This window comes from Citrus clementina, unplaced genomic scaffold (genome assembly GCF_000493195.1).
Source record: "Citrus clementina cultivar Clemenules unplaced genomic scaffold, Citrus_clementina_v1.0 scaffold_3, whole genome shotgun sequence".
NCBI lineage: Eukaryota > Viridiplantae > Streptophyta > Magnoliopsida > Sapindales > Rutaceae > Citrus > Citrus x clementina.
In genome coordinates, this window is record NW_006262339.1 from 6,658,370 (window position 1) to 6,730,173 (window position 71,804).

The 71,804-nt window shown below is 34.6% G+C and overlaps 7 protein-coding genes across 7 annotated transcripts in view; 4 read left to right on the plus strand and 3 right to left on the minus strand.

Moving 5' to 3' along the window:
• Positions 1–1,749, plus strand: part of LOC18048981 (homeobox protein HD1) — a 5,200-nt gene extending 3,451 nt beyond the window's left edge. The window contains exons 3-5 of the mRNA XM_006440441.2: positions 488–678; positions 758–889; positions 1,150–1,749. Of these exons, the coding sequence (XP_006440504.1) occupies positions 488–678; positions 758–889; positions 1,150–1,290 (464 nt within the window). The 3' untranslated portion in view covers positions 1,291–1,749. The remainder of the gene's footprint in view (positions 1–487; positions 679–757; positions 890–1,149) is intronic.
• Positions 1,750–5,732: 3,983 nt separating this feature from the next.
• On the plus strand, positions 5,733–7,691 carry LOC18048982 (L-type lectin-domain containing receptor kinase VIII.2). Its single transcript, XM_006440442.1, has one exon. The coding sequence runs from the start codon at positions 5,733–5,735 to the stop codon at positions 7,689–7,691; it is 1,959 nt and encodes a 652-aa protein (XP_006440505.1).
• A 13,066-nt stretch (positions 7,692–20,757) lies between these two features.
• On the plus strand, positions 20,758–25,911 carry LOC18048983 (phospholipase D gamma 1). Its single transcript, XM_024187971.1, has 10 exons — positions 20,758–20,885; positions 20,997–21,963; positions 22,521–22,637; positions 23,600–23,794; positions 23,991–24,239; positions 24,347–24,415; positions 24,494–24,641; positions 24,814–24,962; positions 25,053–25,229; positions 25,306–25,911. Exons 2-10 carry the CDS (start codon positions 21,001–21,003, stop codon positions 25,795–25,797), a joined length of 2,559 nt encoding a protein of 852 aa, XP_024043739.1. The 5' UTR covers positions 20,758–20,885; positions 20,997–21,000; the 3' UTR covers positions 25,798–25,911.
• A 10,574-nt stretch (positions 25,912–36,485) lies between these two features.
• LOC18048984 (bifunctional dTDP-4-dehydrorhamnose 3,5-epimerase/dTDP-4-dehydrorhamnose reductase) lies at positions 36,486–38,845 on the plus strand. The gene is made up of 2 exons (XM_006440445.2): positions 36,486–37,379; positions 37,995–38,845. Exons 1-2 carry the CDS (start codon positions 36,924–36,926, stop codon positions 38,445–38,447), a joined length of 909 nt encoding a protein of 302 aa, XP_006440508.1. The 5' UTR covers positions 36,486–36,923; the 3' UTR covers positions 38,448–38,845.
• A 1,240-nt stretch (positions 38,846–40,085) lies between these two features.
• LOC18048985 (cucumisin) lies at positions 40,086–43,693 on the minus strand. The gene is made up of 10 exons (XM_024187972.1): positions 43,585–43,693; positions 43,392–43,480; positions 42,945–43,042; positions 42,715–42,855; positions 42,518–42,617; positions 41,878–42,391; positions 41,459–41,781; positions 41,241–41,352; positions 40,933–41,146; positions 40,086–40,839 (listed from the first exon to the last, which is right to left on the minus strand). Exons 1-10 carry the CDS (start codon positions 43,666–43,668, stop codon positions 40,211–40,213), a joined length of 2,304 nt encoding a protein of 767 aa, XP_024043740.1. The 5' UTR covers positions 43,669–43,693; the 3' UTR covers positions 40,086–40,210.
• Positions 43,694–50,100: 6,407 nt separating this feature from the next.
• LOC18048987 (transcription factor TCP9) lies at positions 50,101–51,930 on the minus strand. The gene has a single exon (XM_006440448.2). It carries the CDS (start codon positions 51,400–51,402, stop codon positions 50,296–50,298), a length of 1,107 nt encoding a protein of 368 aa, XP_006440511.1. The 5' UTR covers positions 51,403–51,930; the 3' UTR covers positions 50,101–50,295.
• Positions 51,931–52,687: 757 nt separating this feature from the next.
• On the minus strand, positions 52,688–57,810 carry LOC18048988 (hydroxymethylglutaryl-CoA synthase). The gene is made up of 12 exons (XM_006440449.2): positions 57,380–57,810; positions 56,714–56,820; positions 56,435–56,567; positions 55,556–55,699; positions 55,254–55,412; positions 54,813–54,886; positions 54,640–54,715; positions 54,476–54,531; positions 54,273–54,360; positions 53,751–53,891; positions 53,510–53,659; positions 52,688–53,112 (listed from the first exon to the last, which is right to left on the minus strand). Exons 1-12 carry the CDS (start codon positions 57,440–57,442, stop codon positions 52,906–52,908), a joined length of 1,398 nt encoding a protein of 465 aa, XP_006440512.1. The 5' UTR covers positions 57,443–57,810; the 3' UTR covers positions 52,688–52,905.
• Positions 57,811–71,804: the final 13,994 nt, after the last annotated feature.

Here is a 71,804-nt window from a genome sequence, read left to right on the forward strand (position 1 = left end):
TTCTTCCACGATATAAAATTAGACAGACGGACAGACAAGTTATGTTGTTTGATTTGATAGATGAGTCAATAATAGGGATTTGATTTGATGTCCTCAAAAACTCTTTCAAACATAACATTATGATTTTTTTTGTATGCTTCTGTAAAAGTCTGAATGAAATTAGCAAAAACACGTTATTGAAATCCACTCTGAATTTTATGACTAAGGTGCGCTTTCTTGAAAGAAACTTAAAAAAAAAAAAAAAAAATTCCATGAGGAAGCACTTCACTTCAGATATTTTGTTAACTTTTTTATGTTCGGAAAATCCAATTAGAAAACCAGGGAACCTCATTGGGCTTCGAAGGGAGCTCCACTGTCACCGCTGGGCCTAATGGACTACTTTTACGAAGCTTGGCTAACTTGGCCCAGAAAACACACTGATCCATTTATCATTGAGACTTGAGATGGCTCGATAATGCTTTTTCCATGCGCTTATGTACGTTTTCAGGAGTATCATTGGGTGAAGGGACAGGCGCAACAATGTCTGACGATGAGGATGACCTACATATGGATTTCTCTCTTGATCAATCTGCTTCTGATAGTCATGATTTGATGGGTTTTGGTCCATTACTTCCTACTGAAACTGAAAGGTCTCTTATGGAAAGAGTTAGACAGGAGTTGAAGATTGAACTGAAGCAGGTGATGACTATTTATATTTATATATACATGTACATACATATAAATATTACCCCACAATGAATGTTGTAATTCCTTGCAGGGTTTTAAATCAAGAATTGAAGATGTAAGAGAGGAAATATTGAGAAAAAGAAGGGCCGGAAAATTGCCCGGTGACACAACTTCAGTGCTCAAGAATTGGTGGCAGCAACACTCCAAATGGCCATACCCAACTGTAAGTTAAACTTAAAACTTGCTGAAAATCATGCAGCATCTCATATAATAAAAGCTTTATAGTGTTTGACATTTTGGGTTAAAGCACTGCACCATCAGAAACTAAATTTCCTCGTGAGCTGGATTCAAACCACAGACCTCTTTAAACCAACTGGCACTCATACCATATATACGAATTTATATAACTTCCATGACTATCCTCAACTTAATGGAATAAATTATTGCCGAATAAAACATGTGGCAATAATGTGGTACTTGCAGGAAGATGACAAGGCAAAGCTAGTGGAGGAGACAGGCTTGCAGCTAAAGCAAATCAACAACTGGTTCATCAACCAGAGGAAGCGCAACTGGCACAGCAACTCCCAGTCTGTGACGTCTTTAAAGTCAAAGCGCAAAAGGTAGAGAGACATCACCAAATCTATCTTGACGATGAATTAATGATGTATGAGCAATGAAGGAGTAACTCACTTTCGTGTCAATACACATATAGCTCTATCTAGCTAGCTTGCTTTTGTGGCTCTAGGGTACATATCGTTCTGGTGCTAACTTTTGTGAAGACTCTGAAGAAACTTGGAAAGCCTTGGTAGCTACTATAGAATGTAATTGATGAGATGGGATTTACATAGCTTACTTATAAGTTTGTAGATTCATTACGTTTCCACGTAATTTCTAGCTTATAACAGGTTGAAGAAACTCGAGGTTTTAAGTTGCTTCGTTCTAATTCCAATGATTGTAAAATGTACATGATTGATCTTTGCTGATGTTGATGATTGTAAGCTTTGGATAGCCTAAACAAGATTTCTAATTTCTATTTTTAAAGGGTAAATTCTCCGAGTCTCCGACTCCGAGAAGAGAATCTAATAATGGGTCCATCGTAATTCATGTTGAAGTGACACGCCATGAATCACGTGGACATGGTCTGATAAGCAGACAAAATATTTTTTTATCATCAACTATAGAACTTGATTAGTTTTCTATTCTCGGAACCACACAATAATGGGGTACTGATAGTCCACTTTCCTTTTTACACATTCACATCACACCAAACAATTGAGAGTAAATTCAGCTTATTCCAAGTTTGGATATCACATAACAGAATGTTGATGATAGGTTGATAAATGCATAATTATAGATTCATGAAATTAGTACCAAATTTTTTTAAGCTATTTCCATCGGGAACTAATTGACAAGTGATAAGAGCATTTCAATGAATTAAAATACCGTTCGGAACTAATTAACTAGAGTTGCAAGTAACTTGATGTGGCCGTTAGATTCTTTTTGGAGTGTATTTGGAATTGAAATCGACTAATTATAATTTAAAAAATTACAGTACTAAATTATTTGATAAGTAATAGATGTTGTAACTTGAAAACTGCATTAACATAATTTTTCATTTGTATGATAAAAAATTTTTTATTTTATAATTATAATTTTTTCTACAGTAATTATAAATTAAAAACAATAACATCTCAATTCAAATAGAATCTTACTAAACAAATTAAAGGTGCCTTTTTTTTTTTTAATTTAAGCTAGCAGATGGTGATGGGTATCCCTTCCCTCACTCAACACACAAGAAAAAGTACTTCGCTTTTGTGTTTTACATATAGACAAAATTTTATTGGAAAAGAAAAATGTATGACCCATTATATTATAATTCGTCCATTCCCACTAAACACTTTTCTAATGAACTTAACTGGCATCCACTTGATATATCAAATCAAATGACCGGTGATTTTATTGCTGGTTGAGTGTTAACTAAATAATGACGTGCTCAGTAGTCCGTACAATGCACTATGGAGTCGGGGGCAGGGCATATGCCAGCTGACCAGCTGAGAGTGCAAAACTTTTTGTTCGCGTTGATTATTTATTGGTGATTTTGGCGAGAACTTTCCAAATTGCAATTCTTGCAGACAAAATATTGGCTCCTTAAACTACATGGATACTTGGGACTTGAGTCGTATGACCAAAAAAATATAACAATTAATTAACTGGCCTTACAAAGAGATAAAAAGAGAGATGCTCCACTGCTTTGGTACGAAAGATCAGTTACGTATAAATTAAGCAGCGCTTAATTTTTTATGAGAAAGCCAAAAAGAGAAGCCAAAGATCGATCGAAGAAGAGCCAGAACCAAACTTCACTTAACAGCTGCTTCATTGGGCAAGGCATATTGTAAGAAAATATTTTAGGGAGTACAAGTGAGTAGGCAAATTCTTAAACAAATACTTATTTTGAGAGCCATCTGACCCAAAAAAAAAAAAGGAGATTAGGGATTATTATTATTATTATTATAGTAATTTATTTATCAACCGTACACTATTATAAAGCATTTTTTCAATAGAAAAATGACACCTCTTCCCCCAAGGCTTGAAACATGGACATATAAATCTTCAAGTTTTCAATAAGAGACATTAAGACAATAAGACTTCTTTTATTTTTATTTTTACCATAATACCTTTTGGCTTAATTAATCCAAAAAAGAAAATGACTCCAATATTTTATAATAAATAGAAATATAATGATAAAATAAATTTAACAATATTTTAATAATTTACAATCTATTGACACACTTTATTATATAAAACTAAATCTTATAATGAATAGAAACATAAACATTAAAATAAAGCTATAAAAAATTAATTTTTTTTAATATCATATAAAATAATATTAATATTATTAAAATGTGAGATATTTTGAGTTAATTGTAAAATCTATTAACCTACAGATTTATTTCAAATATTTTAATTAATACAAATATATTATTAAAATAAATATAATACTTTACATTTTTAAATTGTTTTTATATATTAAAAAAATAGTTTAACATTATTAGTTTGCTAGACATATTAAATTATTTACATTACATTTGTATTTATTAAAGATTTTAAAATCAATTATTTTAGCTACTATATTCCAAGGATGTTTGAGTAAAAAAAAGTCATGGTATCCCTTGTTGAAAACTTGGAGGGTTGTATGACCATTTTCTCAAACCTTGAGAGTGTAGTCATACAGGTGCCCTTTTTCTAAATAAATAAATAAAAGAATTGTGAATGAGGATATCTCCACCCGATTATTTTATAAACTTCCCCACCTGCATAAGATAATTACATTAATAACTTCTCATTATTTCATAAAGTTATAGATTAACAATGAGTTTGAATAATTAATTAATTAAATCGGTTTTATAAATTTTTTTATTTTCTAACTTAGGTCTTTTAATAGTCTTTGACCATTTAAAGTTCCTTTAATATAAGTTTAATATGACTATTTTATCCTTAAATTATAAAATAACCAAATTATCCCAAGAAACATATACTATTGTAACTAATAGTTTAAGCATTTAGTTTTATATTTTATAAACTAATAAATTTTGAGTAAAATTTAATAATTTTCAATACCCCACATGTCATAAATAAGTTTTTTTTTAATTAATTGAATATTCATAATCATGCTAGTAAAATAGTATTTATGCATCATTTAGAAATAATAAATTTTATATAAAAAATTATTGAAGTTAAAGTAAATTTTTGAATATTTTACAAATTATGTTAAAGCAAATATTTTAGTTCTAATGATAGCAAATATAAACCTCTTGCATATCACCTTAAAAGCTTATTCTAGTTGATGATTAAACAACTGAATATTTTTCCAAATGCGCTTGGACTCCATAGTGGGCGGCCTTTTTGTTTTCACTGAGAGGCGATAATATATTCAAGACTATCCCTTTCGTTTTATAACCAATATTATTGTCCACTCGATCTTTAACTGAACATTGATGAATATGATAATAATTGTGTCAACATTTAGTGCATAAATCAGCTCAATGATCCTAGTTGCTTTGGGAATCTTGTTAGCAAGGGTGTTAACAATCACTTGGCTATTACTTACCACACACAACTCTTGATGAGACATCTCTATTTATAATAATTAGTAAATGAATTCTTGTCTTAAACAAGAGACTCCTTAAAATCAATAGTTTTCAAATTAAAAGATAAATAATAATAATAATCATTCATAAATTTGAGAAAAAATTTGTCAATGTAAATTGACTTATGTAATGGTGATAAAAAAAAAAGGGAGTTGGATTGATGCATTACTTATGTCTAGTTGGAATAAGATCTTCTTCTGATCTGAGCACTATTGAGCTTTTAATGATTTTTTACCATGTGTCTTTTAGTGGTAGTGTATGGGTAATATTTAACTTCTTTTACTTTTTTATTTATTAATAATCAATCAGTGATTGAGTTATTTACTCAGGACATGATCAGATCAGGAGAAAATCATAATTCTATCTAGTTAAGACTGTATGGAGGGAAAATAAAAGGAAGTAATTGTTTACTTTTTCTTCTTTTAGGAAACCTGATAGTAATAGATTGTAAGTTGTGATATATTTGGAGCATATGAAACAATAAGAAATTAACATCAAATGTTCTACAGTTTTATACACCTTTCAACAATATTTTCTCTCTTAGTCTTATCAATACATATCACTCATGTTGTTTTTGAAAAAGTCATAGATACTCTCGGTGTCTATTTTATATTTATTAAATTTTTAATATATTCACATGTTCCTTTTAATCAATTATATTGTGAATAAATATACACACATAAAAATAATTCAACAAATAAGAGAGTATATACTAGAAACACCTGGAATTTTTCATTGGCCTCAATAAACCAGTTATAACCGAAAATATTCTAACAAATTTAGAAGAAATGAACCATGACTAAGTTCATAATCAAAATTAATTCCAGCCTTCCAGGTTAAACCTAGCTAGCTTTCATGCAAACTTTAAATAGCAGTATAAGACTCAAATCTTACTACTGCTTTCCAACCACCAATTTAATGGAGTCTCACTTATGCTATCTTTGGCTCTTAATCTCTTCATTCACATACTTTTGCCTCTTAAACAAACTTCTAGCACACTCACTCTTTCATGTACATCACCATCCTGGAATTCGAACAAACGTAACCAAACATCTTTTCTTCTCAAATTTCACTTCAAATTATGAAATCAAGCTCCTAGGAAATGCATCAATCTCACAAGATAAGGGTTTCATTCAAATCCCTGATCCTTCCCCAGCAGTTGATCATGCCTACCAAGCCGGCCGAGCCATCAACTCTTCTCCCATCCGACTCTTAGACCCTCTCACAGCCACCCCAGCTTCCTTCCAAACCACCTTCTCCTTCCAATTCACCACCACAAATAATTCATTCTCAGGCAGCGGCGGCAACGGCCTGGCCTTTGTAATTGTCCCTGATGAGTTCACGGTAGGCAGAGCGGGGCCGTGGCTAGGCATTGTTAACGACGCATGTGAACATTACAAGGTCTTCGCTGTTGAATTTGACAACAGCTATGACCCAAATTTTGGCGACCCGAATGATGACCATGTTGGTATCAATCTTGGTACTGCCGTTTCTTTCAAGACCTCCGATTCTTCAGAATCCAACGCTTCACTTCATCATGATGATGTAGTTCACCGAGCTTGGATAAGGTATGATGGCCACCGAAATTGGATTGAAATTTATCTTGGAGTAGATGGAGATACTGTGCCATCACAGCCATTGTTATCATCTTCCCTTAATCTTTCTCCTCTTTTAAACGAATATATGTTTGTTGGTTTCTCTGCTTCTACTGGAGATTCATCGCAAATACACAGTATATTATCGTGGGAATTTTTCTCTACGAGTCAAGCAATGCTTAATGAACCTCCGAGTCACATCTGCCGCCAAAATATTGCTCACCAAGTGTCCAAATATTCGATGACAAATCAAATAAGCAGACCAAGCAGTTTCTTGATTTTTTTGTGTTTATTTGGGCTGTTCGTGGTAACTTTTCTGAATCTTTACTGCAACAGTAATCGCAGTAGTGGCAGTGGAAGTACCCTGGCTTTTGTCTTTCCTGATGGGAAACAGAGGCCAGTCCCACCAAGCAAACCTCGCCGGTTTGAGATTCTTGAACTTTACAGGGCCACTAAACGATTTAGCAAAATGGAAGTGTTGGCTAGTGACACAAGAGGGGTTCTTTACAGAGGAACTCTGCCTAATGGATGTTATGTGGCAGTGAAAAGATTCTCATCAAATGAGTTTCTACACTTGTCGAGACTGGATTGGACTCGAGTTCTCAAACGAATCTCTTCAATAACTACTAATGTACCGTGCCACCCAAATTTGGCTCCAATTCGAGGGTGGTGTTGTGACAATCGCGAGACGATTATTGTGTATGACTATTATCAAAACGGAAGCCTTGATAGGTGGTTATTTGGTGTGGGTGTGCTTCCGTGGAGTCGGAGGTTCGAGCTGATAAAAGACGTCGCAGAGTCATTGAGCTTCCTGCATTCTAAAGAACTCACTCATGGAAACCTCAAGAGCAGCAGTGTGTTTCTCGACGTTAACTGCAAGGCCGTTTTGGGTGATTATGGTTTCTTTATGGGCTCCGTTTCGAGCAAGAAAGCGGATGTGTTTGGGTTTGGAATGCTGGTGTTAGAGATAGTATCAGGCAAAAGGACAGAATTAGAAGAAGAGATAACGGATGTGTTAGGGTTTGCATGGGCCATGCATGAGAAAGGAGAGATGGTCAATGTGATCAATGAAAGGATGAAATCAAATATGAACTTCGAGCAAGCGATAAGGGTTTTGGAGATTGGGTTAGTTTGCACTTTGTGTGAGGGCAATATTGGCATTGGTAGGCCATCAATGGAAGAAGTGGGTCACTTCTTGAACATGAAGAAACAGATTCCTAAGTTGCCATCCCGTCGGCCGGCCGAGTTGCTGCCGGAAAACTACGACGGCTTCTCCGTGTAGGCAGGGAGAAACTAACTTGTTTTGTGTTAAAAATTCTAGGCTGTCAGTCAGCTTGTTTGGTTATGGACTATTACTAAGCATTATGAAATTATAGAGTTTGAATTACGTCACATGAGTAATTTCTTTATATATATATACACACACGTGTGTGTGTGGGTATTTTTAAAATGAAAAATGGATTTAAGATTTTACGATATTATAATTTTTTTTACAATTTATAAACTGTTGAGATATTACTTTATAGCGTGGTAAAAATCTTTTACAACATTTTAAAATTTCGAACCTACATAGAAATTACAGTCACTTACACTAGTTAGGGACTTTATCTATATATAATATATAAATATTAATAAAAAGGAGTAAACAATAATTAACCAGTGAATTTATTGGCACCCCTTGAAAAATCTAATCAAACACTATTTTTGCATTAATAAATCTATACTTATTGCAAATTACAAATGGAATTACAGTTAAATACTTAAAATCTCAGCTACCATCATCTTCAACGCCATGTCGCCATATGTACCTTCAAACTGTAGAGCCGATGAAGAGCAAAGAACGCTCTTCTTCTTATTATCTTTCCATAGTATACTTTTGTTTTTTTTCTGGGTTTAATTTCCACGTGGAAAAGTGATGATGATTTTAATAATTTTTTTATTTTTTAATAAAGATAATTTTGAAGATAATAAGAGTTAAGTAAAAAGTAGAAGTTGGTGAAATAAATTGAGGTCAAATAATTCTGTAAATAATAATAATAATAACAACAACAACAATTATTATTATTGTTGTTGTTTTGTTTAAATTTTTTTTAACGAAATTTTATTTATTTTTTATTTTGAAACAAAATGAGTTGGCACTGCCATTAGAACCACCCAAAGTCAATTGGGACGTTACATTTGCTGACAGTCTCGGGCCAATTCTAATAGGAAAATGATGTTCTCACACATTCGCGCACAAACGTTTGCACAAAACGGTGCGTTTTGTGCACCTTTAAAAGGCTCTTCGTACGTGCACAACAACACACACGCTCTTCCCAGCTCCTCCCACTTGCGTATGCCTCCTTTCACTGCAACAAAAAACCACTGCCTCCTTTCACTGCAACAAAAACCCAGCAGGTTCCTCATTCTCTAGACACCATTCTCCCTCGCTCTCGGCTCTGTACTTCCTCATTCTCGCTGGATCTGTTTTGCCACACTCTCTCGGCTCCGATCACCCTCATTCTCGGTGGCTCCATTTCCCTCACTGTCTCGGTTCTGATCTGCCTCAATCTCTTGATCTCAATTTCATCACTCTCTCTACCCCAACACAACCGAATTAACGGAGTTTGTTAAGGTTAGTGTTCAATTTATTGCTTTAATTTGTAATTAATTGAAAATTAATTATTTTGCCCCATTTCGGCCACTTGGATTTTGAATGGTTATTGTTGAGAGTATAGTGATTTTGGGTTGTATTGATATTAGCTTTGGATTTTGAACGAATTGATTTATTTTTCCTATTTCGGTCATCTAGGAAAATCAAAACACATTGCACATATTATATAAATGCATCAAGATTTGTAAAGAAAAAGAATTTAAATAAATTATCGTTGTTACTTTCAGATCTGGTCGTATATACATAGTTGACACACAAAAAAATCCAAGGGCTCCCTCTTTGCATTAAGTTGTTGAGCCTGCAGATATTGTACAGAAGACAGGATTATCTTATCCTCACACGGCTCATTGCCTTGCTTCTGATGATATCCTGGTGTCATGCCTTGGAGATAAGGATGGAAATGCTGAGGGAAATGGATTTCTTCTCCTTGACTCAGAATTCAATGTGAAAGGAAGGTAAAACAATAGATTTGTGTAAACTTGAGCTATTATCTTGCTTTTTTCATGCTATTCACTATTCTAAATAATGTAAACTTGAGCTTAAAAAACAAATTCATGCAAGTGATGTTGCAAATTATTTGAACAATGTGAGGCGGTGATATTCTTTGTCATTAGTTCAGCAAATAAAAAATATTCAAATGTGATTGACAAACATTATTATATAGATATTAAGTTTGCAGGAGATAGTCAGCAAAAACCTTGAGAGCAACATTGTTGTGGCTGTTTTTTTCTTTTGGAATTGATTAGTAGTTGGTGTGTCCTATATTGTTTCCCTGTCCAGTTGCTTAATGCTCACTAACTATTACGGCTTTTTTTTTCTCCTTGTCAGTTGCTTAAATTGGTTGGATATTTCTATCACAATGTCCTCTAGCATGAGTGAAGTTCCAAATCCACATATAAAAACTTGTGAAAAGTGCTGCAATGATAAGATCTTACGAACTTTGCGCACAAGAGAGAATCTGAATAGTAAGTTTTGGAAGTGCAAAGGATGTGGGGCATTTGAATGGGACGACGATCGGAAGAACAATGAATATATTATGTGTCGAGGGGTGGAAGATTGAAATATGAGCGAGATTAAAATTGATCTCTTACTAGGAGAAGTGCGCAAGCTGGGGCATCAAATGGAATGCTTGTCTCTTAAATTTGAATTGCTTGAAAGAGAACTTTAACGAAGTTCACAACCAAGTATTATTGTAAAATATGTCCCATAAATAATTATATGTATTTTAATATGTATTTTATTTAAATTGTATATTCAACTAATGTATTAACTTCTCTTATTTGCAATGAAAATTACGTTTATGGTTGAAATATTATTTTCTGTTATTTGCAACTTTGCATTAAATCGTGTATAGCTTTCGGTTCACAAGGAAAAGTTTGAACTAATTTCAATGGACGGGGAACCTCACGTTGTAGTGATACCATTCCCAGCACAAGGTATTGCTGAACATGGAATCAAGGTCACATTTGTTAGCACGGAGCATATGCACGCCAAAATCACGGCTTGAATGCCACAGAAAGCTGAACATTTCCCCCTTCCCAACCAAACCATTTTCAGCTGCAAAACCATGTTGCAAATGCATAATCACTCACAAATCTCTAAGCCACATGAACAGACCAAGCAACTGGGTTTTCTCAGATTTCATTCAACTTGAAAAAAATCGCATAGACTAACAATACTCTTGCAATGGCTGCAAACAACCCACTTTTGTAATAAATTGAACAACACAATCAACATTAATCGGCAATTGCAATATATGCTCTATAAAATTTAAATAGAACAAATCAAGAACTAAACAGAACCTAATTGCTCAAAGGCTCACAAAATTCGGCAAATATGAAAAAAAATTAAGGTTCCACGTTAGGCTAGGTGAAGTACCCGAAATGGGGCAAAATACTACTGCTGAGATCGAGAGATTGAGGGAGATCGATGCCGAGAGAGTGAGGGAGAATGAAGCCACCAAGAATGAGAGAAAACCGAGCTAAGAGAGTGAGGACAACCGAGAACGAAGCTGTTGCTGTGTGGAGAACGAAGCTGCTGGGTTTTTGTTGCAATGAAAGGAGCCTTTTAGAATGAAAACCGAGTTGTTGCACAGTTGCAGTGAAAACCGAGCTGTTGTAGTGAAGGGAGAACGAAACGTAACGTGCGTGTGTCTTGTTTGGTGCACGTACGAGCAGCCTTTTAAAGGTTGCACAAAACGCACCGTTTTGTGCAAACCTTTGTGCGCATATTTGTGAGAATATCGCTACTGATTCTAATAAGGGCCTAACACGTCTTATCTATTACCCAATCACATTGAGTGTGCTGCGATAGAACTAATAGAAGTGTTTATCTATTATTTGCTGCGAGATAAACTTTTGTTTTATTTATTTTACACTATGTCGTATCTTATTAAGTTATTATTTTTATTGTAAAAATTTTGTTTTGACTTAGATGATTATTTCCTAAATTTAGATTAATTTGATGATAAAAAAATTTATATTTTGTAAGCAAAATAAAATTGAAGAGAGAGAGAAAATATAAATGGCTTAATTCTATTTATATTTGTCCTTAAATATAATTGTAATATAACAGGGGTTTAATGAGATTAATGAAGGGGTGCCAATAGTCCAACTCTTTCTGTTAATTCTCTAAAGAATATTTATTTTGATCTTTTAAGCCCATTGAATTTATTTCTCATATCAGTGAAATTGATGAAGTTGATGGATCTGGTGTCACAGGAAATATGGAAAACAAAAAAGTTATTTTAAAAGAATGTGTAGTTTTCTTTTAATTCCTTTTAATTATTTTTGTTGACATAGATTTCTAGTCAACTAAAAAATTAATTTAAGACTTTTGTTATTAACATGATTATGTAAAATACATGATTCTTCCACAGCCGTTGGATGAAAATCTAATGGTTGTGGAAATAATATGATTTTATTATCTTATATTTTCACAATCATTGAATTTTCATCAAACGACTGTGGAAGAATTATGTATCTTACATGATTATATAAGATAACAATCTCCTTAATTTAGATAGGGGCGAAATAATAAAAAGATACAAAGAATTAACGTGGTTCAGCCTTTAGTCTACGTTCACGAGTAGAGAAAATAAATCTTTTAGTAAGATCGCGATTACAATTTAACTCTCCCTCTCTTTGCTATTTTTTTTTTATGCTCTCATACTATGAGAGACCTCTACTTTTATAACCTTCTACAAATAATTTTTTTTTCTAATTTAAACTCTTTATAATTCTCCTCTATCCCCTCGTATTTTAATTACAAAATATTTTTATCTTTTTATAGGTTGTATCCGTGTCAAATTTTATTTAATTTACTTCTGGACCAAGTAATGTCCTTTAATTGCTAACTCTTCTATTGCTGGGCTTGATCCAACAATAGGCCCTCTATTTAGACTTGTATTTTCTGCGCGACCCATAATCTAAAACTAGGTCAAGGGCCCCCATAGATTAGGATCCATGACTTTTTGCTGTCCTTCACTCCTGGGAACCATGATTTTTGCTATGGGGACTATAATTTTATTCTTGGGGGAGCGTGAGTCATGCTCCCTATTCTTGGAAGTATAATTCATATTCTTTGGTGAGCATGATTGCTACTCCTTGAGGAGCATGACTCCTGCTCCCCATCTCTAGGGAGTTCTTGCTTCCTGGGGAGCAAGGTTCTTGCTCCTTGAAGGAGCAGAGTATGGTTCTGCTCCATGAGGAACTATGATTTTTGTTCTGAGGACCATTGTTCTATTTTTGGGGGAGCATGCTCCATGAGGAGCATGACTTATGCTCCCCAAGAATGAGAAGTAGGTTCTTGCTCCTTGAGGAGGCAAAGCATGATTCTGCTCCATAAGGAACCATGATTTTTGTTCTAAGAACCATGATTCTATTCTTAGGGGAGCATGGTTTTTGCTCCTTATGAAGCATGACTCTTGCTACTCATTCTTGGGAGCATAATTCCTACTCCTTGGGGAGCATGACTCTTGCTCCCCATTCTTAGGGGGGCATAATTCCTGCTCCTTAGGGAACATGACTCATGCTCTCCATTCGGGGGAGCATGACTTCTGCTCCATATCCCTGCGGGAGCAAGGTTTTTGCTCCTGGAGGGAGCACGGTTCTGCTCCCTAAGGAGCATGACTCTTGCTCCTTGTTCTTAAGAGCTTGCTTCTAGCTCTTTATTCTTGAAGAACATTACTTTTAGCGGCACACCTTTATTAATTTTTTATATTTCCTACAACAAATGCTCCTCAGTTCTTAGTTTATTGTTCCACCAGAAGTATAATAGGTCAAATTGGTTTTCTCTCTACTAATTTCTATATAAACCATCATTTGCACCATTTGTCCACCTTATAAAGCATCAATCCTTTGGTTTTCATTTTCCTTGGTAAGTGTCTTTTCTCTTCTCCATATTTTTAGAGAATTCAATGTCTTCTGATTTTGAAAATAACTCTTAACTCTTTTTTATCATGAGTACTTTGAAGATGATGATGATTAATTTCATATATCATCTGACCAACTACCCCTTGTTGTAAATTTTACTTATGCGTCATTTGTTCATGATAACTAAACTAACCTCTAACCCAGCACTGATTGGTTCATCGATGAGGTGAGGATTATAATTTCTGAAAAATTAATTTCATCTCATAGAATCAAATATGAAATCCTATGTTAAATTGAACTTAGGAAGTCTCCAATTGGTGAGCTCGCTAGTCAGCCTTCTCTTGAGGTCATTGCCTTTCATCATGATTTTTTTTGTTATGGCGTTAAGTTACCATTGCACCTCTTTTTGAGATATATACTGACCAGTGTGAACAGTGTCCCGGCACAACTTTCCCCCAACGTTTGGTGTACCATGATTGGCATGTGCATCTTTTGAAAATTAAGGGATTTTCCAAATCCCACATTTAGTCAATTCTAGTGAATTTACAAACTAATGAGTTTTCAAGTGATAAAAATTGTCCTCTTAAGGGTTGGTATTATGTTCATGTTTGGGCTAGGTCTCCCCCTTTAATCATTCAGGGCAAATCTCATGATGGTTCCTATAAAAATTATTGGCTTTTTGCCTTTGAGGATTGAGAGCTAAGAAATTCTCCTAATATGTATCTTAAGTATCGGGTTCAAACCCATTTTTTTACTCTAGGCAGCTTTATAAGAAATTTCTACATGATGTGTTTTTCTTTATCAGTGTACTTATTCTTTTTTTTTCTTTTTTTTTTATAGTGTCATGGGGCTGCATCCTTATTGATCATGTTGAGTAAAATCATATCGATGAAGTTTTAAAGATCCTATAAACTTACGGTCCTGGAAATATCTTTCACAAACAGGCTTTCTAATTACTTTTGGTTTTATCCATTCTGCTTCTATCAATATTCCATCATCGAATAAGTTTCTATTTAAGCATAGTAATTTTTATGCTATAAAAAAGCTGTAATATTTTTTTCTTTTTTTTTCTCTGTCTTTTTTTAGTTATGGCTCCTGGAGATGACGCTGTCCGGAAAAAAAAAAATACCTAGCTTCAAAGATTAGCATGAGACATAAAGATAAACTAGTCATTCAGTCTATGGGTATCATTTTTCAATCATGGCCTTAAATATCATGAGAGAATGATCCCACAGACTGAAAGACTGGCTTATCCATAAGTTTCCTGCTAATCTTTGAAGTTGGGTATTTGTCTATCTTTTTTTTTTTCTGTGCGGTATCATCTCTAGGAGCCATAACTAAAAAAAGACGGAAAAGGAAAAGAAAAATAAAATATTACAGCCTTTTTGTAGCATAAAAGTTACTATACTTAAGTAGAAACTTACTCGATGATGGAATATTTGTAGAAGCAGAAGGGATAAAACCAAAAGCGGTTAGAAAGCCTGTTTGAGAAAGATATTTTTAGGTCTGCAAGCTTACAGGATCTTTAAAACCTTCATCGATTTGATTTTACTCAGCATGATCAATAGGGATATAGACTCTTGACACTATAAAAAAAAAGAAAAAAAGAAAAAAAAGAGTAAGTACATTGATAAAGAAAACACATCTTGTAGAAATTTTTTATGAAGGTACCTGGAGTAGAAAAGTGGGTTTAAACCCGATACCCAGCATACATATTAGGAGAATTTCCTAACTCCCAATCCCCAAGGGTATAAAAGTCAAGAATCTTTCTATGAACCACATGAGATTTGCCCTGAATGATTACAAAGGGAGACTTAACCCAAGCACGAACATAATATCAACCCTTAATAGGGGAGTCTTTATCACCTAAAAAACTCATTAGTTGGTAAATTCACGGGAATAGACTAAATGTGGGATCTGAAAAATCCCTCAATTTTCATAAGATATATATGCCAATCATGGTACACCAAATATTGGGGGAAAGTTATACCAGGACACAATTCAGACTGGTCAGCATATATCTCAAGAAGGGGTGCAATGGTAACCTAACGTCATAATGAAAAAAATCATGATGAAAGGCAATGGCCTTAAGAGAAGGCTGGCTAGCGAGCTCACCAATTGGAGACTTCTTAAGTTCAACTTAACATAGGATTCCATATTTGATTCTATGAGATGAAATTAATTTTTCAGAAATTGTAATCCTCACCTCATCGATGAACCAATCAGTGCTGGGTAACTGGGTTGGATGTTAGTTTGGTTATTAGGAACAAATGACGCATAAGTAAAATTTACAACAAGAGGTAGTTGGTTAGATAATATATGACAATAGTCATCATCATCTTCAAAGTACTCATGATAAAAAAGAGTTAGAGTTATTTTCAAATCAAAAGACACAGAAATCTCCAAAAATAAAAAGAAGAGAAAAGACACCCACCAAGGAAAATGAAAACCAAAGGATTGATGCTTTACAAGGTGGGCAAATGGTGCAAAGGATGGTTTATATAGAAATGAGTAGAGAGAGAAATAATTTGGGCTATTATACTTCTGGTGGAACAAGAAACTAAGAATTGGGGAGCAGCTGTTGTAGGAAATATAAAAAATTAATAAAGGTGTGCCGCTAAAAGTAATGTTCTTTAAGAATAAAGAGCTGGAAGCAAGTTCCCAAGAAAAAGGAGCAAGAGCCATGCTCCTTGGGGAGCAGAACCATGCTCCCTTAAAGAGCAAGAATCTTGCTCTCGCAAGGATATAGAGCAGAAGTCATGCTCCCCAGGAAGCATGAGCTCCCTCGAATGGAGAGCAAGAGTCATGTTCCCCAAGGAGCAAGAATTACGTCCCCCAATAATGGGGAGCAAGAGTCATGCTCCCCAAGGAGAATGAATTATGCTACCAAGAATGAGGAGCATAAGTCATGCTTCCCAGGGAGCAAAAACCATGCTCCCCTAAGAGGAGAATCATGGTTCTCAGAATAAAAATCATGGTTCTTTATGGAGCAGAACCGTGTTTTGCTCCCTCAAGGAGCAAGAATTTGCTCCCTCAAAGAGTAAGAATCTGCTCCCCATTCTTGGAGAGCAGGAATCGTGCTCCTCAGGGAGCAGAAACCATGCTCCCTCAATGGCCCTAAGAGGAGGCTGGCTGGCGAGCTCACCAATTTGAGGCTTCCTAAGTTCAATTGAACACGAGATTTCATATTTGACTCTATGAGATGAAATTGATTTTTCAGAAATTGTAATCCCCACCTCATTGATGAACCAGTTAGTGCTAAGTTAGAGGTTAGTTTGGTTATTAGGAACAAATGACACAAGAGAAAAATTTATAACAATAAGTAGTTGGTCGGATGATATATGACAATAATCATCATCATCTTCAAAGTACTCATGATAAAAAAGAGTTAAGAGTTATTTTTAGAATAAAAAGACATTGAAATCCCTAAAAATAAAGAGAAGAGAAAAAACACTCACTAAGAAAAATGAAAACCAAAGAAGCTCTACAAGATAGGCGAATGGTGCAAAAGATAGTTTGTATAGAAATGAGTAGAAAAAGAAACAATTTGATCTTTTACACTTCTGGTGGAATAAGAAACTAAGAGCTGAGAGCAACTGTCGTAGGAAATATAAAAATCAATAAAGGTGTGCTGTGAAAAGTAATAACCCTCAAGAATAAAGAGTTGGGAGCAAGCTCCCAAAAACGAGAAAGAAACTTACTCCCCCATGAATATGGAGCAGAAGTCATGCTCCCCAAAAAGCAAGAACTCCCAAGAATGTAGAGCAGGAGTCATGCTCCCCAAGGAACATGAATTATGCCCTTCAAGAATGGGGAGCAAGAGTCATGCTCCCTAAGGAGTAGGAATTATGCTCCTAAGAATGAGGAGCATGAGTCATGATTTCCATGGAGCAGAAACCATGCTCTTCTAATAATAGAACCATGGTCCCTAGAGCAAAAATATGGTTCCTTAGGGAGCAGAACCATGCTCCCTTAAGGAGCAAGAACCTAGCTCCCCCAGGAGCAGAAGTCATGCTCCCCATGAAGCAGGAACTCCCCATGAATGGAGAGCAGAGTCGTGCTCCCCAAGGAGCAGGAACCATGCTCCTAAGAATGGAGAGTAGGAGTCATGCTCCCTAAAGAGCAGGAATTATGCCATCAAAAATGGGGAGCAAGAGTCGTGCTTCCCAAGGAGCAGGAATTATACTCCCTCAAGAATAAAACTATGGTCCCTAGAGCAAAAATCATGGGCAACAAAAGTCATGCTCCCCAAGGATGGGGAGAAAGAGTCATGCTTCCCACGGAGCAGGAATTATGCTCCCCCAATAATAAAACTATAGTCCCCATGGCCAAAGCAAAAATCATGGTTCCAAACATGATATTGATATTAAGTTAATGTGAACAATATTTTAATACCCCATAATCTCATGTACCAAACACACCCTTAATCCACCATTAATATGCAGCCCCAACAATTGGACATTATTTCATAGAATCATGTATCTATAATGATATAATAAACGACTTTCTCAAGGTTTATATTTACCCACTTTTAAGTGGGTGAATTTAAACTTCAAATAACCATAAAGAAAATTTTTAATTAATTAATTATTAAACTTCATCATTTCTTATTCGTATAGTATATTTGTATTAGTTTCATAAATATTTGTTATGATTAAATTCTTTGTATCCTAATTCTGTATCTATAGTAGTACTCATTGATTGCAAATACAAATATTGAATGAGAAACTTTTGTACATCAAAACTCAAAAGTCTCATGACAGTTGTGCTACATGTATGCAATTAATTAAATAAACATTATGGTTTCTTAGTCTATATGTTGTCTTGTAGTTATGCACTCACTTTGTTTTTGAAAAAAAAATCATTATTATTTTGTGTTAAGTCTAATTACAATAGCCAACAATGCCTTAATTAAGTTAGTCATCACTTTCTCTTCTTAATTTTAAGATGGAGGGTTCGCTTAAAAACTATAAATCTAAAGTATTAAGTTTTTGGTAAATATTTATTACAGCCCGCTTGGAATTATTCTTAAGAGTCTCAGAAGTAATTTTGAAAAGTTAAAATTTAATTTTAGTACTTGATAAATTTTTTTTAAAATCACTTTTGATAAAGTCACTTCATCCTAAAGCATATTTTTAAAAATAGGGGTAGAATAACTTTTGAAAATTAATTTTATACTTAGTAATTATTATAATTCTAATCCAAAACATTTCTTTTTTTAATTAAGAAAATAAATTTATTAGCAATTATATTGAGATAACAAAATAAAAATTACTTTAGTTATCAATTATTATATACACTCACTAAAAAAAAAATTATATATACAAGTTAATAAATGTGCAAATAAATTTTATTTAACATTATCGTCATTTTAATCATTTGTATTCTTACAGTAGTTTAATAGTAAGATTCACCAAAGATGTATAATTGTTTTTAAAACTCACAACATTTTTACGATCAAATTTTATTAAACCGTTAACTGATTATTTTCACAGTTGATTTTTTTTTACAACACAACTATAACAATTATTTTAAAAATTATAGCCTTTACAAAAAAACTGATTCTTATTGTAGATTGTATACAATGTTAATTTTATCTCATATTTGTATGATAAATATTTATATTTTTGTTAAAGATGATTAGATCTTCTTTTACTTGTATAAATGATTGACCTTGTTTTTCAACCTATCAATAATCGGCCTGACAACTATATAGATAAGCACTTATAAGTGCTAGTTACGAGTCCTGAAAACGCCACATACCATCAACTTTTATTTCAGGACTATAACCCTTTTTAAATAAAAAAAAAAAAATCATTCTAGATTCACAGTACTTCAATACTTAAACAGACATTGGTCCCAAAAAGACTACGAACCTTTTTATTGAGGGAGAAGACTGTCCATAATTAATGAATTCAAGGGGCTCACTTTAATATTAGGTAATTGTTTGGATGGCTATTAAGTCAACGACCACTTGAGGTGGGAAACAAATTTTCAATTCAGTAGAAACACGTCTATTCGTGGTACCAAATTCTCTCTAGAAAAGAAATAAATAAATCGTTGTACAAAATTGAATTAAACGTTAACCTGCACGTGATTTGTTCAACTCATTGGAAACATCTATAGCTCAAATCGTTGTACAGAGTTGAACTAATTGTTAAGCTCGTGATTTGTCATTACCAGTAATTAATTAATTTTTAAGCTAGACCAAATTAAAGTTTAGACAACGAAGGTTCTCAAAGTAGCCTGTAGTCTGTACGATCCAATGAGCCATGCCATATAATATATACACAATTCAACAATTACAGGTCCTCCGAGTTCTGCATTTATACAGTAACTGAAGTCCAGCCTGGAAATTACGCATTTTTGTAGTTCATATCCACTTCAAAAATCTTTCTTCAAAAAATTATGAAGAGTTTTACTCCTAAATTACAAGAAATCTTACTCCCACAAACACATGCACATACTTAAACTTATAGCAATAATTAAATAACACATAAGATATCACTTCAGTTAGAGCATAAATTTTTATTCTAATTTTGTATGCGTATCATTATTTATTCTGATGAACTATAAAATTACTCGTAATAGAACCACACCATTTAACGAATTAATACCACATCACTTAAGATAAAATGTACTACTTAAAAAAGATAAAATTAGTGCATTTCTCCTAAAATAAATTGGAGATTCATTTATAAAATAGAATAATTTTGTACTATATTTACTCCTTTTCCCGTGCATTCAAGCAAAATAAGCAAATATATAATGATAATTTGTAATTTCTGAATGCAGTTTGGATAAATTTACGTTCAATAGCTTTTTCGTTTCTTCTAAATAGTGACATAATTTTAATTAATAAATCAAGTTGATCATGATGAACAGAACCTATTTTAACAGTTAATATATTACAAAAACAAATGAGTGATCACGTGACAATCTAAAGCAAATCCCATACATGCATGCTGTAGAAATCTTTAACTGCAACCAAATTTTCTCCTTAATTTCGCCCGAAAAGAAAAAGAAAAAAGGGAAAGAAGAGTTACCCGCTGATGGTCAGTTAGTTATAGTGGAAACCTAGAGCTTTTAACGGTCGGATATTAGGCCAACTAGGTGAATGTCCAAAACAAAACCGGAAGGAAATCGTTTCATACTTTGATGTTTCTAATAAAGAGAATGACAGACCAATTCTATAAGGAAAAAGCACGTTTGGAACTTTCTAAGCAATTAAGCCAAACCAAAGCCATCTCTCCGGTCGTTTAATTATTGCCAACGCAGTCAATTCAACTCTTGTATTAAATACAGATATTTATATATATCTATATAAAACTATAGCAGGCTTTCAACTTGCCAGCCTAAGCAGTAGCCACCATTCTCTCATTCAATTCAACTCTTTCTCCTCTATTCTAAGTCTCTCTATACAATACCAGTTTTCCCCCCTCACCCTCAGGTTTTTGCTTTGTTTTATTTTTATTTTTTTCTTTTTTATGCATTAATTATTGAGAATATTATTCATCTGATTGGTTGTCTCTTTTGTTGTTTGGTGCGTGTTTCAATATAGTTTGATGGCAGCACATCCGGCTTATGCCGAAACGATGTCGTTTGGGGGATCAAATCATGGTCAGGGCCAAGTAGCTGTTCCTTTTGAGACCCATCAAGGGTCTTTAAAAGTTCTGCTCTTGCATGGGAATTTAGATGTCTGGGTCAAGGAGGCCAAAAACCTCCCTAATATGGACATGTTTCACAAGAAGATAGGTGACGTCTTTGGTAAGTTAAATGTAAAAGTAACCAGCAAAATTGAGAGTCACTTGTCTGATAAGATAACCAGTGACCCTTACGTCACTGTTTCTATTTGTGGTGCTGTAATTGGGAGGACTTTTGTGATTAGTAATAGCGAAAGCCCCGTCTGGATGCAGCATTTCAATGTGCCTGTTGCACACTCTGCTGCTGAAGTTCACTTTGTTGTTAAAGATAATGATTTTGTTGGCTCCCAAATTATGGGTGCTGTGGGGATACCCGTTGAGAAATTATGCTCAGGAGACAAAATTGAGGGAGCATTCCCCATTCTTAACTCGAGCCGGAAGCCCTGCAAGGCTGGAGCTGTGTTAAGTTTATCAATTCAGTACACCCCAGTTGAGAATATGAGTCTTTATTACAGGGGAGTGGGTTCCGGTCCTGATTATATTGGAGTTCCTGGTACTTATTTTCCTCTTAGGAGAGGAGGTAAAGTTACACTTTATCAAGACGCTCATGCTCATGATGGTTGCCTTGCGGATTTGAAGCTTGACGGTGGTGTGCAGTTTAACCATGAGAGCTGTTGGCAGGACGTCTATGATGCTATAAATCAGGCCCGTCGTTTGATTTACATTACAGGGTGGTCTGTCTATCACACAGTTAGACTAGTTCGGGATGGTAGTAACACGCTCATGTTAGGAGACCTCCTCAAGATTAAGTCACAGGAAGGTGTTCGGGTCCTAATTCTTGCGTGGGATGATCCTACTTCTAGAAGCATTTTGGGATATAAGACAGTAAGAAAGTGGCTGGACTAATAATACTCTTCCCAATTGTTGATTTTGTTTATCTGTTTTGTTGCTTAATTAAGACTCAAATTTATGTCCTTGTTCTGTGGTCATTTGCACTCAAATGAAGCATTGTTATTTAAGGACAGCAGTTGACTCCATATTGGATTCCAAACTGCAGTCTTGGTGCAGGATTGATCTTTGCCTCCGACTGTAAAGGGGCAGAAATAGTGTATTTTAGTTATATCTATGACAACTGCCTTGTGGGTATTAGCAGACGCAGAAATTGCATATGTGCACTCAGTTTAGGCAATATATAAGTCAATTTATAGTCTTTATTATGGTGGGAAATCTTTATTTTACTACGTCTCATTTAACAATGCTTTCTTGGTGTCATTGATGTTGCCTATGTTTGAATTAATTACCTGTAGTGTGGTGAGTGCATATGTACAAAATATGCAGTTTTATCATCAACTGAAAATCTGCATACTTCTTACTTATTCCATTTAGCATTCACATGCATTTCCTACTTCACTGGTCACTTAATAAAATTATATGATTTGTAGGATGGTATCATGAGCACCAATGATGAGGAGACTCGCCGTTTCTTCAAGCATTCTTCAGTGCAAGTTCTACTTTGCCCCCGATCAGCTGGAAAAGGACATAGCTTTGTTAAAAAGCAGGTTGGGATATAATTAGGCCCTTGAAATTTGCTTACATACCATACATAAATGATTTATGGTGTCAACGAAGTTGTCATATGCCCTTGAAATTTGCTTACATACCATACATAAATGATTTATGGTGTCAACGAAGTTGTCATATGCCACAATGATATTGACTAATCCAATTTATGCAGCATGATTGGATATAAATGTTAAAGTGCTAAGTTACATCTCATTGGAGAGTTGAACTTGTTTGTATATGGTAATTGCTTCCCTTGATTATGTTCTGAAAACAGAGGAAAGTTAAAGAAAAATGACTTAACTGGAAAAGAAGAAAGAAATTTGTAGAAAAGATTTTCTCATGTGACATATATGGTAGAGCTTAACGTTGTGGAGATAGGCAGTAGATGGATGCATAAAATGCTTTGCCACTGCGTTATTTTTTTTCTCGCTGAAGTTAGCCATTTGGCTAATGCATAGCCAATTGAGTTGTGAAATGCTTACTAGGAAATTTCACTCTCTTAGGATCTTCTTTTCCAGAGTCATTATTTTCCCTCAGTTGTGGAAATGAATGACTCTTTTTCAATATAAATGTTGTAATATAACTAATAGCCCGTTTGGGAGTGTGGTGACCAAAGCCCAATTATTAAGGTGTTTTGTAACACTTATAACTGGACTTTGACAGTTTAACAAAAAATTTTTCCTAACTTCAACTCTACAGCTGTAGCTTTTATTCCACAGCAGCTGCAGCTTAAAACCTACAACACCCCACTCCCAAACACACCCTGAATATAAAAGGTGCCATTATCAGTATGAGATCTAAATAATTGATTTTCTTCAATTTCTAGTTGGCATTAGTAGCGGTTCACCTGTGGTGATCTTGTATAAATATATGTCATATGTGTGATTGTCTCTGTATATAATGTTCAAGATCAGTATTATCTTTGACAAATTGTTTCAAATGATTTTTTGACTTTCAGGAAGTAGGAACAATCTATACACATCACCAGAAAACTGTGGTTGTAGATGCTGATGCAGGACAATTTAAAAGGAAGATCATCGCATTTGTTGGAGGTCTTGATTTATGTAAGGGTCGGTATGATACTCCTGCACATCCCCTTTTTAAGACATTAGAGACAGTGCACAAGGATGACTACTATAACCCTTCACTCCTGGTAAACATTTAACAAATGTTCCTTTTCCATTTGATCTGAACGCTTATCCATACTCTAATCTTCTCTTTTACTAGCTGAGCATCAGGGCACTCAAGAAGATGAAAGATTTGATCCTTAGAAAAATTAATCATTACTAAAATTTACTGCAATTATGTTAAGGTTTTCCTTTTCCTTTTTGTTTTTGAAACTCAATCAGGAGCCTATTGCTGGTGGTCCAAGAGAACCATGGCATGACCTGCACTGTCGAATCGATGGTCCAGCTGCATATGACATCCTTACTAATTTTGAGGAGCGTTGGTTAAAGGCTTCTAAGCCTCATGGTCTTCAAAAACTTAAAAGTTCAAATGATGATTCGTTACTCAAGCTTGAAAGAATTCCTGAAATTGTTGGGATGACAGAAGCTTCTTACCTCAGTGAGAAGGATCCAGAAGCTTGGCATGCTCAGGTACATTAGATGTCATTTAGATATTTGTTTCACTTTCCAGTACTTGCCATTTTCAGTTTTTCCTTCAATATAGATAACTTTTTGACTAAGTTTCCTCTCACTTGAAGGTTTTCCGCTCAATTGATTCAAATTCTGTGAAAGGCTTTCCAGTTGACCCTAGAGATGCTACAAGCATGGTAAGAATAAGTAATATAATTTGGTGGCTATGAGCAAATGATGATTGATCAACTGACAAATTTGTTACACTGTATCAGAACCTAGTATGTGGAAAGAATATCCTCATAGACATGAGTATACATACAGCCTATGTCAAAGCAATCCGAGCTGCCCAACACTTCATCTATATTGAAAACCAATACTTTCTTGGCTCATCATTTAATTGGGATTCTCACAGAGACTTAGGTGAGAGCATTTGTGATAACGAACAAATGAAGGATGTAAACATATCAATTCAAGTATCTAACTTGAAGCTTCAATATTCTTTTCTTTGCTCTGTGTTCTTCTTGGTGTACGGTACTAATATCAGGTGATGGTGGCTGGTGATGAGAGCATTTTTTTTTTCTTTTATTTGCAGGTGCAAACAATTTAATACCGATGGAAATTGCGCTGAAAATAGCCAACAAAATCAGAGCAAATGAGAGGTTTGCTGCATATATCCTAATCCCAATGTGGCCAGAAGGTGTTACTACAAGTCCTCAAATTCAGAGAATTCTATATTGGCAGGTAGAACCCTCACTCCTTTGAAATATGGCACTAGAAGTTTGATCGTTAATGCATCTCTTATGCTAATCTTATTTTTTATGTTTGCCGCAGCATAAAACAATGCAAATGATGTATGAAACAATTTACAAGGCTCTGGTGGAATCTGGTCTCCAGAACAAATATGTGCCACAAGACTATTTGAATTTCTTCTGCCTTGGCAATCGCGAGGCATTAGACGGGGTAGACAGCAGCAATGCTAAAGATTCCACGGCAGCAAACACTCCACAGGTACCTCCCTTTCCAGTTAAGTCATGTTTTCACCTGATTTGTCAGCTAATAAAATGTTGTATCCTTGGTAACTCAGGCACTCGCAAAGAAGAATCGGCGCTTTCAGATATACATTCATTCTAAAGGCATGATAGTCGATGATGAGTATGTCATAATAGGATCTGCAAATATCAATCAACGTTCCCTGGAAGGCACCAGAGACACCGAAATAGCAATGGGGGCGTATCAGCCACGCCACACCTGGGCGAGCAAACTCTCCAATCCTTATGGGCAAGTGTATGGTTACAGAATGTCATTATGGGCAGAGCACATTGGAGCCATTGAGGAATGTTTTAACAGACCGGAGAGTCTAGGATGTGTAAGAAGAGTAAGGTCACTGAGTGAACAGAATTGGAAACAGTATGCAGCCGATGAGGTAACACAATTGAAGGGTCACCTACTTAAGTATCCAGTTGATGTTGATCCAACGGGCAAGGTTAACGCTCTTCCTGGATGTGCACAATTTCCAGATGTGGGTGGCAACATATTGGGTTCATTTATAGCCATTCAAGAAAATCTCACCATTTGAATGAATCTTGCTTGTGCCAAATTGCCTCGTTATTTTTGTGCCAAAATGTCATCAACTGTAAGATATATTCCGGAAAATTTCAGACCATGAATATCAAATACATTTGTTATTTAATAAACATTCGAAAAGGAAAATAATAGTTTGATCAATGTCGATCCAAATTTTACTTCGTTGCCATATTCATTGAACATGTGCAGTTTCACAGTTTTGACTAGACAAAAAAATTTTTTTTTAAAAAAAAGGCAGGATCCGTACATTGATGCGTTTCTACTTTGCGTTAAAACCAGATCCATACATAGTTTTTTTAATAACTGTTTACATAAAATAAATGTAGATCGGAAATCAATTAAATAAAATATTCCGGTCATGTTCCAAAAAAAATAAAATATTCTGGTAGGCATAGAGTAGATCAGTAGGCCCCACCGGAATCGGGTCCGTTGGTGTGGTGAGTGCTTGCAGCGTTCGTTACTCTGACGTTGTAATACAACAGCCGTCGCATGAATCAGAGATGAAGGTTTTTATCGGGTGCATTGCCGGTACATCAATAACGATCTTTTCTACTCTGATTAGTTATCGAAGGCCACATCATATCCACGCGGACCATTATATCGATCAAGGCCAATTTTATTATTCCATTCCATGTGAGCGGTGGGCCAATGATTTCAATACAATTCAAATCTCAAAATGTGTTTGTGTTCAACAATTGGTTATATATAATTCATTAATTCTTAAGTTTTCCGTTATGGGTTTTGTGTTTTTAATGTTCCAATACAATTAATTATATCACCCTAAGCTGGCATTTACTACTTTTTATGTTAAAAGCTTCGGTTTACATTACATATATTTAAAAGTCACAATTCACATAATCAATATCATAATGATACTCTAAATCCTAATTCTCTTGTTGATATTTTAGCATCATTGTCCGGGAAAGAATGCGGTTATCTTGTTATGAGTCAATGGTTTTATTTAAATGATTAGTGCATGGTTTTTCCCTTTCAGTATATTGTATTGTACTTGAAACCATGTGCTTTGAATGAATCGTTTCCAATAGGGAATTTTGGTTTTATTAAAATCGGGGATAGACTAACATATTTCAATACGCTACATACAAAATAAAGTCACTTAACGTTTGTGTTTTTTAATTTTTTTAGTTTATTCTTAATTTTAATATAGTTAAAGATCCCTACTTGGAATGTTTTTATACTTTGACTTCCGTATTACATCAAACTAAAATTATTTTTAATCAATTTTTTAGATATACTATCATCACAAAGTTAGTAAATTAACATACCCATGCTTTTATATCATATTAATATTTATGACAATGTATATAAATAAACGACTAATAAATCTATCACCGCATATGGAGATGGTATTTCTTGTTTTTTTCACCTATTCAACAATCAAATTTGGATGATATAATCAATTATTTGGTTTAATAGTATTATAGAAAATATAAAGTATTCAATAAAGCATAAAGCGATACCCCAAAAATTATGTCCCCCAAGAATGGGGAGTAAGAATTATTCTCCCCCAAGAATGGGCCTAAAAAAATATACTCTAGAGAACAATAATTCTAACCCCAAGAATGGGCCCCAAAAAATATGAATTCTACCCTTAAGAATGGGCCTAAGAAAATATGTTTCCAGAATGGGGAGCAGGAATTCTACCCCCAAGAATGGGCCCCAGAAAATATATCCCCCCAAGAATGGGGAGCAGGAATTCTACTCCACGAATGGGCTCAAGAAAATATGTTCTCTCAAAATAGGGAGCAGGAATTCTACCCTAAAAAATGAGCTCTAGAAAATATGTTCCCCCATAATATGGAGTAGGAATTATACCCTCAAGATTGGCCCTAGCAGTCATGCTCCTCAAGAATAGGGAGTAGGAATCATGCTTCCCCAAGAACGGGGAGCAGGAATTAGGCTCCCAGGAATAGGAGCAGCAAAACCATGCTCTCCATTCATGGGGAGCAAGAATTAGACTGATTCCTGCTCCTCAAGAACAAAGAGAAGGAATTAGGCTCCAGTAATGGGAGCAGCAGAACCATGCTCCCCCAGGAATGGGGAGCAGGAGTTAGACTCTCCAAGAATGGGGAGTAGGATTTAGGCTCCAAGGAATGGGAGCAGCAGAACCATGCTCCCTAGAATGGGAATCGGGAATTAGGCTCCCCAGGAATGGGGAGCAGGAATTAGATGTGAAGCAGGAATTAGGCTTCCCAAGAATGGCAGAAGTCATAGATCCAGACGGTCCTTGACCCAATTCTAAATTATAGACCGCACAAGAAAAGCCAAGTCCAAATAGAGGAGCCATCATTGAAGGACAATAGAAGGACATTATTTGGCCCAAAAGCAAATTAAATAGAGTTTGATACAGATACAACGTATGAAAAGCATAAATATTTTATAATTAAAATCCTAGAGGATAGAGGAGAGTTAGATAGGGTTCAAGTTAGAAAATGACTTTATCTATAGAAGGCTATAAAAGCAGAGGTCTCTTATAGTGTAAGGATCGAAAAAAAAAATAACAAAAAGAGAGGGAGTTAAGTTGTAAGTGCGATCTTAATAAAATATTTATCTTTCTCAGCCCGTTGACGTAGGCCAAAGGTTGAACCACGTTAATTCTCTGTGTCTTTTTATTATATCGCCCCCACATAAATTAATTCTTTAAGTTGACCAGAAATTTGCGTCAACAGTTTGGCACCGTTTGTGGGGACGGTATAAAAAACATTGTTATTAAGGTCGCATCAAACTCAGTTCCTAGTCCACCAAGAAGGCAGCGTAGTAATGCTGGGTCACATCCTCCACTCACGCGGCAAGTGGTTGATTTAACGCAGAATATAGTCAGAGTTCTCCAGTATATAGAGAATCAGGAACATCGAGCAAACTCAAATCCGCCTCCGCAGGTGGAAGAAAGGCTACAGAATGACTTGAAAGATACTCTACAAGATAACAATAATAGCTCACAACGGGTTCGTCAGAAAAGCAACCCTACTAAATCAGCCAGAAGAGTAGATGTTAGTCTAAAAGGCTACATATAATGTAATTTTGATGATAACAAACATGTATCTTAAGTAAATTTAATAAATATTGTATTTCACACTTTCACTAGTTTTCTTAAGGATAATATTTATGCAAGTGAATCAAGTGAAATCAAGTTCAAGACACTCAACGGACAATGGCGAAATCAAGAATAAAGTTTAGAGTTCAACAGAAAAATTATTGCGATAAATTCTTGTAAAACTGGTATGATTTAATTGATGTATGATTTATCATTTGAGAAGCTCAAGAGATTAATTTAAATAATTATTTTTCATAAACTAAAAAAAAGTTTTATATTTATAAGATAGAGTATTTTGTGGATTTGAGTAATTTGGAATTAAATGAAAATTTTTGCAATCTTTGAATTTAATAAGTATTATTTTGAATTTCGAAGTTGGACCTTTTTGTAAATATTTTAAATAGTTTGGGCCATACTATAATTTATGAAAGTTTGAGGACCCGAATGTAATCCAAACATTTAAAATCCAAAATTAGACAGAGAGTGAGTGGCTAACCGCCTGAGGAAAATCTCATATTTTCAAATTCTTGACTAAAGTGAAATATTTTGAAAACTTTAAAAAATATGGGTATTATGTTAAATTTTGAAAAAGACCTATTTGAAAAATAATAATATATTTGGGGCCATATCACAATTTCAAAAAGGTTTGGAATGACAATCATTATTTAGAAATTCTAAAATTGGACTTGTTTATAAAGTTTTATGACATGTTGGGTTATAGTATAATTATAGAAAGTTTTGGGCCAAAGTATAATTTTGATGAACAATATTACTGTAGTAAAATTTAAATTTAACGGTAATATCACTGTTATGAGTGGCTAACTGGATAAATCAAGCGGTTAACTGCTTGGTTGCAGGAATTTATCTATAACGGCTAGTTTTCGGGCTTTAACTATAAAAATCCAACTCCAACTTCATTTTAAGAATTAATGCGAGCATAAATAAGATCATATAATATATATTGAGCTTCCAAATAGAAAAATCATTTAGATTGAATCATCATTGAGCTATATTTGCTTATCCACTCTTAAAGAGAGTTTCATTGTTGTAATTTTCATTTCTCATCAAATTATGAGTGTACAAGTGTGAGAAATACTTGAGGTGAAGAGATTGGGGGGATAATCTCTTGATTGTCAAGGTCCATTGACACCTTGAAAGTCAATTGTAAACATTTAAAATATTGGGAAGCTTGGATAGTGAAATCCTCAAGCCGGGTGAGCTTGGAGGTGTGGACGTATGCCGGGATTACCGAACTACGTAAAAATCCTTGTGTTTGTTTTCTCTTCCCTTACTCTTTTATTATTGTGCTATATTGAATTTATTATTTTTTAATTCCATTAAGGCATTAGATTGAATTGTTACGCGAATTGTTTAGCATAAAATTTAAAATCTTAATTCACCCCCCTCTTGGGTTGCGTAATTTGCATTTCATTTGGTATCAGAGATTGGTTATCTTATTAGGACTTAACAGTCTAGAGTAAAAGATTCATGACAACCCAAAATGATTCAACTTTTATAGAAGGACAATCCATAACTAGACCACCATTCTTTGACGAAAATGACTACTCGTATTGGAAAACTAGAATGAGAATTTATTTACAAGCACTAGATTATGAAAAATATTCTAATGCCGATTAGCTGACTAATGCGAAGAAATGAGCAGACCCGAACCCCTCAGAGGGTTGGAGAAAAACGAAAAATGAAGGATGAATATGTTGAAAATTGAGATAAAGAAGTAGATCAGGAGACAATATGGGACCAAGAATCCCACAAAGCAGGTACTCTGGGTATACGTTACTTAGTGTACCAAGAAAACAACTGCTCATGCATATAAGGGACTTAGATTTGTTGTGGAAACCCAAAGAAATCAGAACCATACCAAATCGAAGAGACAGAAGCAAATACTGTAGGTATCATAGAGATCATGACCATAATACTAACGACTGCTTTGATCTTGAAGAGGAAATAGAGTCTTTAATCCAGCGAGGGTATTTGAAAGACTTTGTAAAAATGAAAGAGCGCAAATATATTCAAAATGAAGCCCCTGCTGATGCGCCACAAAATATTACTGCAGTAACACCCGAACACATAGAAAACCAAAAGGTTGCAGGAGGAGCTCCTATAAGAACTATATTTGGTGGACTTGCAGGAGGATGAGACTCCAATAGAGCACGAAAAGCTCATTTACGGGAGGTTCGAGCAGCACTGGGGGCTTTACAGACAAACTTAGTGGGTAAACCCCCAAAAGAAGCTAAGATGAAACATAATATCATCACTTTCACAGAAGAAGAAGCTAGATGGATACATCAGTCACACGATGATACTCTGGTTGTTTGGATAACTCTAGCAAACAGAAAAGTTTTCAGAGTTTTAGTGGACAACGGGAGTTCAATAAATATTTTATATGCAGCAACATTTGACAAGATGAATATAGGAAGAGAAAAATTGAAGCAAATTCACACTCCATTAATTGGTTTTGGCGGAGAGTGTTTGATTCATTTAGGCAGTATTGACCTACTAGTTACCATTAGAGAACCACCTCACCAAGCTACTAAGATGGCGGGTTTCTTGGTAATGGAGCACCATTCGGTTTATAATTTTATCTTAGATAGACTAGCCCTCAATCTTTTTCGAGCAACAGCCTCAACTTACCACTTAATGATAAAATTTCCTACAGAAACTGGGACTAGAATCTTAAGGGCAGATCAAGAAGAGTCCAGAAAATGTTATGTCACAGCCTTAAAAGGCAAAATGGACAAACGAGAATGTCTTCAAGTCACGCTTGATCCTAGAGATGAGAGAAATAAACAAAGAGGATCACCAGTAAAAAAGCTAGACACCATCCAAGTGCGGTACAATGATCAAAGCAAGACAGTTCGTGTTGGGTCATCATTACCCCCCAAAATACGAAAACGGCTAGAAGATTTTCTCATATCACAATCTGATGTGTTTGCATGGTCCCATGAAGACATGTCTGCTATAGATCCAAAAGTAATAGTCCATCGGTTAAATGTAGATCCTAGTCACAAGGCAGTATGATAAAAGATGAGATCTTTCAATCCAGAAAGATACAAAGCAATAGAAGAGGAGGTCGAAAAACTTTTAAAAGCAAGCTTCATTAGAGAGGCCTACTATCCAAATTGATTTGCCAATGTAGTGATGGTTAAAAAGCTAAATGGAAAATGGAGGATCTGTATAGACTTCATCGATTTAAATAAAACATGTCCCAAAGATAGCTTTCATTTGCCTAGAATTGATCAGTTGGTTGATACTACTGCAAGGCATGAGCTGCTTACTTTTATGGATGCATATTCTAGGTATAACCAAATTCAGATGTACCCACCAAATAGGAAAAATACATCTTTTATCACGAATAAAGACATGTACTGCTATAACGTTATGCCCTTTAGGTTAAATATGCAGGAGCAACATATCAAATGTTGGTCAATAAAATGTTTTATAGCCAGATTAGAAGAAATATGGAGGTCTGCGTAGATGATATGCTTGTCAAAAGTAAAAAATTGGAAGATCATAACACAAACTTAGATGAAGCGTTCAAGATTTTGAAGCAGTATAATATGGAGTTAAACCCAAGTAAATGCGAGTTTGGAGTTTTCTCAGGAAAGTTTTTAGGGTTTATGGTAAGCCAGCGAGGAATAGAAGTTAACCCAGAAAAAATTCAAGTCCTTTTAGATATGGAGTCTCCAAAATCGATTAAAGAAGTTCAAAGGTTAACAAGAAGAGTTGCGACCTTAAACCGTTTTATTTCACGAGCGATAGATAAATGTTTACCATTCTTCAAAACTCTCAGAGGGGGGAAATAAATGGTATGGACAAGGGAATGCAAGAAAGCCTTCCAAGAGTTGAAGAGGTATCTGGGAAGTCTTTCTAATTCTCTCTAAACTAATATTGGGAGAAGATCTTTACTTATACTTGGTCGTTTCAGACTCGGCAGTCAATTCAGTATTAATAATAGAGGAGAGTAAGGTACAAAAGCCAGTTTATTATATGAGTCATGCTCTGTTAGATACCTAGACAAGGTACCTAGTTATAGAAAAAATGGCTTTAGCACTAGTAGTATCTGTTATGAAGCTAAGACCTTACTTTCAGGCTCACACCATAGTGGTGCTCATAAACCAGCCTTTGAGGCAGATAATGCAACAACCATAGGTGTCAGAAAGATTGGTACAATGGCTGTAGAGCTGGGAGTGCATGGTATTAGGTACCGACCTAGAACATCAATTCAAAGGATGGCAGACGCAGACTTTATAGCTGAATTTACTGGTAACCAGTTCAATGAGTCCAGGATTAGTGAAACAATAATACCAACCTGGAGATTATATGTGGATGGATCGTCATACCAACAAAGCAGTGGAGCAGGATTGATCTTAGTCACTCCAGAGCATACAGAGATAAGCTCTGCCTTCAGGTTTGGGTTCAAGACCTCCAACAACGAAGCAGAGTACGAGGCCTTGCTTGCTGATCTCAGGTTAACAAAAGAGATGGAGGCAGAGAAGCTGGAAATTTTTAGTGATTCACAATTAATTATGAATCAAGTTATATCCGAGTACCAAGTAAATGAAAGTATGATGTTAGTGTATCTACAAAAGGTCAAAAAACTATTAATGAATTTTGGAGAATACACTATCACTCAGGTTTCAATGGAGGAAAATAGCAAAGCATATGCCCTTGCAAGGCTGGCATTAGCCACAGATGCAAGCTTAAACGGATTAATCCTTGTTGAGTTCTTGCAAAATCCGAGTATTAATCACGAAGAGAACAAGGAGATTAATCTTATGAATACAATTGGGAGCTGGACGGATCTTATCATTAGTTACTTAAAAGATAAAAAAATTACCTGATAATAAGGATGAAGCAAGGAATCTTCCCAAGTGAAGTTCTGCAAACCATCAAGGGTGAAGTTCCATGGCTTGGGTCTGCTGAAAGAGATGTAGACATAGAAGCATGGGTGGAAGCATATGCAGAGCCAGAGCCTGCAGGATATGAACCTTCATGAGTGAAAGTTGGAAATAAAATTTCTTGCTGCAATATTAGAGCAGTTGCAGATGCTTGGTGCAGCCCTTCAGCAGGTGTATTAGTGGAAGCAGATGTAAAATGAAAGCCAGCAGTCTGAGAAAACAGAGTTTCACGAGTGCAAGATGGAAAAAAAGTTTTTGGCTGCAACCCTGGTGCAATTTGAGGAGTCTGGTACAACCCTTGAGTAATTACAGTTTCTTGAGAGGATGATCCCGTAGACTGAAAGACCGACTTATCCCTAAATTTCATGCTAATTTTTTAAGTTGGGTATTTGTCTATCTTCTTCTCTTTTTTTGTGACGTCATCCCTATGAGCCGTCACTAATAGAAGATGGAAAAAGACAAGAAAAATAAAATATTACAACCTCCCAATAACATAAAAATTATTATGCTTAAATAAAGCTCACTTGGAGATGGAATATTTGTGGAGGTAGAAGGGATAAAGCCAAAGGCAGTTAGAAAGCCTGATTGAAAAAGATATTTTCAGGACCGCAAGTTTATAAGGTCTTTAAAAACTTTATCGATTTGATGTTGCTCAGCAGGATCAATAGAGGTGCAACCCCATGATATTGTAAAAAACAAAAAAACAAAGAAAAAAAGTGAGTAGAAAAATCCAAATGAAAGGCAACGGCCCCATAAGGGGGTTGGCAAGCTCACCAATTTGAGGTTTCCTAAGCTCAATTGAACTTGGAATTTCGTACTACACTCTAAGAGATGGAATAGATTTCTCAGAAATTGCATTATCCCCCCAATCAATAGACCAATCGCGTTGGAAGCTAGGTTGGCCATCAGGAACAAATGACGCAGGAGCAAAATTTACGATAAAGAGTATTTGGTCAGAGAATATATGGCAGTAATCATCGTCATCTTCAAAGTACTCATAGTAAATAGGGTTAGAGTTATTTTCAGAATCAGAAGACATTGAAATTGTTAAAAACAGGAAGAAGAGAAGAGAATAGACACTCACTGAGTAAAGTGAAAACTAAAGGGTTGAAACTCCACGAGGTGAGCAAATGTGCAAATGATGGTTTATATAGAAATGAGAAGAGAGAGAAACAACTTGAGCTCTTATGCTTTGGGTGAAACCAGAAGTTAAGAGCTGGGGAGCAACTATTGTAGAAAATATAAAATAGTCAATAAAGCACAAAGCAATACCCCAAAAATTATGTCCCCTAAGAATGGGGAGCAAGAATTATTCTCCCGTAAGAATGGGCCCCCAAAAAATATACTCTGAAGAGTAGTAATTCTACCTCCAAGAATGGGCCCCAGAAAATATGAACTCTACCCCCAAAAACGGGCCTCAGAAAATATATTCTCCCGAGAATGGGGAGTAGAAATTCTACCCCAAAAATAGGCCCCAGAAAAATATGTTCCCCTATAATGGAGAGCATGAATTCTACCCCAAGAGGGCCCTAGAAAATATGCTCTCTCAAAATGGGGAGTAGGAATTCTACCCAAGAATGGGCCCTAGAAAATATGTTCTCTAGAATGGGGAGCATGAATTATACCCTCAAGGATGGGCCCCAGAAGTCATGCTCCTCAAGAATAGAGAGCAGGAATCATGTTCCCCTAAGAACGGGGAGCAGGAATTAGGCTCCCAGAAATGAGAGTAGTAGAATCATATTCCCCAAGAATGGGGAGCAGGAATTAAACTTTCCAAGAACGGAGAGTATGAATTAGGCTCCAAGAATGAGAGCAGTAGAACCATGCTCCCCATGGGGAGTAGGAGTTAGACTCCTTAGGAATGGAGAGTAGGAATTAGGCTCCCAGAAATGGAAAGCATGAATTAGACTCCCCAGGAATGGGGAGCAGGAGTAGAGGGTGGCAAAAGTCATGGATCCAGACGGCCCTTAACCCAGTTCTAGATTATGAACTGCACAAGAAAAGTCAAGTGTAAATAGAGGAGCTATCGTTGAAGGACAATAGAAGGACCTTACTTGGCCCAGAAGCAAATTAAATAGAGTTTGACACAGATACAACCTATTAAAGCATAAATATTTTATAATTAAAATCCTAGAGGATAGAGGAGAGTTAAATAGGGTTCAAGTTAGAAAAATACTTTATTTATAGAAGGCTATAAAAGCAGAGATCTCTCAGTGTAAGGGATCGAAAAAAAATAGTAAAAAGAGAGGGAGTTAAGTTGTAAGTGCGATCTTAATAAATATTTATCTTTCTTTATCCGTGGACGTAGGACAAATGCCGAATCACATTAATTCTTTGTGTCTTTTTGTTATATCACTCCCACATAAATTAATTCTTTAAGTTGACTAGAAATCTGCATCAACAAATAGTATAAAAGTAAATCAATCTTAATTTCTTAATATCAATTTTGGATATGAATGCAATTCATATATATAAATATGTTGAATTAGATGTCATTCTGTTGAATCTGTTCAAATATATCTTCAAAACGAATTGAAGATAGACATTTCTTCTATATTTGTGAGAATAAATTTTAAAATTATATACTACAATACATTTAATCCATGTAAATAATTAAAAAAAAATGTTGAATTGGATGAAATAAGGTCAATATTTATATATATGCATATATTTTTTTTTCCAAAAAAATCCAAAAATCCAAAGAGTACAGCAGAGGCAATCGCAAATGCAGTGCTAGAACGCGAACGAGGAATGAGGCAAAGGGGTGACCTCACTGTTACAACTAGAATCTTCGCACATCCGCTTCCGAAGATTTCTCTCTCCGCCAAGACATCGCTGTCCTGTCCTTTCGAAACCCCCCTCAAAAATTTAAAGATAAAAAACCTGAAAATATTTTTTTTACAAGAAAAAAATAAAATAAAATGAATTTCTGATATGATATCAGTATCAGAGTACTTGTGTATATAAATTTACATAAATAAAATACCACACACACTTTCAGCTTCTTACATGAATTGAAAGCTGAAAGCCACCCAACACACACACATAGATTCCAATCAATAGTACGAAATTCTAACAGATCCAAATTCAAATCGAAATCCGATCCAGTCTCATCTCTCCTTTGCATTCACTCACCATTACCCAATGGGTTTCCCAGCCAACGGCTCCGACGCCGGCTCCAAGCCGCTCAAGTTTCTCATCTACGGCCGCACTGGCTGGATCGGGGGCTTGCTCGGCAAGCTCTGCCAAGCTCAGTCCATTGACTTCACCTACGGCTCCGGCCGCCTCGAGAACCGCGCCTCCCTCGAAGCCGACATCGCCGCCGTCAAGCCCACCCACGTCTTCAACGCGGCCGGGGTGACCGGTAGGCCCAACGTCGACTGGTGCGAATCGCATAAGGTCGAGACCATACGGACTAATGTCGTCGGCACCCTTACGCTTGCTGACGTCTGCAGAGACAAAGGTTTGATTCTCATTAATTACGCCACCGGCTGCATCTTCGAGTACGATTCCGGTCACCCCCTCGGATCCGGCATCGGCTTCAAGGAGGAGGATACTCCGAATTTTGTCGGATCTTTCTACTCCAAGACTAAGGCCATGGTATAACTCTCTCTCTCTCTCTCTCTCATTTGATTTGACTTGACTTGCGTTGTTTCCATTTTCAAAATGGATCTATAAAGACTCAAATTGTTCATAAATTTATTTATTTGTGTGCTCAGGAATATAGATCTTTTTAATTTCGTTGCGTACAGTAGAGCACTGGATCTGATGATTTAGTTGATGGATCTACCTCATTTAGTCAATTCTGTAAATTCCTCTGCAAATTGTGATGTATTTGTTCCTGGGAAGTTAATTTTAACACTCCCATTTCGGCTTCCAGCACTTTGCTTATGTGGACTATTGCAGGCAAACAAGCTGTGCTGATGTCACCTTAGGGAAAGCCGTAAACAAGCATTATTAGCTGGGTTCTTTTAGTAATGTGACTTAGTCACTAACAAAGATAGATCCTGGTTTTTAAATTAGCTAGCTGGAAAATTTTAGCTCATGATCCACAAAAAATATATAGCTTTATTGTATGCTTTATCCATGGAGACGAGTGTTAACTTGCATTTTATTTTTTTGTTGGCATATTTTGTGATGTTATAATGGCAGCCTTGTCACAGTTATACCAGTACAGTTGTTCTCACGCCGTGGTTGTTTTCTGATTCATGACAGGTGGAAGAGTTGCTCAAGAATTTTGAGAATGTCTGTACTTTGCGTGTCAGGATGCCGATCTCATCAGATTTATCCAATCCTCGCAACTTCATCACAAAGATCACTCGATATGAAAAGGTAGTCAACATTCCAAACTCAATGACTATCTTGGATGAGCTTCTTCCAATTTCCATTGAGATGGCAAAGAGAAACCTCACTGGAATTTGGAACTTTACGAACCCCGGTGTGGTGAGCCACAATGAGATTCTGGAGATTTATCGGCAGTACATAGACCCCAACTTCACTTGGAAAAATTTTACCTTGGAAGAGCAGGCAAAGGTGATTGTTGCCCCAAGGAGCAACAACGAGCTTGATGCCAGTAAATTGAAGACGGAATTCCCTGAGCTCTTGTCCATTAAGGAGTCCCTCATCAAATATGTTTTTGAGCCAAACAAGAAGACCACTGGAGTGTGAAACTCTTTAGGTTTGAGGTTTTTCAGTTTCCCTATTTATTGAATTTTGTTTACGCAGGTTGATGTGATCCCAATGCTATTTTCCTCGTCCCAGTACAACATGCATGATTACTCCTCCTTGTATCTCAACGCTGTATTCACAACTCAATCTTGAATAAATTAGCCAAAAGTGATTTGTTAAGTAGAATTTTTTTTTTTTTTTGGTAAATTGATTGATGTACTGCTTGCATGGCTGAGGACAATGTTTGTTCTGTTCTTGGCTTTGTTATGTTGTAATCTGCAATGATTTGTTATTGCCATTTGTTTGGCCTATCGAGCTGATATATATAGACATATATCAGAGAAAGAGAATGGTAGCCTTTTATGTTTCATTTTATAGCAAGTTTCTATTATTCTGAATTATAAGCTATTGATTTTTTTCCCCTTAGCTAAATGTTGAATAATTGCTTAATGCAATTTTGCCTTTTATCATTTCTTTTGCTGCTTTAGGTTATCTTAGAAGGTCTCTTTAGTTGATTCTTGGGGAGAAACTTACATGTATGACAATGGGGATGATATAAAATGCCAAAGAAGATTTTATCACAATTTGCTGTGTTGTATTTACAACAGGCAAAAGTGGGATAGTTGCCATTTGGTATTGCATCCATCACTGAGAGAATCTTTCTCTAAGTACTAGGAGCTTTGTGGCTGTGGAGTCTATTTAAGTGCAAATGAGAAAGAAGAGTCGCTTCTTGTTATTGCAGACAGTACTTACTTTCATGCTTGTTTTATCATCGTGAATGGCTAAGGAAAGATGCTGCCTTATGGATCGAGCAGATGAAGACATATTGTCCCTGTCTAGCCATGTGTGTGTGTATTGTAATTATTCCTGCTAAAGAAAGTTTATTTGATGTCCCCCAAATGCGTCATAACTTCCAACTAAATAAACAAAAATAGAGAAGTATACAGCTTCTGTTTTACAAGGTGGGAATGGTGTTTGCAATGACCCTCCTTGTGTTTTATTAGTGATTCTGAGAAGAATCAATATTGTCCACAGTCGAATTAAAATTTCTAAAACAATAAATAAAATAATAATAATCATAAAAAATAAATCCAACTCCAACAACAACCAAATCGCAACACACCCTAACAAATTTAAAGTTTTCAATTAATAAATCCTCTCCTCTAAATGAAAAGTCTACGTCTCTAAAATTAATTTATAAAATATTAGAAATGAACTTATTAGATATATATATATTAGAAATGAGAGATAAGTCATCAACCCGATAAGTAAATTTATACATAAAAAATACATAATAATAATTACAAAGAACCATGAACTAAGTATGATAAAGCTCATAATGAGTGAAGTCATAATGATTTTGTCATTAGGTTTTGCAATCCAGAACCTTGTGTCCTTGAAAAGAAATTCACAATATTTTGTTATTGGACGTAGTAACATAAAAAGTTTAGTCAAGAAGAGAGTCATGACTTTAAATCACTTTGAGAATTCTCTTGTTAGCGACGTGGGATTGGGATATTACAATGCTAGTATTGATGCTCTTGGATTAATTATAGATGAAATAACGACAAAATGGGCGAGGAAAAAAAAAAACCCGAGGAACAACTCACAGCACACACTCAGTTGTCTCTGCTTCTTAAAAAGAGAAATGCCAAAGCAACGATAGTATTATTCAAGATTTATTTTCTTGTTGAATAGACTGTAAAAAAGTTGCATCCAATCTCAAAGCAAAGAAACCTCAATGTAGGCATCTTGAATGGGATTTAATGACGTCCAAGGATTCCGTTCTTGGTGTACATGGAAGGACCCTTGAATTTCTGGTTCTTCTGGGGCATTGAGTCGGAAGAGTGGACCGCACCAGGAAGAATGTTGTATATCACAACTGGGCTTCTTACTTGATGAACTCCATCTTCCCAAACGATTGCACCGGACATAATTGGCTGCTGTGCGATCTTTGGACCGGTGACCTTCACTGTAAACGACTTCTGCTCCCCAACTGCGGAGAATGACAGAGATTGTGGCTCGACATCAACGCTAACAGAAGCAGGCATGTATGGTCTGACAGTGTAGGTTGAGTTTGGTGAGCCAACATTGGTAACCGTCCTGGTAAAGACCCCATAAATTGGCTGCCCATCTTCGATAGCTAGAGAGAATGAAGGGTAATTGAGATCCCAGGCTCTTCCGGGCTCTGTGCTGTTGCAGACACTGCTGTTATCACCGGTGATTTGTCTTATGATGGTGGTGTTGTAACCTTGCTTGCAGAGGAAGTTAACGTAATCAACCTCAGTCGCATCATAGACAAGCCCTGGGTCTATTGCTTGGGCTGGGTTGATGTGGCCTGACCCATAAGCAAATTCAAGGTCTTCTTGCTTCCTCGAGTCCATGACATAAGCTGTTCATAGACAATGAGGCAACATTATCATTGGCAGAGTTATTTGAAGTCTATGGAAATGCTACTCATGCATGAACAAATGAATTTGCTAACCCGTGGTCATGAGGGCAGATTTGATGGAAGAGGGCGACCAGTTGGGATGAGCAGCCTTGACATAGGCAGCAGAACCGCTAGCGTGCGGGCAAGACATGGATGTGCCAGAGATTATGTTGAAACTGACACTCCTGGTATCTTCCGGGTCGAGGGAAGGCGGTGCGACAGGAGACCAAGATGCAAGAATGTCCACTCCAGGTGCAGTAATGTCCGGCTGTACATTATCGATCTAAAGATTTCAGTACATGATTTGAAACAATTTAATATAAACCAATGCTTTGAATTGAAGCCTTTCATTCTGTTAACACCTTGAGAATGTCTACAGTGATGGGGTTGGGTCCTCTTGAAGAAAAAGATACAACTTTAGGTGCCATGGCATCCTTCCAAGTCTCGCCAAACATAATAGTTGCAATTGGATATCTGGAAAAGTACACTTATTCTTGTTAAGATAGCAAACAATATGAATTTTAAGCAAGTTATGATCCACGTTACTTGTTAGAGAGAATGACTGTGCGGGACTGCTTACTCTGTTGATCTGATGTAGTCCAAAATATCCTGGCCATTTTCTTTGCTGATTAGTGTCGCTGGTAATGGGTAACTGAATGCCAAGTCAGTAAATACTGAATCGGCCATTATGGTACCCAAACCATTAACCGCCAGAATGTCTGAACCATCCAACAAACTTTCACAAAAAACAATCTTTCCTTCCACTTTGTAAGAGTTCAAGGCATCAGCAGCGCAAAATCTTGCAATATCTGGGTTAGCTCCAGCAGAATAGTTTGCTGCATCTCCTCCCCAGATCAACGGATATGAGATTCCATTGAGATCAAAACTATTGATGGAAAGTCCCTTCGAATCATAGATAAAGTGCAAATGGCATTAAGATACATAAATTTGAGGGAAAAGCTATGTAGTGTACAGAAGTAGGCAACACATTTCACTCACAGGGTAAGTTATTCCATTGCCAAGCACCGCTTGGGCAACAAATTTTCTATCAATGCTACTAGCTGCAACTGTCAGCGTCCAGGGGGCAATATTGGAAACTGAATAAGGATCAGGCCCGGAATTTCCAGCAGAATTTGAGGTCAAAATACCATATTTCATGGCGTGGAAAGAACCAATGGCAATGGGGTCTTCAAAATATTCAAATGGAAAATCACTCCCAAGGGACACCGATATAATATCGACTCCATCTGCTATTGCATCGTCAAATGCTGCCAGGATATCTGCTGTGGCGCATCCATCTGACCAGCAAACCTTGTACATGGCAATCCTTGCATTTGGCACTCCACCTCGTGCAGTTCCTTCGGCTAGTCCATAGTAGCTTGCATGAGGTACCTCCCGTCCAGCTGCAGTTGAGGAAGTATGTGTTCCATGTCCCTCCGAATCTCTTGGGGAATGGAAATCAGTGACTTCATAGATATTTTCACTGTTGTAGTAACGAGCTCCAATGATCTTGCTGTGATGTCAAATATATTTCATTAATCGCTGACTGATCAATGCAATTCTACGAGTTCTGTTCTCCCACTTAATTTACAGTGATTAAACTTATTCTACAAGTAACTGGGAGAGGAAGAGAACTTACTTGTTGCAGGTGAAGTTGGCACCTGTACATATTCCTTTCCATTTAGCCGGTGGTGGACTGAGTCCTCTGTCGTTAAAGCTCGCAGATTCAGGCCAAATTCCTATAGAAGAAAGAAATTTAAAGCCTCAGTTTAGAGCATCATCTTGGCTAACCTGCATAAGAAATTGATGAGAGTTTTGAGTCTTTAACACAATGACCTGTGTCCAGAAGACCGATAATGACACTTCCTTCTTGAGAAGATGAAAGTTTGCCTTTGGAGAAACCCATAAAGTCCCATGACCTTGTAGTGTGAATCTTTAATTTATGATTTGGAATCACTGAAATTACACCTTCCGTTTCTGCAGCCATTTTAATTGTATTCTTTTAGTATGGCACAGGTTGTATAACATTATATTTGCTAGCAACAGTACTTGGGTAAAAAACTCACCCGAAAACCTTGCAACTTCTTCATCTGTTAATTTGGCCGCGAATCCATTGAAACTCCTTCCGTAGCTGTAGACTAGAGACTCTTTGGCTGATAAAGTACTGCAATTGCAGGAATTTAAATGTTATTTAGCTATTTTGGAGGGAAAATGATATAGTTTCAACTGCATTTTTAAATAACGATGTCCAATTAAATAATAGTTACAGCTAAGTTACTGATCAATCCAATGATTCTACATATTTCTTCATCATTGATATGTCTGTTGAGATCCATAGGTCACTATTAATTAACAGTACTTTTGCTTCTCTCTCAAGTTACTTGCTAGTTTTGGAAACTGTTAGCGTGATCACGGCTAGTAGTGTTTAGTTTCTTACACCTAGTAGTGAATTGAATTTTTGTTACATTTAATAGATGTAGAATCAATTACTAGTTGCTGGGCTTGTTAATAACCTTCCGAGAACATTTTGTAGCATGGAATGGTGTGTCGATGCAACAGGGAAGTCCCCTTGAGGCCGCTGTCCCATGTACACAATATGAACCTAAAAACACACACACACACATCTCTTTAGCTTCAACCAACATAAAGTATCCAAAGAAGTAAGAACTAATGCACATCCACAAGCAAACATGGAAGCCACAGTACCTTCCTCTCTTCGCCATGGCAGTTCAAGACAAATGCTGCAAGCAACAACGTGTAGAAAAGAGAATGCAACTTAGAGTCGGCCATTGAAGCCAAACCTGGTCTCGGCCAAATTGCGTGACTTGATGATTCGGCAACAACATTAATCCAAGGTATTTATAAGCACATTTGATGATTGTTATGTCCGCAAATTCTCTTGTACACATGTAGTGCTCCTCTGTCACCATGCCGTCCTGTTGTTTGCCTCGCAGTTTTTATATCTTCGACAACTTACAAGCTTTTATTATAAATGTAGGGAATTGGCATGCATTTATGCTCATATTACTACAACTCCAAATGACGTGCAATTGAGGCCACTCTTGTTTTAGCCGTCAGTTTAATTTTCTAACTCTTGCCATGATATGTAACATTAGAATGTGCATTGCCCGGTGTTTTTCAAGCAAGTCAACTTCTTCTCTTTTTTTTTAATTATTATTATTATTATTATTATTATTATAATGATGATGACGATGATGATGGTGATGTTATTCTCTAATCTCTCATTCTCCCAGTCTCGTACAAACTTCTTTGTTGGTCCGTTAATATTAATGAAATACGATAATTCAATTTTAGGGTAACTCAGCAGAAAGACTCTAATAACAAATATTCTTAAGACAAATAATTATAAGTGTGTCTGCTTGCTGTTAAACGACGGGGAAGTAAACTAATTTTATATTACACCAATTCTTAGAAACTAGCATCGTGTATAACTGGATTTTTTTTTTTCTTGACTTGAAATCTTTTTAAGATGCATTATCAAAGTCTTTTTTTAGTACTATCTTTCCATCAACCAATCTCTTACATCGAACCGACTTACGGAATTAAAAAAAATTAACCAGATTCCACATAACATAAGGTCTAAATTATATAGGCATCTATGATGCAAATGCATCTTCTGAGTTCGGATGGATTTGTAAAGCAAACAAAAGAAATAATAAATATTGCGAATAATATCAAAATAAGGGGGCTTGGAGATATTTATTCACTATGAAAATGATAGCCAATCAAGTGTCGCCACATTTACCATGCTTGAAGCTTTTGTCCAATCACATTTGGTTTCTTTCTGTTTTGATTTTTATTTTTTTTGCTTTTTTAAAATGTTAATTAATGGGCATTTGGAATTCACTCCTTGTGCGTTGGAAATCCATCTAATTAAGTCTCACAATATTTATATTTTTAAAAAGGCGATACTTTTTACACTTTAAAATTTATTCTAAATATTATTATTATTAATTTTAAAATATTGAGTTTTATTTTGCACACTTTTTAAAATGCAAAAAAAAATCTCATAAAAACATTTTAAATTAATTGTCTTTATTTATTCTATACACCTAATTTTTTTTATTAAAAGTTAATAATTTGGATGGATAATCAATTATTAAGTTAATATAAAAGAAAATAAATTTACTTGCCTTAACCACTGTACAAAATTAATCAATTTAAAAAAGAATGGTTGGCTTCAAATTCAATGTTTTCAAACCAGACAAAGTGAATCACCAGATCTCCAGTTGTTGGATGTCCTCAGCATCAAGTTCAGATTGAATAATTTCACTTGAAAAGTTGTTATTGACTATCAATACTAGTAGCTGCAAGCTTGGAAATAACAGCAAAATCGTGCCTTCATAACATACATGCATGGCTTTGCCCCTTTGGTTTTATCTCCATATATATTTGTGCCATCTTTATCACTTCTCATGTAAACTTACCTCCATTTCATAACTTATGTTGGGGACTTATCATAAAATTTGTAAATATCCAATCCAATATATTAGACTTTTAGGTGGAGTAACTTACATTCTTATAAATTTAAGTATTTCATATTTATTAGCCAATGTGAGACAACTCAACAATCCCCCATCAAACGAAACCACCACATACTCCAGTCTTTTTTTGTCCGACACACCTAAGTTGTTCTACCACCACATTCTGGCTAGTAGGATTTAGCTCTGATACCACTTGTTGGGGAGACTTAGCATAAGATTTTTAAGTTTCTAATCCAAAATATTAGCTTTTTAAGTAAAGTGATCTACCTCCTTATAAACTCAAGTATCTCACTTTTAGTAGCCAATGTGGGACACAACTCAACAACTTATCTCTTGATTATCACATGAATACCTCACACTATATATTGTAATATTTATAAGTTAATGAATTAAGCTTTCATATAAGTCTTACAAGAAACACTCAACAATGTTCAAAGGAATTGATCAATGTCCTGGAGATACATCGAGTTTCCAACTCTTCCAATGATTTTATTTTTTATTTTTTTGTAAACAACTCAACAACTTATCTCTAGATTATCACATGAATATCTCAAACTATATATTGTAATGTTTATAAGTTAATGAATTAAGCTTTCAAGTTTTCATATAAGCTTTACAGGAAACACTCAACATTTAACAATGTTCAAAAGAATTGATCAATGTCTTGGAGATACATCAAGTTTCCAACTCTTCCAGGGATTTTATTTTCTAATTTTTTTTTTTATAAATCTCAGCAAAGCTTGAGGAGGAGAGCCAAAGAGAAAAGACCTCTTAGACAAACCAATTAGACAAAAGCCAATAAAAGAATAACCAACGAACAAAGAAATCATTAATAACAAAACAATAGCAGCTAAGGAAACCCCTCACAATTTTTCACCAATCAAACGATTATAAGGAGTAAACATTGTAAACCAAACAGATATTTTTAAGTATTTGTATGTTGAAATTTTGGGAGGAAAAATTTAGGGGGTTTAAACGTAAGAGAATTGAACATTGATTGAGTGCGTTAAATGGGTGTTTAGAGTGATAATGCTATACTTGCTTATAATAAATTATCCTTAATAGTAATTTACTTCATAAGTATCTTTGTAATAATTTTTTTATAAAATATGATTATTGAAAGTAGTTTTTAGAGTATAAATAGCTCCATCCTTTTAAAATAGAAGTTATATGGGACCAAGCCATTTATTCATTGTAGCTTCGTACGCATTAATACAAATGTTCTGTTAAAATTTATTGATGTTGATTTTATGTTCAACAATAAATTTGTATTGAGCAAGGAACAACCATCGAACATCTCATTTCGAAAGGAAAGGGACAGTACAATCTTGAAGGATCAACATGATCCTGACCTTAGGTGAGAGGTTCATCCAATGCCATTAACCCTTTTGATGCTTAAGTCAACATTAAGATCAATAATCATCATAAAAATTTAAAAGAAATTATAAATAAAATATGCAGCTCAGTAAAATAGAATAGGCTAAGTTGAGACTTTCAATTCTTTATTATAGACTTGAGGTTTTCTTGGGGATTATTTTTTAGCTTTTCAAAAGTAATTTTGAAAAGTTTAAAATTAATTTTATTGTTTAGTAAATTTTAAAAAATAATAATTTTTGACAAAATTATTTCATCCTACAACAAATTTAAAAAAGCAAAGAAGTATCACCTTTGCAAAATATTAAATTGTGCGAATTAGTTTTATACTTAATACAATTCTATATAAATCCTCACATGTATTATTAAAATATAAAATTATCCTTACTAAATTAGAAAATAAAATCATTAAATTTAAAGAAATTATTATTATTACCAGTTATAGTTGAACTTTAATAAATTAATAGCATAACAAATCTATTAATTTAGTGAACATTAATACATATTGATAAATTAGTAATTACTGATTTACTGATAGAATAATAATTTATAATTTATATAGATAACATCACATTTATAATAGAAATTTTTATGAAGTATAGTGGTAGTATGATTAGATAATTTAGCGATTTTGTTATGCTATATGACATTATTCTAATTTGATCTTAATTGAATGAATGAATCATTCATTTGATAATCCTTTGGCTGGATTGTATGGTTGGATTATGATTACATAGTAACTCATCAGAAAAGACTTTTGGAAGTAATATATTAAGCCAATTTCTCTTTTGTTTCTCTTAATATAGCACATAAAATACAAAATGAATTATCATCTTAAAGGTGTAAAGAAGGCAATCATGACCGATGAATCGTGGACATGCACAAAGTATTATACCAGTACAATAAAGAAAATCGTGGACGTATCATATGTATTAAAATTCAAATTAGTTAATTATTAATTTATGTATTAATTGGTTCCAGTAGAAAAATAAGAATTTTTGAAAATTTTATTAGCAAATAAATTTATTAAATTATCAATGTACCGCATTGTACCCAAGTTGGGATTGAAAAAATTATTATTTAATTGAGGTTGTCAATTTTGAGTATTAATTTAACGAGTATCTGCTATACATTGAGATAATAAAATAAAATAAAAAATAAAAAAATTTATTTTAATTGTAAATATATATATATATACACAATAAAAAAAATATTATTTATGCATGTTCATAAATTTGTAAATAAAGTTTAGTTAATATTATGTTCATTTCAGTCATTTTTATTTTAAAAGTAATTTAACAGTAAAATTTACCAAATACATAGACTGCTTTTAAAACTAACAATATTTTTAAAAATAAATTTTACCAAACATTTAATTGATTTTTTTCATAATTAATTATTCTTATAACACAACTAATAATAATTAGTTTAAAAACTACAACATTACCAAACTGACTCTTAATTAGTTAAACCATCTTTTTTTTATCAATATTAACTCATAAAATCAAAATAACATCTAGTTTCCTACTTTATGGGGTTAGAATCTAATTCAAATTTGGTCTCTAGAACTTTTTAATATTAAAAGAGTCACCTAACCTTTAGTACCAACAACTTTATGAGTTATGTGGTGGAGAATAAAATGTTGTTCAAGTTATACACATCAACAATTCCTTGAGTAGGTATTTACTCTCCTTATCTGGGATCAAGTCTTTTCATATTTATAACAAAATATATTTTTTGAAATTACTTTCTATTGAGATTTTCTTGTGAGCTTACGGATTGCACTTAAAATCTTAAATTGAGTTATGTGGTGTAATTATTTGTTGGGAGATTGTCAAATTTTTCCTATTAAAATTAACGTATATCATTTACCCCATATTATTTTCATAATATCTAATAATTCTTCTACCACCATAATTTTAAAATATTACCCTTATTTTTAAATATGCTTTTATTCGTATTGATTATTAATAAAATAAATCATATAAATTAAAATTTAAAAAAAACACTAATGCAGTGCTGTAAATTTTTTGTGTCAAATTTTTTTTAATATTATAAAAATAATAAAAAAATAAATGGTAAATATTAATTTCAATAAGGAGAATATTGGCAATCAATTTTTATTATTTGGGTTTTTACGTCTATCTGTATCCCACTTTTACAGTTCATCATTTATTATTTAATCGAACTAACACTTGGAATGGCTCGATGCATGGACCCCATCGTCCACAAAATCTGAGAGGACCACGACTGGTGATAATAGCCGTCCATGCGATTGTCATGGGTCCACCAAAAACGGTTTACCGGACAGATTCAGGCCCACCATTTTTTCAAATATAAGCCTTTTCATCTTCGGACTCCAATAAACCAGTGTGCTGATCATGCACACCGCACACATGACCCACACACATCAGCGGATTAGGAAGGATAGGCAACTGGGCCCCATTCAATTTGGTGCACGCTTCGACGTAGGTCCCCACTCACGGACCACGTCTGGGATGGGCCCAGCAAAAGCTTCTACGCGCACAAAGAGCGCGTGCAAAGCTCTCCACGACACGTGTCGAGAGGTAGCATGGAGCGATTGGGGATTGGGAGTGTAGTGGGCTTGTAGACCCACAATTTGGATGTGGACCACAAGTGCGTCAACGAAATGCGCCTACCTCGGTTGGATAGGATTGGAGTTTTATACATACGTGCGGTCATGGTACCCCACGTGTGTCACGGTCCGTTCCGTTGGCTTTTACCCCCGAAACGTAGATGCGGACCAGCGAATACTCCATGTGGATTTTAGCTCCCAAACGTTGCCGTTTCCTTCACCATCTGTCTAAGTTCATTTTTTAGTGACGGTAAAGGAGTAAACTTAACTATCAAATTCGATGACCTAACTTTATTTCAAGGAAGAATTTCTTACGGAAGATGCCAAACCATGATCCTCCATGTGCCACCTTATTATCCCAGCCCATGGATTAATTGAGATATACTAAAAGCTTCAGATCAGATCAATAACATCTACTCTTGCTTACTTTTTCTATTATGAACCCGAAAGCAAGGCTTGGTGCATGCAGCGAGTAAAAGATTTTACATAAGCATTAATAATCAATAAATATACGAGTAGAAATTTACTGATTTTTTTTTTTTTTTTATGTCAACTCTATAATGACACAATTTGAATATTCATATCTCTGTAGGCCAGATCTTGATCTTGTAAATATTTGGAGAAAAAGAAAGTTAATAACTAACACACACCTAACAACTTGAACTTGAACTCCTCTCACATGCAAGTGGGTTTATAATAGGTTGTTAAAATCTCGACGAAATGATAAACGTAATTACACTGTTCATAGAGAAAGAAAATTCTAATTCATTTCCATTTGAACTTTGAAGCACAAATTACAAATTTACAATCATAAACATTTTTCTTTATTTGTTATTATTATTATTATTTTTATATAAAGAGAAAAACTACACTTAAATGTTCAAGTTAATCACTCAAGAGGATACAGCACTCAATTTGCGAACACTAAACCCTCTGAAATTTTCAAGGCTTGTTAGGTTGCGAATGTAAATTCCCAGAACGGCCCAGCAACTGCAACTCCTGTTTATCATAAATCTCCAAACTAAAATCCCTTAGCATCTGGGGCTTCCCGCCACTACTCATACTTGGCGCCATGCTCGAGCTCGAATTCGTGGTGACCGTTGCTCCGACACTACTCGACAAACCATTTACACTGTTGTTTTTGTTATTGTTCACAACCACCGGCTGTACCTGTACACTACTCGTACTCACATGTTCAAATGAACCCGCCGTTGCACTTGCACCCACAAACGACGATACGGGCCTCGCCGCCACGTTTAACACAGGTGAAAAGGCCCATATTTGCGGCTGCGACGGCCCCGGTTGAACCTGCGGAACCATCCAGAACGTGTTGGCCGGCACCATCATGTTCATGTTCATGCCCCCCGCATTTCCAAGCGTCCAAACGGGGACTAATCCTTGTGGGGCCACCGGAGCTAAACCGCACGGTTGCGTGACCGTAACGGCTCTGCTACAGTTAATATCATCATTATCCGATGATGATCTCTTACGTTTCTTTTCTGGGGATATTTCTACGTTGTTTGGATGATGGACGTTACTGGTGGTGGTTGTTGGGATTTTCAGAGTTCCGTTGACGGAGACGGCGATGGCGGGGACGGTGCCGGTGCCGGTAGCTTCGATGATGGCTTGCTCGGCATGTTCGAGCAACCACCTGACGGTTTCGCCATCTGATTTGTGGCCGAGTTCGCGGGTTAGTTGAAAGATCCTCGCGGCACACGTGGCTGGTATTCGAATCCTACGGCCTCGGCCTTCCACTTTCGTGTGGCGGTCTTTGGTGGATGACCGTTTGTTATTGTTATTGTTTGCTGTGACCGTTGTCATGGGTACTTGCATTGGCACTTGCATCTGCATGGCCACCGGGACTACTCCGATAGGCGTCGGCAGTCCGGGCTTTTGTTCCTGGTAAGAATCTACGGGCTCTTCTTTTAACGGTATGGCTTGTAGCGGCGTCGTTTCATGGACGGTCTTGTTGCTTTCCTCTGCGTCTCCTGTGCTCACGTCAGAGGCCACTCCATCATCATCCGGCTCCGTTTCTCGACACGAAGTCATTTGTTAGGTTTAACAACAATCAGTAGTGAAAATTTTAAAGATAAAACAAAAACCGAGATAGCTACTTGAGCTTAGAAATGAAAATTAAATTCTGGGTCAGAAAAATTTTACTAAAGGGAGGATTGCCTGTATACACAGAGAAAGATTGAGAGCAAAAACGAAGGAAATAAAAAAAAAAAAAAAGGAGCTAACAGTTGGTCTATGATGAAATTTTGGTTTGATAGTGGAGAAAGAATCAACGGTGGGTGTGAGATTTATGGGAGTGGTGACCGGGGTGCGTGTTGTGGTGTGGCCATGGAAATGGAGATGGTGGCATGTGTTGGGGCCTACTGAAGATGACCAATGCTGGCTCACCATCTGTCCACATCAGTGGGGACAGATGGTGCGAGTCTGCCAATAGGTTTAGCAAGTGCTGCCAGAATAGTCTGGAAATGTTTTTGTAAATTTTTAAATGAGCTTTATTGGTTGATTCACAACATTTAGTGGTCATGGTCCCGGTCCTCGTTGTGTAAATCCAATGGTCCATAATACTCCATATCTATTTTAAGGAGTGGGGAAAAACTTAAAAGATCGCTTTATGGGTGTATTTTTTTGACTAAACAGTGGTCATTGGTTAATCGCATTAGAATATGTTTGAAACAAAGAGAAACGGTGATGAATGAAGGGATTTGATTAAGTCTTTACGGCCATCTTTTTGCTCATAAACAATTTGTTAAGTCTTTTAAAACAAAAACACTACACTACACTGCGTATGTAAGCACATGTGCATGAAAAAAATGAATCACTTTGATGCCGTAAAAAGTTGGGGAAATGGGCAAATAGGAACAGCTATTAACGAAAAAAGTGGAGCTCGCTGAAGTGATCCACTCCACTTTTTGGCGTGAAAGCTCGGCCCATCTTATACGAAAGAGCACCAACAGATCGATAAGAGCAATCTGGGACCCAGATTCTGGGATTGTCTGTGGCCCCTTCTTGGTCCACCGCTTAAACGATCTGCCTAATAAAAGGGTAACCCAAACAGCCGCTTATTATTTGACGTTCAATTTCCATGTGCCCCACTCACATGGGCCACCATTTTATTTTATCTTAAAAGGTCGCCAAGTTGGTATATTTAATCGTTAAGTATATTGCTTGAGAGTTGAGAATGTGTTGCTCTCCTTCAGCTACAGTCACTTCCCCAGAGCTGGAAAACAGATTCCCAGATATTTGAATACAGGCACCAGATGGATTCACAGATTTAAGAGAATACAAAAATCCAAGAACTTTCGGAGATGGGGAGAACTACTTTTGCTAAATCAAGGCATTTCGGAAACTTTTATTACAAAGAAAACAATTCACCACTGATCGCATGCCTGCAGACGAACAACTACTATTTGCTTTTGCATCACAAACTCAAGGCACGGATATTTTTTAAGTACTGGCAACACCAATCTGCTTAATTAAAAACAACAATTGAACAGGATGAATCAAATTCTGGCGATACAAATAATAATTTGATCACCCTTAGTGACCATTTGCAAGTGACCCATTCTCGCAGGTGGTAGCATCTGCAGGCTTCTTGGCATAGAATCTCCGGTACATGGAGTCAACTTCAGTGAGATAGTATGTTCCTGGAGCCAAAAGGCTACTGTCTTTGCTTGTTACAAAGTCTTTGGCTCCATATCTATGCTCCATTAGCTTCATGACTTCCACAAACTTCTCTGGGGGAAACTGCATGTACAGCACATGTTTTTCATTAAAATGTTTTCAATGGTATAACAATACTTCCATTTAGTTTGGAAAGTAGAAACCCTGACTCCCATTTAGTTTGGAACCGGGGAAAAATAGTCTTAAACTTCAACATCTTACATGACTTTGTAACAAGCAAAGTGTTTATAATCTCCACGTAATTTAGTTCTGGGTAATTTGAAAAAAATGTGTTTATAACCTCCAGGTGCAGACACTCTCAGCTAGTGTGCTAGAAAAATACTAATAAAAGGAAATGCTCAAGGCAGCTGTCTGTATATGCTGACTGAATGCAGTGACTAATTCCAGATAAACGGGTTAGGATTATATAAAAAAAAACATAATATCTGACAAAGCACATTTGAAGAAAGTGGAGAATTACCTCATGCCTTGATTTCAACTTCCCTGCAACATTCATAACAGATAGGATGTTTGACAAGCTGAAGGGATGATGACCTTCACTGAGTTTCAATGAGAACATCGTTGCAGTCAAACCACTTCCATACGAGAACAAAACCACTCGCTTGCCATCCTGCGAGTTATTAAATGGAATCATGTCTTTACATATTAACACAAGGAATGAGAATGAGAATGAGAAATTAGACAATAGTAAAAGCAATTACCAATTCACTGTGTTTGTTGTGAATAAGGGAAGCCAATGCTGCATACAGAGATGCTGTGTACATGTTACCAACTTGCTTCGGTATTAAAGTGGATGGTTGGACCTTTGCGTCATAAAGGGGCTTTGCAAGTTGTTGGGAAACCTGTCGATGCATGGTATCAGCAAGAGCCCCAAACTTTAACATTTACACAGTTTCCACCACCAATTCCTCAAACACGCATATGATTTTCCAACCAAAATATGCCAGCAATAATATAGAATGAAATTATCCAGCCACATGCAGGGTACAATTTGAGGAAGTGAAGCCCGTGAGGCTATTAAAATATAAGAGCTACCAACATTACGAATACAGAAAGTCAACATCACTCAGGCCCTGAAGAAGCTGATGAATCGTCACTATTATGTCAATTGTGTCAGACATTACAATCATCAATCTCAATCCTCCCACAGGAAAAGATGAAGGTCGTGAAAGAAATTCAGAATCGTATTTCTTAAACAATTGCAATTAAGGTTCAAAACAGACCTTCTCAAGATCCCGGCTTTGGTAGCTTTCATCACCAGACAAGGTTGAAAATGGTCCCAGCTTTTCTTTGGCAGCCTCGTCGACAGAACTGTAATACCATGCACATTTAATCAATCACCAAGTTCATGTACCAGAGCAAAATAATAATAATAATTAATTAAAAAAATGTCTAATGCTTAGAAAGATGAAGAAAAGAAGGCAACCTGGCATTCCTCATAAAGTCATTGAATAACAAACGAGCAAAGCTTTTCTGTACAAGCTGCAGTAGTTCAACAGAGAAAAGGTTTAAGAAAGCAATTGCATTGTCTACTCTAGTAATTTATTGATAAACCAGAACAGAAATTTATTGATGGACCATGAAACCAACCTTGTTATATGGAGAATGGAACATGAAATAATCAGCATTAGAAAGAGAAAATTGTTTTCCCTCCAGTTTCTCGTACCTAAAAAAAACCAAGGTTGTTAGGCATTAAAATAGCCCAACCACTCGCAAAATATAAGAGTAATAAAAATGTTTTTAGGACTAAAATGGAGACATACTTGCTGCATAAACATTTGTAACAAGTATCAAGAGCCATGAGGTAGCATGTCTGAGAAAGTTTCCCATCAACAACCTACAAAGATATTTCCAAATGGATGATATCCATTTAGTATTAAACATAAGTATATAAGCCACCTCCAAGAAGAACAAAGCATGGTTCACATTAAAGAAGCATGGCATTTACATTTATATAATTCAAATACTTCAACTAATTGCTCTACTGAAGACCGTCATATGCAAAAATAAGGTGCTCACTACCAAAAGTCAGCTGTATGAAAGAGGGTTTATGTAAAATGTAAATAAGAATACCACTATACCATGACCAGCAATTTGGTCACAAGACAGTGAACAAACTGGACTAGAAAAACTTTGAAACAATGCAATCAAAATACAACCAACCAAATCTGCCCCTCATGTTAACAAATTTAAAGATGATTTACCGGATATTCACTAGCAAGGTTTGGCTTGTAGAAATCATAGGCATGAGACATATGACTCCCCCTTAATTTGCTTTCAAAAGCAACAGGGGCATCAGGCCCTACTAACATGACAACAGCAGCTGCTCCTCCAGTGGGTCTTGCTGGTCCTTCTGCATAAACCTGTCAAAAAGACCTCCAGTTAAAATATATAGGAAAATTTGCCCAGTATTCTAAAGTATACACCTATTGCATAATTCATGCTCAGATATTTCGCTGTTATATCTTGGAATATCAATGACAGTAACTTAAGGAATTTATCATACCGCACTGTCGGTACACACAACGAGCCCATAGCGCCCGTCCCATGAACTACTCTCCACCCAGTTCACACAGTTAAATAATGCAGCAGTTCCTCCGTAGCAGGCATTGGTCGAGTCAACACCTTCAATGTCAGTATTTCCAAATTTCTGCTTGTTTTCACAAGAAAAGAGAAGAACGCAAGGCAGAAAAAAATTTCCGTCAACCAACTCATCAGTAATAAAAGCTGAAAAAATTACAGCAAGATACCCAGCTATGATCAAAGCTAGGAATGCTTATCTATATCAGAATGATTTTTTTTTAAAAAAAAAAAAGAAACTCAATAATGTATTGATGATGAAGATTTTAAAACTGATAGTGGACCAGCTGGCTGCTAAGGGGGAACAAAAAAAAAAAAGACTATTTGTACCATACAAAAGTATACCCAATCACCCCCATACAAAGCTAGAATCAACTATAACTGCCTATCTCAAAACGCCATCCCAGTTTAGATGAATGAAGAAAAAAGATGAATTTTGAAATTCCTTAGAAACTGCAAGACAGAAATATGCTTTGAAACCAAGTAACGCAAAAAACCAGGTTCGGCAGTAAACCACATAACCATTTAGCACAAAACTCGTCTTTTATGAGGGAACTCTGGGTTTCATAAAAAATAAACAAATAAAACAAAGCAGATTACAAACAATTTGAGGATATACAGCTCACACTCAAATGAGTTTTAAATATAGTTGGATAGACTCAGGTAATTAGGCTGTATTCTCCAATATTTCAAAAACAGATTGGTGAGCTTCCAAATCACGCCTCGAGCTCAGATAACCTTTCCCATCCAATTAAAGACAAGTAATAACTTCGTATAGGAAAATCGGATTGACATGGAAAATTACCTCAAAAATTTGCATCAAAAAAGTCTTAATGGATTTGCTCTTGTCTATCACAGTTTCGCTTCCTACTTCGAGACGACCAATTTGTTTTGGATCAATCTTATACTTCTCTAGGAGGTTAGTAACAGCTGTCAAGCTGAAAAAATAAAAGTTAAAGAAAGCAGTCGAGAACAATTTAAATAACAAATCCTTAACATAATTCAACGGAGTTCATATATATATTTTTTTCTTCTCCTGAGCTAGTGCTACCAGTATCATGACTATCAAGTGTAGAATTTCAACCTCATTGAGATGACATCTTCCACCTCTGAACAAAATGCCATGCACTCCTGTCCAAGCCCGATTGTATATTTTCCTTTGCTTGCACCATCATGAGCCTCCAAAGCTTCCTTTTTACCCAAAATGAAATTTAAGAGGTTAATAATGATTCCATTATTATCCTAAAAGCCCCACCATACTTTCATTCCATCTCAGAAGAAGAAAACCATTATCATGCCATACACTAAAAGAAAATCCCACCTCAAAACCATTCAATATGGGCTGGCAGGTAGGATCATCTTCATGATTAAAGCAACACATCATGTTCATAAAAATTAAAACGTTAAACTTTCTTTACAACTCAGTAATAGCTTCCTCGTCTTAATAGATCAAGCTACGGAGGCTTCTAGCAGCTTAAAATGGAAAACTAGATTCTATGACTCACCAACCTATAGAGTTAAAATTCAAATTTTTAATCCACCAACTGCAAATCAAGTTACATACCTACAACAATTAACACTTCAAATAGACAGTAAAAGATCAAAATCACAATTACATTCACAGTACACTTCTTTGGTATCTGGGAAAAATTTTCCCATCACCTATTTAACTATATATATATATATATATATATAGGAGAAGTTGGTGAGCTCAAATTTGCAAGAACTCAAAGGAGTGTAGGATCGTTACCTGCTGGACGCAAGTAGGAGGGAAGTAGATGTCCATAGCGAGGATTCCAACATTCTTTGCCATTGTTTTTATCTGGTTTTCAAAAACAGAAAATGCCCAGATGAAAAATATATGTAAATATATATATGTATCAAGAAAACAGCACAACAACGAAAATGTGTTTTGCGTTGCTTTGCTTTCTTTCTTGCTCTGCTGTTGGCTTGAGTTTGTAAAACGTAGCCCAGCTAGCCGTTCAGAGACAGAAAGAAAGACAGGCCTCAATATTCGGAGAGAAAATTGGCGATGCTCGCATCTGTAATTCTTCTTCCGTATTTATAGTGAAATTTTATCATTTTTTTAAAAAAAAAATTCAGTATTCGTGTTTTTTTTAACAAAACAAAAATAGATAAATTAAAAAGTTTGTTCTGTTTCTTGATTTATTTCCTCGTAGACTTAAACTGCTGGAGGTGAAAGTCCCAAGCTTTAATTATGGCGTTATGCCAATTCTTGGGCGTGTCCTTTCTTACCTTTTGCCCTCCCTTTTTGCATTTATTTACAGCCTTTTGCCATTGCTTGAAGAAATTTGTTACCATTTGCTTGGTCGCACTGAGAGTTGCTTATCGTGACGGGTAATTCTCAAATTTTAATTCCACAGTGCACAGCCTGTTAAACTGTTCTTTTTTTTTTTTAAAGAAAAAAAATTACATTATATTTTGTTGATATTTATAATTATTAACCAAAATATCATTAAACCAGCTATGTAATAATTCAGTTGAGATATTTGCGAGTAAAATAAACCAAATCTACGTTCAAATATTTAATTCCAACCCTGACACGGGAGTGGTTTTGTATTTTTTAAATTGTATTGGAAATAATTTTTTCAAAAATAATTGTATTGACCGATTTATGGTTCACAATGGAATTGTGGTAGGTAGGTAGCATGTTTGGCAATTGAAGATGAAATCTTAAATATAGATAATAATTTTGGAGTTTTAAGAAAGAAATCTTTGCAGATTCTTAGAATTAGTGCGGTGCTTAGATAACTAATATGAAGTGCATATTACAAATATGCAAATGGGTATATAAACCGAATAAAAATTTCATAATTAAAGTCCATGATTTAAGCGCAATACAAAATTAACTAAATAAATTCTCAACACTAAATAAAGAGATTTGAATCCTCCACCTTTAGGTAAAGGAAAAAAATCTCCCAACAATTTTAACTAAAAATTTCTTCACTACAAGTTCGAATTCTTAATTACACTAAAGCATCTCATATTTAACTTATAAATGAATACCGACAACATTATTCCCCATTTATTAATACTTTGTCAGAACTACCTCTCAGATAACTGCTTAATTTTTATTTATTTTAATTTATTTTCCTCCATTCTAATAAGGTTTAGATATAGAAAATCACTTGTTATCGATCGGTTTACATAGAAAATCCGTGGTAGTATCAGTTGGCGAAAGTTGTTATCCGAGGGGATTAAATTGAAAGAGCAGCATCATCGTACATTTCTACACAAATGTCCACCCGATGATTAACATGATCTTAATGGCTTACCCAATTGAATATAATGTAATAGATTATCTATGCAACGATCTCGCATTCTCATTCCTCGATGCACTAAAATATTTGTTGGACGAAATATTTGTGTATTTGTTTGGAAAAGTAGCTGAAAAATAAAATTAAAAATGCTTATATCGAATCTGGTGTCAGAATAAATACGACACACACAACTCGTTAGAATTTATGCGCCATACAGATATTATATCCGACAAGTCGTTAAAATATAGAGTGATGTTCAGTTGGAGCATCTCCAACTTAAGCTACGCCACAGCGCAGCTGCCCCAAACGGATGCTTAGAGTCGTTGCCTTATTACCGTTGGATCGAGAGAAAGCTCATCAACGGTGAGGATAAGAGCGCCGAGTAAAAGAGACCAGTATACACGGGACATGTTGGGAAAAAAGGGAAAGAAAAAAAAAAGACAAAAACAAAAACAGAAAAAGTTCTTTTATATTTGCATCATGTTTGAGGAGATATGTTTTACTGTTACTTTTTTACCCTATCAACCGGTTACCCGAGCTTTGTCTGCAGTGGATGCCTTCATCTTAACCGTTAATTTGGCAGTCACTGCTCCATTGGTCCAAATGAATGCCTAATATATATAATATCCCATCCACCGAAGCATAGACCTCATATTCATATTAAAAAAAAAAAAAAAAAAAAAAAAGGTATAGATGATAGATCTCATATTTGACTTTCCACCTTCGACTGTTAGATCCTGCGCGAGCACGACATTTAATATTTATGCACGCCCTACGTCCTCGTTGGAATGTCTTGTACCGTTTGATCATAATCTTCGACGTTCAAGATCCTACATCAATAGCTTTTTTGCCACTCACGTGGAATCGCCCAACCATCGTGCATAGCACCAGTATCATCAAATGAAGTAACCAAAAAAAAAAAAAATTATAGCAAGAACGTCACGTGACATGTACCACTACTTGAGATAGCAGTGGTAATTTTCAACACAATCAGATGATCCGATGAAGCATGGGCGGACTCACGATTAATATTTCATAAAGCCTGGGGTATGACACATGTGTAGCGTCCCTCATGACCCATGAGCCCTTTTAAAGAACGAAGAAGGAAACGAAACGGTGAGGGCATAAGAGGAAGATCTAAGAAGAATAAGCTTTAGCTACCTTTACATCCTGGAAACTGTAGAGGATGTCTCCTAAGATGCACCAAAATCAACATAAATCAACTTGGACCGGTGAGGCAATGACAACTCCACCAATGAGGCCATAACACGTCATCATGGGTTGGTTTTTACCGAGATTATTTCTAAAATATCTCATTACAAATCACATGAATCGAATATGAGAAATAGAGACCACAAGGATAGTCGCCTACTCCATCATTAATTGAATTAGTTGTTCTTTAACGCAAATAACTCATCTAAAATAAATCAATTAGGACTCATAGTATGTTGTCAATAGGGACAATCCCTCGGAGGATAAATTTCTAAGCCTAGGAAGAGCTTCAATAAGAAAGGCCGAATTACTCTTAAACCCCTACTTGAGAAAAAAAAACAACTAATAACGGTTCACCATGTGTCTAAAAGGATACATAGATGCTCTCAAAAGCACTTCCCTTTATGAAGTCGAGTTATTCTTACAAAAGAAGCAGGCTCTCTCACTCACACAAACTCAAGAAATTTATATTTTCAAGGGTTTCTCATAAAACCCATTATCTCCTTCAACCTCTTGTTGACTTATCTTGTAGTATATTGAAATCTATATTTTTCTTATCTTTTAATTTATCACTTACTTTAATAAAATAAGAAATCTCTTATATATAAAAAAAAAACTCATTATAAATTAGTTATGTTTAAGGTAGAATTGATTAGAGCTTGAGTATATTAAAACATTGTTAAAATAGTAATTTAAAAAAAAAGATTATGTCATATGAGTAACAAGATTATGACTCAAGAAGTAACCGATCGAGATAGTGACAGAAATTTTTAGCACGATTAATAAATGTATTATGTTTGAATCGACTTAAAATTGATAGGATATGCACATGACATATGAATCTAAATTGTGATGCCTAACTTTTTGGGAAAAAAAAATTGACAGATTCTTTTTTCTAATTTTATAAATCAATTTTTGTCAAATTAGCATTGCCCATAAAATATCACTCCTAAATTGAGAGGCAAAATATTGTGGGGTGGGCAGGCATTTCACTCGTGAAACATATTGTATAGACAACCAAATTTGACTACTTTCATTAACAGCCAACAATAATAATTGGGGAGCATTGATCATACTACAAAATTCTACGTCGTTACTCGTTATTGGTCTGGCATAGATCTCAACCGTTGGATGAGTCAAGTACTGCTTGTGTGATTAGGTGATGACGCACGTTTGAGGATAGTAAGTGAAGGGAGATATTTTGTTAATGTTTGCAGATATAAAATAATCTTTGAATAAGAAATTACTTATTTTAATAAAATGAGAATTAAATTTTAAAAAAAATACAGATTTCAATAAAATATTTATTCTTTAATAATAAATTGAAATTCGTATGTTTTTTATCTTTTAACTTTGATCATCATTTTAATAAAATAAGGTCTTCATCATTAAAAAGAGGCTTTATATATGCAATAATTGAGATAATGTCATATTAGTTTATCATTATTACGATTACAGTAAAACTCTCTATAGTCATAATGTTATGACAAGTTATTTTTATTATTACGGGAATGTTATAACTTAATAAAGGTGTGATTAACAAAATTATTAATTTAACTTAACTATCCTTAGTACAAGTGACATAATGATAAAGCATGCACTACATTAATCTTATTATGTAAAGTTATCTTAAAAGTCTAAACATTTGTATTATTTTTAATGTTTTTATCTGAATATAATTCTATAAATATTATACAATGATTTAGTAACAACTTTAAAGAATAAATTATTCTACCATGCAACTAATTAAAAAAAATAGTTTATTTAATATAGAGATAATTAATATTATGCGGAGGTAAATTTCTTAAAATATGATTTAGAAAAACTATAATTTATTAAAATGTGAAATTTATTCTTATTTATAAGTTATTTAAATTAGGATCATAATTTTTTATAACTATATAAATGTTATTTTTAAATGAAGTACCACTATAAAAAGATCTTATTATATAATTATGGAGTTGCAGATTAAATCGGTGGCTTATATTGGACGATACGCGTCGAAATATATCCGATTACCAATTCGGGAATAAAGATGTGATATTTAACTAAACGTTGATTTCTTGGAAGATGATGATGATGATGATTATTATTATTATTATTATTATTATTATTTAGCTTCATAAATCATAAATCATAAGATATGGTCCATATAGAAAAGCAGTTGTTGGTTGTTGGTTCAATTATTTAATTTCGCAAGTGCATTTAGGACTTAAGAGCTCAGGCTGTACAGTAGTTACAGCCACAATTCAATTTAATGACCAAAAAAAAAAAGCAAAAAATTTGAGATTTCAATATTAAGGCCCTGTCAAATGTCGATCCAATATAAATTACATAATGTAATATTTAGAACATGAAATATTATATTATTAATATTCATTGCATTGATTTGCTTACTTAGTAGAGTATTTTGAAGTCGTACAAAGTAGTGTAAGTTGAACTCCAAACTAGCAAGAGTAAAAAAGAAAATAAGTTGTTATCCCTATAAATTAATCAATAAATAATAAAAGGGGTACTTTTGAATTACCTCTTATTAATTAATTATCTTCAAATCACCTCTTACTTTTGAAAGCATCAATTTACTCTCATTTTAGAAGATTAAAAAAAAATCATTAATCTACCTTTATATTTTCCTTATCTTTCAAATCAAAATGAAAATAACTTAAGGTTTAAAAAATAAGAGGTCATTTAACGATAGTCAATTCATGAGAGGATAATCAAAATTAACATCATATTTTAATACGGATACATAGATGAGGTACATAATATAAATTATGTGATAATATAACATGTCATCATTCATTCATTTGATATGTGAATTAAAGTTGATAAATAATAAAAAATCAAAGTTGATAATACTTATTTGAATTAATATTATCAGGTTAATAGTAAAAGATCAAAGTTGATAAGTAGTTAACACATACACGTTAAGTAATAATTAATGACATATCCCACTTACTTTGCAAATTATGAATGCCAACTTTGTAATATATTATTATTATTAATTAGTATTTAATATTTTGATGTCACGTCAATTCTTATGTCGTTAAGACTTTTATTAAAATTGCATGTTACATGTTACATGTTTCACAATCAATATTGTGTCTTTCAAAGTTTATTTATTTATTATTTTCTTAATTTTTAGATTTTTTTTGGCTGGACTTCAACGTTAATACATCAATTTGCAGTAACATTAATTATTATATAATTCATGTTTCGCTTTTTCTTATTAATCTTCTGCGACAAGATTTAAATAATGTTAGGTAAAGAACGGAACGGGCATCATTCGTGTATATATATATATATATATATATATATATATATTATTTGGATTAATCGTCTATTCTTTGTTTTGGAATTTTTCTTATTATGCCATTTCGTATTAAAAAATTGGAAACGTTGGTTTCATCTTTGATCATGCGAATTGTGCTATCTTAAATGCATGCTAGCCCACGCTCGCTCATATCATTAACATGATGGGTTATGGTTAAAACTCCAAAAATTAATAATCGGCGGACATTACAATATTCTTATTTTTACACACCCCCAATTGTTTTGAGCAGATAGATTTTTTTTCTTTAAATTAAAAATATCAATATATTAAACAAGCGAAAAATTCCAAAAATTCATGCACACGCCGATGCCTAATCTTTTTTTTTTTATAATTTGTTGGACTGATTAGCAATAATATGCACACTACAACGCAGACAAGATCTTTATTTGTGGAAATGATTTTAGGATTTGCATTTAAAAGGAAAAGAGAGAAGAATCTAACTTTTTGATTCGCGATATTTATATTTGAGAAAGTGTGATTTTTGAAGTTTGTAATGGCAAGTGATGTTAGCACTTTAAAAAAGAAACCACGTTGGTTATTGCGTTTCCAAGTCAAGATAAAGAGACCAATGGGCCTTTGGTCCAATGGGAGAAGCCTTGCACTTACAATGTTAAGTGCAAGGGTTCGAGCCTCCATAAGAGCATTATGGAGGTTAGTTTCAGTTCTTCCTCAATTATCAATTAATTGAGTGGAGACAGTCTCTCCCTTACGAAATGTGAGTGGAGCAGGCACCCCTCGAATACTAGAGAGGGTTTAAAATATCTGGGCATATATTTCAGTGTGTCAATGTATGATGGTGGTCCCAGTTATATAGTATGATTGTAAATATTAATTGTAATGTCTGATGTAATGTCAGTAATATCTCTGTATAACAGACTTCAAAAAAAAATCAAGATAAAGAGGGAAAATAAATAAATTGTTGTTGGATTAGTTCATCGCTTGTTTTGATTATTTTATTAAAAAAATATATTAAGATGGAATGGTAGAAAATCTTAAGAGACAACGTCTTTTGCAGGGGCTACAATGATATTAATAAAATACCCTAGTCTTTTATTGACTTATCTTCCTTGATTTTTTTTAATCGTAAAAAAGCTAAAATAAAGAAAATTGCAAAAACGGTTAAATCAACTAATTATTTTCAATGAGTGATGTTAATTAAGATGGAATGGCTACAATTTTTGAAATTAAAATACCCTTGTATTTTATTGACCTATCATCTTCTTGATTTTAATAATCACGAAAAAGATTCTCCCAAAAAAAAATAATATTTATTTTTAATTTTGATTAGTCGAATAAAACTTGAAAACCAGGTTAAGTCTATGGACTAAGATAAATAATAACAAGCAAATAAATCAACTAATTATTTCCTGATATTGAGGACACGCGTTGCAGAATTTATAACACGAAGACCCCGTCTCGTAGGCCACGTAGACATATTCCAATAAATTTCTAATTGCTACTTTCAGTAGCACCACCGCATATGCTCAATTACCACTCATCAATGACAAATTAAGGCATATATATTATATTCTGAAAACAATTTAAATAAGAGAAATTTGAAGTCCAATTAATATTAAATTCCAGCACTTCGGCAGAAATATTTAGGCGATCGAGATTCTCAAATATGTCCGTGTTACATGACATGAAATTTATTGTTAAAATTAAAACAGATATTACACGATGTATTTTAGAATTTCTCGTTTCCAACGAAGAGCCTCGTTTTAATGCAAATACACGTTCGAAATGAGTTTAATTCAGTCGGTGTCCAACAACCATATTTGCTTGCCATATCTTTACTAGTCTCATACCGAAACTCAACAAATTTAAGTCCAAAAGACTTTAAAAAAAAAAAATTCATTTGGAAGCAGATTATGAGAATTTCTATTGCCTTAGGGAAAGGGCAATCATATACTTTAAGATTTGTTTCACTATTTCTTAAGTTTGTCTAAGTTTGAAGAGACGATTGTTAAGTCGAGAAACAAAGCAAGTCCATGAATGCCTTTATTTATTTATTTTTTAATGTTATATTGCAAAATACGTTACAAAAGTAAGCCAATTCAATTACGTTCACATTTCATTTTTTTCGTTGTAATTTGACATTTTGTATGGGTATGCACGTAGGTAATGGACCAATATACTTAAAAAAAAAGTTGACGTTGACTTCGCAACATTGACGTTTTGTATATTTTATGTGACAGGAATTTTTTTCGTTTACTTTGGTTCAGGGGGAAACCCACTTGTAATGAGATGTGTGAGACTTTTCTGCACGCCCTGTTTTACTGTGAATGTACAAAGGAAGTGTGGCGGTTGACTTGACTCAGTTTGTGGGGATTGTGATGTGTAGTTCCTTTGTTCTCATGTGGGAATCGTGTTTCAATATTTTGTTTCGATTTGAACTAATGGAGAGCTCATCAGCTTGCTGGTTTTAATTATGCCGCTTGGCGGGGTAAGAAATAAAAATTTATTTGTGAGGGTGTTCATGACAAGGCTGCTCGTGTTGTAGCTAGGGTACAGGGGATGTGGTCTAATTTCCATCGTTGCGGTGGGAAATCTGGGCAGGATATTTTAATTGATTCTAATTTTGTGGTTAGGGTCTGGCAGCCGCATATTCATGGGGTGGTTTGAGCTTAACACCGATGCAGCTATTGATGTTTTAAGCTTGGGAAGGTTGGTTTTGCAGCTGTAGTGCATAATCAAGATGGTGTGCTTATGGTATCAGCGATTGATTGTTGTGTGTTATCCAAATGATGCTAATATAGATGAGGCGGAAGCTTATTCTTTGGCATCTGAGTTGTTAGTGAGAGTGGTTTATTTCCTTTCATTATTGAGACAGACTCCTCGCAAGTTATTTAATTTTTGACAATACAACAAAGTACTTATATTAAGAGTTTGTTTGTGATTGAGATTGGACAGCTGTAATTTAAAAAGTTTGGTAAACATTAACTGTTGTATATTCATATGAGTTTTCACTTGTATTATATAAAATCTATTACAATTTTAATTATTTTATCAAAATTATTATTTAAAATTTATATTTATTATATACTATTAATTTTTATTTAATAGTTGCCGATTTTTTTCCACAGCAGTTATAATTTAAAAGTTAGAGTACCTTAATCTCAAACAGGACCTAAATTATTTTGAATAGTTACCGAGATTTAGCATTTATTATTACCATATTAGGGATTTCAAGATTACCCACGTATGTAGGAATTGTAATATTGCGGCTGATGCTTTGGTTAAATTTGTTTGTAATATTGCAGCTGATGCTTTGGTTAAATTTGTTCTTAACAGTGGTCGTATCTAGTGTTTTATATGAATGGAGGATTTTTCATAATATTTAACTTGTTTCCTTTAATTATTTCCTAAAAAGTATTTAATAGTGATCAGTGTTTAGTGTCTTATATAAATGGAGGATTTTCGATAATGTTTAACTTATTTCCTTTAATTTTTATATTATTACCAAAATAAAAATTTATTGGTTTTACTCGAAACAATAAATATTGAATTAACTTTTATATTTAAAACAATTTTAGGAGAAAAAAAAGCACCAGATGGGCAGCAGTGCCATCACCGGACGGGCTATGGAGTAAGATAAATAAAAAGCAAATAAATCAACTAATTATTTCGTGGCATTGAAGATAGGTGTTGTAGAATTGTCAACGAGAAGATATATTTTTAGGAAAAAACGATGAACCCCTAACGTTTAGAAAAAGAGATATAAAACTCCTTAACATTTCAAAAAAAACATATAACCCCCTATTTTTATTATTAAATTCTATTTATTTTAATAGTAAATTTATATTAAATTTATAATTATTAACATGTCCCTATAATAAATAATTTAATATATTAAGTTAAGACCATGTCATTGATAACGTGTATAATGAAATCAACAACTTTTTATTTAAAATTTAAAATTGAGTTATAATTACCTTTTATCCAAATTATTCACTCTAAATTACGAATATACCATTCTCAATGATAAGATGATAAAAAATGATAAATAATAGGCAAAATTAAAATCAAATTTATCATTAAGAAGGGTATGTTCGTAACGTAGAGTGAATAATTTGAGTAAAAAATAATTATATCTTAATTTTAAGTTTTAAATTAAAATTATTAATTTCATTATACTCATAATATGTCTTAAGCCATATATTAAATTATTTATTATAGGTACATAATAGTAATTATAAATTAAAAATAAATTTATTATTAAAATAAATAAAATTTAATAATAAAAATAGAGGTTATATATATATATATATATTTGAAACGTTAATTTTCTAAGCGCCAGGAGTTCATTATCATTTTCCCTATACCTTTTATACGTGCTTCAAATTTAGAACGCGAAGACCCCGTCTCGTAGGCCACGTAGACAAATTCCAGTAAATTTCTGATGCTACCTTCAATAGCACCGCATATGCTCGATTACTACCCATTTATGACAAAGTAAGGCATCTGTACATTCTGAAAACAACTTAAAATAAGATAAAATTTGAAGTCCAATATTAAAACCCAGCACTTCGGCAGAAAAATTTAGGCAAGATTCTCATGTATGTCTGCGTTACACGACTTATATATTCTTCTTGTACATGAAATTTATTGTTAAAATTAAAGCAGATTGATGTTAGTCGGGACTCAGGAAACTTCTAGAAATTAAACATTCGATATTTTAACTCCCACCTACCTTCATGGCTTCATATATATATATATATATATACACATATAGGAGGCTGTTCCAACAGCCTCTTTTAATTGTTTTGGGTTTGGCTGACCATGTGCAGTCACATATGGTCTTTGGATTCAAATCCAAAGGACACCAGTCTCTCCCCCGGACATTGTTCCAATTCGGAATCTCGGATTGAAACAGTACTATATAAATAAATATATATATATATATATATATATATAACTTTTAAAACTTATTTAAGTTGTTATTTTTTCGTTTTAATTAAATGAAATAGTTACCGTTTGGTTGCCATTGCCCCCAAATTGAGTCGCCAACAAAGAGCCTCATTTTAATGCACACACACGTTCGAAATGGTTTTAAATTCAGTCGGCGTCCAGCCATATTTTCTTGCCATATTTTCACTAGTTTCATACCAAAATTCAACAAATTTGAGTCTAAAAGACAAAAAAAAAAAAAAAAAAAAATCATTTGCTAGCAGTTCATGAGAATTTCCATTGCCTTAAGGCAAAGGGCAATCATATACTTTAAGATTTATTTCACCATTTCTTAAGTTTATCCAAGTTTGAAGAGAAGATTGTTAAGTCGAGAAACAAAGCAAGTCAATGTATATATATATATATATGTTGTATTACAAAATACGTTACAGAAGTAAGACAATACAATTACTTTCACATTTCTTCTTTTCGTTGTAATTTGACATTTTGTGTGGGTATGAGAGTAGGTAATGGACCAATATACTTAAAAAAAAATTTTGACATTGACTTCGCAACATTGACGTTTTATATATTTTATGTGAAGGTAATTTTTTTCATTAACCATAATGTTGGGTAAGAAGTTTGAAAAAATAAAAAAAATGTTTGGTTAGAATAGCACTCGTGAGAATTTGGCTCAGGTGGAAACCCCCTTGTTAGCGTACATTTTTGTATTAAAAAATGAGGGTGTGGCAATTACGACTTCATGGGCGTAATACTCACAAATTTCGTTAGTAAAGCTGAAATTTAAGTCTCATTGTCTATTAAGGTGTTGTGCCTTAAAAATTGTGCTTATTATAAAAAAGAGAAAGTTATAGTTATGAAATAAATATTGATATTATGTCATAAATATAATTTTAAATAATAATTTTAATAAAAATAGTCATTACATTATAAGTTTTTTCGTTGTATATGTATGAAATAAAATTAACTTAATTTTTAAGTCATAGCAATTCTTATGCACCAAGTACTTTAATCTGCCAAATCGTAAGACTAAACAGGACCTCAATCCCCTTCCAATGCTAAATGAACCAAAAAAAAGTGATAATCTTATCTCTTTTATATTTGAGTTTAAAATTTAATTTTTCGTTTTTTAAGTTTTGTGCATATTATGGCTCAATTTTCAGTGACAGTAGAGAATAAAGGCTGATGCTTAATATATATATATATATATATATATATATATATATTTATACAATGGAGCCCGGTAAAAATAAGGGCAGAACAGAACGGGGAACAGAGTTCCCATTCACAACATTACATAACAGGCTGATGCTTGATACATGATGTTTCTCATTGATGTCCGAACCTGAGACAAAACAAAAATAAGTAAATGAATCTAATGACTTAATTAAAAAAAAAAGCCACCCAGAACCCCAAAGTAATATGTTTGTTTATATGGAGATAAATAGTGTGTTATAATATTCACCAAAATTAATGTGTTATATAAATACTTTTATCACGATAACTGGGTTCCGTGGCTGATTCTCTTCGGACAGTCTCGCCGAGGACAATTAATGCTTGATGATACTTTAGTTTCTGCTTTGTTGTTGGATGGGAGTTCTTGGAATTTGCCATTATTGCATCAGCATTTAGCTATGGATGTTTTTTACATTATCAAGCGGAAGTTGCCACCTCAGAGAGTTGCAGCTACAGAATCCTGTCGCATTTTGATTAACACGAGTACTTGGTCAAATCAGGTTACCACTGCGGTTTGTATTTTCGGGATATCAATTGTGCTGCATCGTTCGGTGGAGTTTCTCGGCGATGGAGGGCTATATAAGAGCTAGTTGTTCTTCCAAAGGTTAATATCTTCTATGGTGTGCTCTCTCTGATTTACTCCATTCAATGCTAGTTAAAAGGGTGGTTGCCGATTCCAGGTGTAAGTTATGTAATGAGATGTGTGAGATTAATCTGAATGCCTTGTTTTATTCTGAATGTACAGAGGAAGTGTGGCAGTTGACTTGACTCAGTTTGAGGGGATTTTGATGTGTAGTTCTTTTGTTATCACGTGGGAATCGTTTCAATATTATGTTTCGATTTGAACTAATGGAGAGCTCAGCTTGCTGGTTTTAATTATGCGGGGCAGTTTGGAGTGTAAGAAATAAAATGCTTTGTGAGGGTGTTCATGACAAAGTTGCTTGTGTTGTGGCTGTTGGAGAATTTCGAATATGGAGGCAGAGAACAAAAAAATTTCTTAGGATTTTAGACGTGTTTGCACACTTTACTTTAAGATTTTATTTGTCCTCACCAATCTTGGTTTGTTATAGAGTTTTAATGACAAATTACCCCCAAAATATAACAAATTCTGAATACAATCTTTAACAAATAAGATTGTATTTCAGAACACAAAAAAAATCTATAATTATCTGGTATATTAATCTAATGTATGTGTCTATTTTAATGAAGAAGATGTTTTTATGAAAGATTACAACCATTAGAAATTATACTTCTTCAAAGACACTCTTTGGTTTGAAATTTGCATCCATTCATAATTGAAATTTCAAGCTTGCTAACCGTTTATACAGTTGACGCAAAAATATGCTTTCTGGAAGAAAACGGTTAGCCGTTTTCTCAATAGCGGTAAACCGTTTTATTCTAGAATGTCAAAATAAGTTACTTTCTGAAAATAAACGGTTAGTTATTTTCTGCAGAACATAAAACATGCTCTCTGAAATTAAACGGTTAGTCGTTTTCTCCAAAAACGACAATCCGTTTCATTCCAGGATGTCAAACCAAAATTGAAAAATATTACAATCTTTCTTACAGGGGCTAGGATAGAGGGGATGTGGTCTAATTTTCATCGATATGGTGGGAAATCTGGGCATGATATTTTTACTGACTCTTATTTGGTGGTTAATGTCTCGCAGCCACCTATTCATGGGGTGGTTTGAGCTTAACACCGATGCAGCTGTTGATGTTTAAGCTTGGGCAGGTTGGTTTTGCAGCTGTAGTGCATAATCAGGATGGTGTGGTTATGGTATCAACGATCGATTTTAGGGTTAGTTCAAATGATTTTAGGGTTGGTTAAGTTTGTTCTTAACCTAGGTTGTATCTAGTGTCTTAAATGAATGGAGGATCTTTCATAATTTTTAATTTGTTTCCTTTAATTGTTTCTTAAAAAGTATTTAACAGTGGTCAGTGTTTATGTAAATGGAGGATTTTCCATAATGTTTAATTTTTATATTATTACCAATATAAAAATTTATTGATTCTACTCGAAACCATAAATTTAGAATTAATTTTATGTTTAAAACAATTTTAGGAGGGAAAAACACCAGCTGGGCAGTAGTGCCATCACCCAGTGGGCTTTGCCAACACAGCCTAGCCGCTGGAAATCAGACCCATACAGGCCTTAAAAGTTAAGGCTCTTGGACACGACCCAATTCAGAAGATGTCGG

Bases quoted from the DNA above. Each gene is read 5' to 3' on its own strand.
- LOC18048982 (XM_006440442.1), top strand. From the start codon at position 5,733: ATGGAGTCTCACTTATGCTATCTTTGGCTCTTAATCTCTTCATTCACA.
- LOC18048983 (XM_024187971.1), top strand. From the start codon at position 21,001: ATGGCAGCACATCCGGCTTATGCCGAAACGATGTCGTTTGGGGGATCA. The intron at 24,240-24,346 runs GTACATTAGATG...TCTCACTTGAAG, and splicing joins CAGAAGCTTGGCATGCTCAG to GTTTTCCGCTCAATTGATTC. The intron at 24,963-25,052 runs GTAGAACCCTCA...TGTTTGCCGCAG, and splicing joins AGAGAATTCTATATTGGCAG to CATAAAACAATGCAAATGAT.
- LOC18048984 (XM_006440445.2), top strand. From the start codon at position 36,924: ATGGGTTTCCCAGCCAACGGCTCCGACGCCGGCTCCAAGCCGCTCAAG. The intron at 37,380-37,994 runs GTATAACTCTCT...GATTCATGACAG, and splicing joins ACTCCAAGACTAAGGCCATG to GTGGAAGAGTTGCTCAAGAA.
- LOC18048985 (XM_024187972.1), bottom strand. From the start codon at position 43,668: ATGGCCGACTCTAAGTTGCATTCTCTTTTCTACACGTTGTTGCTTGCA. The intron at 42,618-42,714 runs GTCATTGTGTTA...TTTCTTCTATAG, and splicing joins TATCGGTCTTCTGGACACAG to GAATTTGGCCTGAATCTGCG. The intron at 42,392-42,517 runs GTAAGTTCTCTT...TTGACATCACAG, and splicing joins GCCAACTTCACCTGCAACAA to CAAGATCATTGGAGCTCGTT.
- LOC18048987 (XM_006440448.2), bottom strand. From the start codon at position 51,402: ATGACTTCGTGTCGAGAAACGGAGCCGGATGATGATGGAGTGGCCTCT.
- LOC18048988 (XM_006440449.2), bottom strand. From the start codon at position 57,442: ATGGCAAAGAATGTTGGAATCCTCGCTATGGACATCTACTTCCCTCCT. The intron at 54,532-54,639 runs GTTGGTTTCATG...GAACTACTGCAG, and splicing joins TCCATTCTCCATATAACAAG to CTTGTACAGAAAAGCTTTGC. The intron at 54,361-54,475 runs GTTGCCTTCTTT...ATGGTATTACAG, and splicing joins GACTTTATGAGGAATGCCAG to TTCTGTCGACGAGGCTGCCA.